At 42.2% G+C, this 66,371-nt stretch overlaps 3 protein-coding genes across 3 annotated transcripts; 2 read left to right on the top strand and 1 right to left on the bottom strand.

Moving 5' to 3' along the window:
* The first annotated feature begins 25,770 nt into the window (after nt 1–25,770).
* LOC121617345 (glucose-6-phosphate exchanger SLC37A4-like) lies at nt 25,771–35,454 on the top strand. The gene is made up of 10 exons (XM_041952496.1): nt 25,771–25,883; nt 27,185–27,512; nt 28,439–28,671; nt 29,992–30,238; nt 33,326–33,478; nt 33,567–33,652; nt 33,736–33,849; nt 33,950–34,015; nt 34,123–34,261; nt 34,352–35,454. The coding sequence occupies exons 2-10, from the start codon at nt 27,365–27,367 to the stop codon at nt 34,516–34,518; spliced, it is 1,353 nt and encodes a 450-aa protein (XP_041808430.1). The 5' UTR covers nt 25,771–25,883; nt 27,185–27,364; the 3' UTR covers nt 34,519–35,454.
* A 5,144-nt stretch (nt 35,455–40,598) lies between these two features.
* Nucleotides 40,599–43,974, bottom strand: si:ch73-1a9.3 (non-histone chromosomal protein HMG-like). Its single transcript, XM_041952604.1, has 6 exons — nt 43,772–43,974; nt 42,234–42,257; nt 42,032–42,061; nt 41,906–41,947; nt 41,703–41,810; nt 40,599–41,613 (listed from the first exon to the last, which is right to left on the bottom strand). The coding sequence occupies exons 1-6, from the start codon at nt 43,787–43,789 to the stop codon at nt 41,566–41,568; spliced, it is 270 nt and encodes an 89-aa protein (XP_041808538.1). The 5' UTR covers nt 43,790–43,974; the 3' UTR covers nt 40,599–41,565.
* Nucleotides 43,975–56,269: 12,295 nt separating this feature from the next.
* Nucleotides 56,270–62,484, top strand: igsf5a (immunoglobulin superfamily, member 5a). The gene is made up of 8 exons (XM_041952705.1): nt 56,270–56,285; nt 56,784–57,098; nt 58,991–59,281; nt 59,889–60,008; nt 60,318–60,342; nt 60,456–60,553; nt 60,712–60,776; nt 62,377–62,484. The coding sequence occupies exons 1-8, from the start codon at nt 56,270–56,272 to the stop codon at nt 62,482–62,484; spliced, it is 1,038 nt and encodes a 345-aa protein (XP_041808639.1).
* Nucleotides 62,485–66,371: the final 3,887 nt, after the last annotated feature.

Genomic DNA, 66,371 nt, shown 5'->3' with positions numbered 1-66,371 from the left:
TATTGATCCATTTGACAAATTTATCTCTAAAGGCCTTATTGATCATTGTTTTTCCAAATATATCCAATCAACTATGTCAAACACTTTCTCAGCATCAAAGCTGAGCAGCATTGAGGGCTGTTGTCTATTCATTGCAACTGACTGTAAATTTGAAGCTTGTTGTTGCCTTGGCTGCCACAAATAATTCCAGTTTGGTCCGCCTTCATTCTGGTGTGGCTGGCAGGTCTGCTCACTCTGCTTGCCCTGCCTCCACCTCACCTGATCACACCTGCTGCTACTCTGGCAATCAAGACTCACCTGCTTTGGATTTGGATTCATTATCTGCCTGTCCGCTCTCAGCCCATTCACCAGCAACAATCTTCTATTGCACTTTCTGAACACTCAATTTGTTGCTTTACTTTAATCTCAATGCAAGAGACTGAAAAGTTACTTTTATTATGGTGCAGATTTCTCTATGAGCATGGTGACAACCTGCAAATTCCATAACTACCACTTCCTAAACTGCAGACTTGATTCAACTAATGCAGAATGGAAAGGCCCCTGGTACAAATGGATTATTGATAAATCAGCCCCCCTCCTGTTCAGTTCAGTGACTCTCTGGACCAGGGAACCTTGCCTCCAACTCCCACTGAGGCTTTAATAAGCTTACTATTAAAACCAGGTAAAGACAGTTCTGATTACAGTTCTTATTGTCCCATTTATCTTTTTAAATGTGGAACAGAAGATTCTAGCTAAAGAATTTGCTCTATAGCCTGAACCGGTCATGTCAAACGTTATATCACCAGATCAAACCAGGTTTGGACCAACACTCCTTTTACATTTGTTACCTTCCCAATATCATTTTCTCTGCAGCACCCACTGAGCCACCAGAAGTGGTGGTCTCTTTGGATACAGAGAAAACGTTGAATAGGGTGGAGTGGAGGTATTTATTTGAAGTCCTTAAGAACTTTTGCGTTGTTTCCATTGGTTGGTATTCGCTGTGGCAATCAAACGTTTATCTCTCGAGCTTAAATCCTGAGTCAAGGAAATCACAGATATGGCTGGAAACACACGCTGTCTTTATACACGGATGATTGATTATTGTTAATTTCTGACCAAATACTTACCAGCCCTAACGTAGTCAAGCTGCTAAACAGGTTTGGAACTTTTTCAGGTTAGAAATTGAACTTTTCCCATCCCTCATCAGTACTTCCCCTTTAAGGTGTCTAGAAGCAGTTTTGAGTATTTAAGTGTGAATATCTGTCAACAATTTTCAGACCTTTACATAAACAATTTCCCACCCTTACCTTACAAACTGAAATTGGACCTAGAAAGGTGGAATAGTTTACATGTAACCGTTGCTGAGAAGGTAAATTGCATTCAATTAAATGTGCTTCCACAGTTTTGTACTTTTTTCAATGTCTGTCAGTCTTCTTTTCTTCGACTAATAAACAATTTCCTTGTTACAAAGCCTCTGCCTCCGTTTCTTTGTGTCTCTCTGTGGTGGTGTGTGTGTGTGTGTGTGGACTGGGCGGCTCGTCCTCTACCACGACTCAACTACAACTGATCCTTGTGGCATCACAGCTCCAGCCAGTCCTCTAATCACTAGCCACAGGATAAATACCTGGTTCTCCTCACCAGTCTTTGGCAGATTGTTGCACTCATCAGCCTGGTAACACGTCTCAGTCATATATATCCCCTCATGTTTTGTGCTAATACTGTGGTCTCCTTGTGTCTCAGGGTCATCTCCCTCGTGTGTATGCCGAGTCTGTCCAGGACCACCTGTCCTCCAGCTGACTCAACTCACCTTCCTGTCTGCTCCTTCCTGGATCTGCACAGACCATCTCCCCAGTAAACAATTTACCTTTTTGTTTCAATAAATCCTTTTTCAATTAAATCCTTCTGAATCTGTGTTTTGCATTTGGAGTCCTGCTTATCACTCAGCCCTTAGCATTTCTCATTTCTATGGAAAAGCAGGAACCAGCCAATTCTGGAGTATTACTAGATCATCAAATAGGAGGAAAACAAGGGACAGGATTGCCTTCTTAATGAGCACGTAGAAGAATATTGTTGAGTGGAAGTCACCATTTGACCCCAAAGCATTTCAGTCACTCAAAGACCTTATGATCTTGGGGGGAACTTGGAGAGAAATTAGTACAATTTGAGGGGGTCATCTGGAAAATGAAACAAAAATGTAAAACAACAGTCCTTATTGTTCATTTTATCTCCTTGTACCTGTTGAATGAATAAAGGCTCTCATAACAAACATGCTGTGCAAACATCTTTCTATAATGTTTAATAAAGGAAAAGGTAACAAATTACAGCCATAATTGTGTAGATTGGCACAAATGCTCAGGCACGAGCAACTGGACTCAAAAGCACAAGTCAAAACAGTTGGTCTGTCTGGTAGAAAAAAGGGCTCAAGGCTGGTTTAATAACAAAAAAAGGTTCTCAATACAAAAATGAGTGAATAATGCAGGACATCAAAAAGGAAATCAAAGTGCTCTCAAAAATTACTAGGTAGACAAGGGAGTAATGGGGGACTGACATGAAACACGAAGGCAACAAGACAGTGGGAGATGTGGACTATATATACATGAGGTAACAAGGAACAGGTGGAGGGGAGGGCGGGGCAGACAACCAGACAGGTGGGAAAAACACCAGGAAGCCAGGGTTCTGGAACGAGAAGAGAGTTAGGGTTTCACAATAAACCAGGAATTGCGAGACAAAACTTGACGCTAGTGAAACAAACAGCTTAACAGACACGACAAGACATAACACAGACATTTGAAGTCAATTCACTCATTTGAGTGGCCATTTGACTTGCAGACTGCACATCTCCATTTTGCAGCATGCAAAAATGAGAAGAAGATTGACAGTGAGCCAAGTTCTGGATAATATTTTTTAATGAAAATGAGGGAGATAACACAGAGCAGCATAGTGATACAGATGAGCAGGTTTCTGAGGAGGAAGACAATGAGGAGAATCATCCAGAAGACACAAACACATCTGATGAGTCGGATGAGGAGGTCGCTGGTGCTGAAGATCCAAGTCCAAAAATGGTGGGCATGGTGAAGAAAAATAAACCTGAGTTGCCCTGAAGCACAGGGCTCCACTTTCCTCATATTTTGTTTTTACAGACACCACCATGTCTCATATTGTCCAAAAAGAAACCGGAATGTGATACTTGTGTATACTCTTCACAAAGATGCTGCTGTGTCATCAGGAAGTGACAAAAAGCTCACAATTATTCACGACTATAACCAAAACAAAGGAGGAGTGGACAAGCTGGACAAGCTGACAGCCACCTACACTTGCCAGCGAATGACCAGAGATGCCCAATGGTTGTGTTTCACAACATCCTTGATATGGCTGCATGTAATGCTTTTGTGTTGTTGACCCACATCAGCTAAGGGTGGAACTCAACCAGAGAAAACAAAAGGAGAATGTTTCTGGGGGAAAATTCCCTTGTCAAGCAATACATTGAGCGAAGGGAACTAGTGTCCCGAGACCCAGACGCTGTAGCCTTTGTCAAACAGCTGCAGAGTCAATCAGCAACACAGAGAGCATCTGCATCAGCATCCTCCTCAGCCAGCCCTGCCTCAATACCAACCAGAACAGTCACAGCCATAAACCCACTTAGGCCACCTGATTCTTAAAGAAAGAAGTGTCAGGTCTGCCCAAGCTATTTTATTGTAAAGCCCTAACTCTCCTCTCGTTTCAGACCCTGACTTCCTGGTGTGTTTTCCGCCTGTCTGATTGTCTGCTCCGCCCTGATCGTTTCCACCTGTTCATCGTTACCTCATGTATATAAAGTCTGTGTTTCCCTTTGTCCTGTGCCAGATTGTCTTGTGTACCCTGTCTAGCGTCCAGGACAAGTCTAGCTTAGTGAGAAAACTTTGTCTGCCTGTGACTGCTTTGTTATAAGGAGTTTCTAGTTTTTTGTACAATTTTTGAAAAACTTGTGCCTTTTGTTTCTTGCCTTTTGTTAATCAAGTCTTTTTGTTGTTACTTTGGATAACCGAGCGCCTTTTGTTTGTACTTTGTGAGCTACAGTCTTGTTTTTGCCAGATCCTTGTTATCTGAGTTTTTTATTAAATACCGCCTTCTGCGCTGAACTTTTCCTTAGTGATTCTGTGACTGCATTTGAGTCCTCAAAACCCTCAAGGGTAACTATGGTTCTATGAATCCTCCCTTGGTGATTTATTTGAGAAATGGTCAAAATGTTGTCCGACCGTACTAGCACATGCTTCCCCTCCAAATATGGGAGAAAGTGCTTGAGCGCCAGGTGCACAGCCCGCAGTTCTAGCACACTGACATGTTCCGTGCAGGCCTGAGCAAACCATGGCCCCTGAGCTGGTCTGTTCTGTCACACTGCACACCACCCGGAGAGGGAAGCACCTGTTGTGACGGTCTCCTGATGGGATGGAACAGAACCCATTGGCATGCCCTGTAACATGAAGGCCCTTTTCCTCCTTGGAGACAGAGCAAGGAGGCAGTGCCATGACACCCTGATCTTTCTGTCCTGTGCCACTTGGCATCCAAGTGAAAGCTGTTCAGCCACCATTGAAGAGGGCGAAGTGACAGCAAGCCCAAAGGGACAATGATTTCAGCAGCTGTCAACTTGCACAGGAGGCGTAGATACTGCACGTAGGCCAACCACTTGCCCTGGCGGAAGAGGGGAAGGAGGCAGAGGATGTCGCCCACCCGCTGAAGTGATGGGCAAGCCTTCATGGTTGCAGAGTCCAGAGCCACACCGAGGAAAGTGATACTTTGGGAAGGGGTCAGATAGCTCTTTTTTTAATGTTCGCCCTGAGGCTAAGTGAGCCAGAAGAGCAGCCATATCCTGCACCGCTTGAGACTGGGAAGGCGCATACACGAGCCAGTCATCTATGTTACGGCCGTGTCTTAGGACATGTTGCCGTGTGTGTGTGTGTGTGTGTGTGTGTGTGTGTGTTTCTTTGTCTATTACAGGACCATATGACCAGGAGAAAGCGATCTGATTGGTGGAGGCTTCCTATTTAAGTGAAACTGTTCTGGCCTTCTCTCCTTCATGGGTGCAGATCCCGGGGGGGACGGGGGGGACATGTTCCCCCCAATTTCTGAAAAACATGAATTGTCCCCCCCAATAAAAATACCATAAATTATTCGAAATTGAACAAATTTATTTTCACTTAACTTCTTCACATTTTAGATTCCCATCTTAAAAGAAATGGTGGAACAAATACAATATATTTCTGACTCCACATTCCATCTCTGGTCTCCTCCACTACAGTGCAAATGAATGGGCACACAGACGCTGATGACATCAGCAGGCTTTTAAAAAAAAAAAACCCTCAATCTTTCTCTCAGCTCTGGAAAGTGGCTGCAGCCTGGGTCTGGTAATTTGCTGCAGAAGCAGATGCCTTTCTGTGAGTAATTTTGGGCAGGTGGATGATGTGGTAGACCAGTACCCTGAGCTGAAAAGAGGTGCTCTTGCTGTTGAGTTGCCTTTTTTTAAGAGTAAATATGAGTTCAGCTGCAGTAAGGAAGCAGCAGAGGCACATGGACTGTTTGGTTTGAATTGGTGGTGCCAGCATCTTCCTGTGAAGCAGAGAGGAGTTTTAGTGCCCTGAGAAGGCCTAGAACCTGGCTTAGAGCCACCATGTCTCAGGAACGACTGAACAGTGTTGTCGTGTGTCATGTACACAGAGAAAAGTTTTATGGGCTTGATAGACCAAATCTCTGTCAGCAATTTATTGCTGGTAGTGAAACTCACAAACACACCTTTGGCTCATTTGCCTAGTTATAATAGTTTGTGAGAGTAGTGATCAATGGTCAATACTCACATGACTGTATAATGAATGGATATGAATTCATGATGATGTTGAGTCTACTTGTTGATGTTGATGAAATTTGTGACGACTGGGGTTGCAAATAGATGAGCTCTGATTCTTCCATCCCTGTTTTAAACGAAGGTGGTTGTTCTGTTTGGTGTTTTTGTTTGTTGTTGGTTGGTCTGATTGATTTGTAATACATTATTTCAATTGAACAGAATTAAATTGAATGATTTTCATGATTTTGTTGTGTCTACTGGTCAGATTGATGATTAAAAAAAGGGCAACATGGGTACATTTTGTTGATTTTCATGATTTTGTTGTGTCTGCTGGTCAGATTGATGATAAAAAGGACAACATGGGTAAATTTTGTCAACTCTAAATGAATGACTATATAAATGAATGGATATGAATTTATTTTCAAGTTGTATTATCCAGGAGTTGTCTAGATACAGATAAGAAGAGTTATTAAGATACAGGATCTCTTCTTCTAGGGAGTCCTGGAAAATGACAGATGAAAACGAACATGGAGATTTATGTAAATAAATTTGATTTTGTTGGGTCAACTTGTGTTGTGTTTATTGTGCTCTTAGAACTGTTTACCACCATAACTGTGTTAAAACATGATCAGTTAGTTTAAACAACTTGGTTAGGGCTTCATATTTCATCCATATATCAATTAATCGTGCATAAAGTAGTCCCATAGGGGAAAAGGAAGATGGTGAGAAGAATTTGAGATTAGTAGACACTACATTCCCAAAACCCTTAAAATTATGATTTACTAATATAACAGTTAAGTAAGCAGTGACACGCACTGTTGGCTGTTTAGGACAAATAAACAAGAATGGTAAGCACAATAAATGATTCCCTGTGCAGTATTTTTTAGCGAGCCTTTACCAATTTATGGCATGGTATGAGTTGCATACTGGCAACAACACGTTTGTGTCCCCCCATACCTGACATCGGATCTGCACCCCTCCAACCGTGGCCAGCCTGTGTGTTTTTAACATGTGGTCGATTGTTTGCCGCTATGCTCGTGTATTGAAATAATTTGATAGCAGTCTAAAGCAGGAATGAGACGCCCTGTGTTTGTTTAACCTTTTTCTCCTGTTTTCTGTCTGGGCTCAGGTCAGTGTTATGTACTTTGGTTTCTTTGATTTTGCCAGGTCAGAGCAGGGAACCTGAGCTCTTGTGTTTGTTGTTTTGGGCCTATGGTCTCATATCCGAGCCTAAATAAAAAGACTACTGAGCCTGCAAACTTGTATTTGGCCACATTCTTGGGGATGGGAGGAGCGAGGGGGCTCAAATCATGTGGTGTCTCTACTTTCCGTCACTTCTAGATACGGAAGGATCTTCATGCCCTGTGATTGCAGGGGAGAGAGGGCTGCTGCCACACAGCGGGTGAACACGTGCGGGGAGAGGGAGAGACCAAAGGGCAACACACTCAACTGAAAATGATGGCCTTGAAAGGCAAACTGAAGGAATTGCTTGTGGTGAGGTATGATGGGAACATGAAAATGTGGAGACATGAGAGCTGCTGTCTAGTCTGTCTAACACTACGGTTACAAAACTAGAAAACCAAAAATGCTCCCGAAGGAGGAAAACACAAAGGGCTACGAAACGGAGGAATAGGAATCTAAATAACAAAAGAAATCAAACAGAAAATCGCTCTTAAACAAGGAGAATAAATCGGCTAAGCTATAACTATGACAAAAAAACAGAAACCAAATTATAACGTTACGTACAAATAACACTATGGAAGGAACAGGGCATGGAACATAAACTAATGAGAGAAACGCAGACAACACTAAGGACAGGGACCCTACATAAATCAAGACAAGAACAAAGACAAGAACAAGGCAATAGACTAATTAGAACTGTGGACAATAAAAGACAAAGACGAAACAAGGAACAACTCAGACCTGAACAGAAACACTAACATGAAACATGACAAACACTTACTAAGGGACTATGGCTTGAACTATGACTGGTAGAGAACGTAGACAGCAAGGTTACACAGACAACACTAAACAAAACATGCATACTTAGACTATTAGAACGACAAGAGACAATGACAAAACTAGAACCAAACTTACATGGAACACGACGCGGACATGACAAAGAAATCACACGACAAACACTTACTATGGACACTAAGGCTAGGACAAGGACTGTGGCTGTGGTAGACGGCAAGGGGACAAGACAAGGTAATGCAGACGACGACCCGAGAAGGACAAAGGGGAAGACACGGACTTAAATACACTAGGGAGGAACACTAATGCTGCACAGGTGAAACACATCAGACAATCACACAGGAGGGAAAACACAGGAAGTAAAGCAACCCAAAGACACATAGCATGAACCTTCAAAATAAAACAGGAAGTAACCAAAGACAAGACACAATGGGAAACTTAACCAGTATACAAACAAGACAAAGCAAGGGTTGAGACTAAGACAATACAAAAACTCTCTTACATAAAACGTGGTATGACTATAGACCAGGCATCTCAAACCGGTTCCATAAAGGGCCGTGTGGCTGCAAGTTTTCATTCCAACCAAGGAGGAACACACCAGGCTGGAATCAATTAATCAGCTGATCTCAGTCTTCAGCTGATAACTAAGTGATCCCTTCATGTTGATTGGTTGGCCTGATGTGCTCCTCCTGGGTTGGAATGAAAACCTGCAGCCACGCGGCCCTTTATGGAACCGGTTTGAGATGCCTGCTATAGACTAAGACATTAGGAATACACAGACTAGAACAGAGAAACAAACATGAACTAAGAACACTACAATGAACACTTAGAAACTGAATAGGGCAAAAGATCAAGAGGAAAACTAAACAAAACTGGCGTGCCTGGCACGGGTCATGACATGTCCAGGAGACTTTCAGCAGAGAACTGGGCAGTCCACTTGTCAATCTCCCCAAAGAGGATGTATGTTTTCTGCTACTGCAGCTCTCATACAAACAGTTTAACTGCACTGCAAAGCACCTTGAATATCAAGATCAATCCATTGCTTTTTTAGATATTCTTTTATGTTTTAGGAAATAGAACAGTGGTAAAAGTCTTGGAAACAACCTGGAAATAATAAAATCAAATTCCATACTTTTCCATACTTGCATAAGAACACTGATTAAAAGACTGTGCTATGGTAGCCCAGCTGAGTCCAGGATAGCCACATGTAAATGAAACCCATTCATTAATTTCAGTTATGTCAATCTTAGTTTCTTACACTTGATAGGGTGACACAGCCTTGCCACCTTGAAGGGCAGTTTGTCACATTGTCCCCCTACATGCATGTTGTATTTGGACATCACACCATTTGCCATGAGCCTGTAATACAAAATTCCTGTTAGTATTTTGTACATATATAACAAAATAAATAAAATAAAAAAACAGTACCAAAAGAGTTTGTCATTTACACAATTTCTCTGGAGGTATTAAGTAAGGTAAAAATGTAGCATAGCCATGGAAAAATCCTGTTTAGTTCCTCTTTAATATGTCTATGCTGTTTTAACAGTTAAACAGTCTTTGTACAGACACATACCTGTTCATGCACTTGGTTGTGCAGTCCTTAACATTTTTCCCCCCAACTCTGGACAACAAGGTAATCTGTAATGACAGAACACAAATGCTTCACCTGAAACAATACTTCTGTAATCAAAAAGAATTATGAAAATCTAATAAAAATTGTAATAACCATTGTTGCCTTTTTCTTCAACTTATCCTCGAACCTGGCCACATCATTATCATTTTTGAGTTGCTCAATCGAGATTTCAGGATCCCGTACAGTCCCAAGAGAGGCCTCAATTTGTTGAAGCTGGTCCTTTATTTTGAGGAACATACCAACCACCTTCCTTTGGAATCCTGAATTAATAATAATAATAATTATTATTAATAATTAAATTAATTTAAAAAATGAACTACTCAGCCAAAGAAAAGCTTTTGAGATTATTCCAATATTGGTAATGACACAGCAACAGTGTAATTAACAAGTTTGACTTACGTTCTTGAGACATTGGGTATGGGTTTCTTGCCTTTGCTGTGAGACACAGGCAAAGCATAATTAGCAAAGATTTTAATTCTTAAAGATGCACATTGTGGGAACAATTTATAAAATGGTTCATTCATTAAAAAATAGAGAGTACAATTAAATGCTGGCAGAAGTGTTAATCAAAGACAGTGAAGTTTTCTTTCTTCTTTGTGCCGACACTCTGGGGGAAGTTCTTCCACAGGAGGGACGTTTCCGTGGGGAATGCCTCACCTCGCTACCTGCAATACAAAAGGACAGATTGCTGTTATAACAGGGCAAGACATATACTACATGCTGCTTCAACAGGATATGAAGTGTCCTTTTATTCAGTGTTTGAGTTATCACTAGATGTGCAATTGTGGCACCCTGGCTATTTTACTAGCCTAAGTTATTGTATGTATTGTTTTCATTTTTGTTTTATAATGGTTGTATAGTTATAATTGTTTAGTTATAATTGTGTTATCCCAGTTTATTGTACACAATAAACTGGGATAAAAGTGAACTTATGTTCACTAATGAAAGTAGGATTGTAAAAAACTGTCCCTTTAAGATAGTCCAGGACTATATAACCTATTTAGGCATTAAAATTTCCAAAAGTCCAAAACAGTTGTTTAAATTAAAACGTAGCATAGAATACTGGAGGACTCTACCAATATCTACGATCGGAAGAGTTAATGCTATAAAAATGGTATCACTACCAAAATTTTTGTACATTTTTCAAAACTTGCCAATTTGGGTCACATCTGATTTTTTAAAGAAGCTTAAAACAATTGTTCTAGATTTTGTTTGGGGTTACAAAAAACATAGACTCTCCAAAAGACATCTATACAGGCCGACCCAAGATGGTGGTCTTGGTCTTCCAGTATTTAGGGATTACTATTGGGCAGCAAATGCTAGGGCAATGGCATACTGGCAGTGGGGTTCTCCAGACCACCAGTTACTCCATTCTGCCCCCCTCTGGCTAAAATTGGAGCTGGCATCTTTGAAAAAAACATTCTCTTCCCTTTCCTCATTACTTTTTACCAACCTTTCTTCTGCTATTAAATCAGTTAGTCATAGCTTTGTTGTGAGAAATTCTCTTAAAATTCTCAACCAAATAAGAAAGTCTTTAAAACTCCTGGTATATCGGCTTATACTCCTATCTGCCATAATCATGCTTTTGTCCCAGCTTTGCTGGACAACACATTTTCTTCATGGTGTGCCAAAGGGTTGAGGTGTATAGGGGATTTATATGTAGACGATAATTATGCATCATTTCAGCAGTTAAGCTCCAAATATGAGATCCCTCACTACAGTTTTTTCGTTATATGCAACTGAGGCATTTTGTGCGAGAAAACATTCTTCACTTTGAGTTAAACTGTGAGAGACATGCACTCCTTGAACTGCTTTCTCTTTTGCCTAACAGTAAGAAGCTCATAACAAAATTCGTAAAATATTTTTCAGAAGACTCATTTTCTGTCGACAGTATTAAAAAAGCTTGGGAAAGAGAAACTGTTGTGCTTTCTGACCAACTGTGGAAGACTGCTTTCTCCCGGATCCATATTTGTTCAATAAAAAGTAGACATTCATAAGTTTTACCCCTCTGCTTCTCTTAAATGTGATAAATGTAAAGTCAGTGATGGTACAATGTTGCATTTATTTTGGGATTGTCCGTTAATCTATCAGTTCTGGGTCAGAATTTTTGTTTTTTACTCTGGGGTTTATAAGAGGAAGCTCCCTCCTGACAGGGAGTTTGCAGTTTTTGTTATGATAAATTTGTTAATAAAAATAATAATAATAAAAAAACCTGATGAAAATAAATAAATAAATAAATAATTGTTTCTAAATTTTGTTAAATGTTACACGGTTGCTGCTGCCATACGTAGATGCAGTGTTGCAGTATCAGTTTACATCCGACTCTGGAGTAGCCTACTAAGCTGTGTTTATCTGTTTATTTCTTTTTAGACTTGTGTTAGCCGCAGTCTATTTTTGAGGGCCCTAGACTGGGATAACAAGGTTTTCTATTGCTATTTGGTAATAAAAACATTAGATAGATAGATACTTTATTCATCTCCAAAGAGAAATTTGGATACAGGTTCCACATGTTTCTGTGCTTCGGTCTAGCTCTTTCTTGTTATTTTATATTTAAACAGAAAAGACATTGCGGGGTAATGAAACACTGTAGGCATACATTTAGCGCAATATAGTGCATAGCGTTAATTAGTGTTCCATGCGCACATGTGTGCGTGTGCCTGTAACATAACATTCAGACTTTGATCCTTTTACAATTTAGTTGACATGAAATTCCAAAAAACATAACATTATTGAGTTGAAGGCACAAGCTTGGCACTTACGTCCCCGTGTCAGTTCTTGGAGTGGTGTAGCAGTTTGATCCATTGCCACATTGGGGGAGGTAATGATTGATACTTTGAGAAAAAGAAGGAAAAAGTTACCCGACTGAAAGACACATTTTGAAACCATCTAATTGCAAACATTAGATAGCTATCATATAAATATAGCAATTTATATGTAAAATGAAAATTCAGTCATCTACTCACTGTCAAGGTGATGAGAAATACGTACGATGGGGACAGAGCTTCAATTATTTATCCACAAAACAGAAATAACTCTAAAGTGGAATTATGCTAGAAGCTGTCAGCCTGTGATACTCAAGCAGTGTTTTCAGGATTTAAAAAATACTCAATAGCTTGATGTTAATTAAATGACATAATTTTCAGGTGGTGGCAGGTGAAAAACCATAGATGACCAAATAGTTGCCCGCGTGCAAATACAAGCCTGTGCTCTAATAGCCACCAGTAAGTACATTTTTGTGGGGCTAACGCTTTAACTGAAAGCACAGTCTAGAGAGACAGGAAATGTGGAGGTGGGAGGGACTGAGCTTCGACTGGAGGTAAACACCCCCACATTTATCAATTTTGACCATTTTTAATTCAAGCATCACATGACATCCTCCATGGATGACCAAATGTAGGAGGCAACACCTATTCAACCTTGACATGGGAAAACATTTCTAGTTTGCCTTGATAAGAACTCACAGGTAGGTGTGGCACTGAATTGGCTCGACTGCAGTTCCTCATTTGGGGTTCCCGGGGTACCTAAATTATAGATTGTGAAAAGATAAATCCAGCTTCTCAGGCTGTCTCTTGGTGTCGAAGTTCGTCTTCTACGAGGTGACTGTCCCACACGACCTATGAAAAAGATCAGATTAATTATTCAAAACATCTCTGAAATGACATGACAAAAATAAATAAAATAAAATAAAAATATTTACTCTTTGGGTCGTCTACAGGGCTCAGGCATGGTGATCCTATCATGGGCGAATCAGGAGTCCAAAATCTTGGTGATCCTGACAAAACATACATATACATACATTACTGCAGTTATAGAAATACACTACTCATAAAAAGTTAGGCATCTTTGGCTTTCGGGTGAAATTAATGGAAGTTGTGCAAAGTTAACACTACAGTGACATATCATGAAAGTAGAGCATTTCAGTAGAAGCATCCACTGGTTATTTTCTCATCTCAAATTATTTACTGAAAAAAAAAGCAAACAACAGTGGTGGGTACACCACAACAAACACAATTCTCAATAACTTTACATGTGTGCAGTTCTAACAGAAACAGGACATTTACTGGTTGATTCATGGATCAAACCCCTGTTGTGAATTTTGCCGTTAAGATCCTTGTCAGAGAACAGAGAATTGTGCAAAAATGAGTGAAACACTGATCAGTTGGACATGTGCATTCAAAAGTTTAGAGAAGGTCAGTAAGTTCACCTGTGAAGGTTAGAATGCATTTTAGCTTCACCCTGACATTTCACCTTAAAGTCGAATAGCTCTCACTTTTTGTGAGTAGTGTATATGTCTTTAAAAGATAAAAACGAATTAACCACTTTGGACATTTTGGTAAAAACACCAAAATTACAATTACTTCTTAAATCGACTCAACCACGAATAGGTGGTGATGCAGTTTGTCTCTCAGAAGCCATCGTCCTGGCAATACTGTATGGCATCCGAGTCTTATCTGCATAAATATCTAAAAACAATTTAAAATAAGTACAGGTTTTCTAACTCCAAATCTAACATGAGTCCTGCAGACTAAAGTTTAATGAAATTCTCTTAAAAATGTTACTTTGGGTTTTGGGTGACTTACGGCCTGTAAGGTTTATTGCTTTGTTTCTGGGTTACAGCCGGATCTTATATTTTTAAGTTCTGTAGTTCACAAAGAATATTAATCAGGCGATTAAAAAACTTGACACTGTTAAAATTGATTTGGGTTAACATGTTAGTAACGTAGTATTTTTAACAGCACTAATTTAAACACACAAAAAACGTGCAAGAGCAAGGAATGCACATTAGATTAATAAAATATGATGCGCGATTTAACATACCACACAATCCAAGACTATTTCTCCACAGTATGAAGAACAGGCAAGATAGCAAACCCATTTTGATGGGGTAGGCAAACAGCTTTCCTTTGCACATCCTCTACTTTCAACAATTGGCATTTGGAACTTTCAAAACTGTCCACATACGCAATGTTTAATAGTTTGGAACTGCAAGGATGCTTGAATAGATCGGTGGTGTCATCTTGGCTCACAATGTCAACAACGACTGTTCCATCTCCTCTTTTTTCCTTGCACAAATGCAAAGTCCTTGTTTTGGAGCAGAAAGCATCTGTCCTGTAGTTTTGCAGAAATGACAGTGGATGTTTGCAGGCGCTGCTTTTGTAATTTCTGTGTTTGGGCATTCTCAGCAAGCTGTTTGGTGACTTGAACAACAGGATTGCTGCTGCGGCGAACCATTTTTTTAATGACTTGAAGATAGTTCTCAAATGGGAAACATGACAGGTCATCCAAAGAGCGTTTGAAGAATTTGACATCTTCATGAAGGTGCTTTAATGAATGTACGTTGTAAGTGGGGAATATCTTTCCATACAAGGCAGTGCTTGCATCAACGAAGCGATCCATGAGATTCTTTGCATAGTCCAGATATCTCTTCTCTGTATCTTTTTCCAACAGAATGGACATACTGACTGTTAATGTTAAAGTAGCCTTTCAGGTGGAACACAAGGGCTTTAATAAAGATGCCGCAACAACCAGTGTGGGTCATACGCATGTCATTTATTTGATTAAAAACACAGGGAAGGAAAAAGGAGAGGACAGACAGTCGTACTACGGCTGGGACACCAACCACTCACTGCTGGGACACTGGGAGTATACTACATAACCAAAGAAAACAAAACTCAACACGCTTCAAATAAAAACACCACACAATTAACAATGTGCCACCGCAAACCGTATCACCATCTAAAGTGAACTCCCAGCGTCAACCGCACTGGCGAGTGGAGGACCCCACCAACCGCCGCACTAGAAACAAGAGAAGACAGTATTAAAAAGAGTATTAAAACTAAACCCTGCACTAAAACAATAAAATAACACAATCAGTAAAAATAAAACACGTAATACTAAAATAACATAAAATAAACGGCAGCCAGTGCTTTGCCTGGAAACAAAGCACAATTAATTTCTGAGGTCAAGCACAAGAGGTTTAAAATGCTGGCTGTCTTACATACCTCTGTGCTGTGTGACACTCAAGTTAGACCTAAAAACATGGTAGACCCACAATTAAAATACTTAAAATACAAATACCTCAGGGTGCAAGTACCCCTACTTTTACCCTAACAATTAAAATACTAACATAACAATAAAACAATGTTCCCCCCTGCCAGAGTCAGAGGGAATCAAGCAGTCACAGCCAGAGTGAGCACACACAATTTGAAGGCTGCTGCTGCAGTCACACCTGTTGCCAATCAGCCCCTCCTGTCCCTCCTGATTGGTCTCTAGCCTCTGTTCTCTGCAGGGTCCTTTGTGACCTACTGCTACATTAAGAAAAGACTATACAGTGGTTGTGGTAAGACACCGCTCAAGACTACTGGCCCTGTGCACAAGAGGAAGTGACGTAATTCTGTGGCCTTCCAACGATCAATCTCATTCAGAGACCGGGGTTGCCTTACAAATTCACCTTGCATCGCTCCCTTCAGCTTACCAGCCTTTATGACAATTCCTCCTGCCGCCTCCGGCGTAACTTGCAGTTAGACGGTCCACAAATAAGAAACACCAGGATGTGTTTGACAACACCAAGGCACACCAGATGCATGTAATCCAGAGGAAACTGCTCAATGCACCAAATCCCCAAATTAAGGAGAGGAGATGGCATCTTCTGATGATTAACATACTTGAACTGGCTGAACATTTCATCACTTCTGCTGGGAGCGACATCTGTGGCTGTGTAAACCATCCTACGGTTAATGCATAGTGATGTTGCCTCACATCGCTCACAGCCTTGGTTGGCATTGTGGCCTTTAGTGCACTTCAGAAAAGCTCTTGCGGGTGCATCACAGAAATGCACTGATGCTCACTTTGTAAACTTTGCCCTGATACTCAACTCCTCTTTCCAGCAAACCAGCTAAATCCGTAATCAAGTCTTCAATGAATTCTGATAATGGCTCAGGTTTGCCTGTTCCATAATACAGCGCCACAATGAATGGATCAGCATTAGCACATGTGGCTAAGATGGGCCAAAAATGCTTCTTGGTTGACTTGAAAACTGGAACACCATCAATGTTGAATGACAATTCAACATCTCCTGTGAAGGTTGGATTTTTTGTTAGAAAGTCAAGAATGCCAGACTCCAGACCGTAATAGGCATATTGACCATTGCACTTCAGCTGCCACTGAATGTCTTTTGGAGTTTGGAGAAGAGTCCGGGCATCTTTTGGAAGACGATGGCCATGTCTTCTAAGAACGCTCAACAAACCATTAAGAGCACTTAGAGTTTGATTGCTGATTGTTGCCCATTGAGCCAAATCTCCAGCTAGAGTTCCTGTCTCATTGTCAGAACTGTCTGCCTCGGCCACGTGTTCATCAGATGAACTAGAATCAACAATGTCATGCTCAAAATCTAGGGTTTGCTCTTCGTCAGAATCGACGTGACTGCTTGTGCCCATTTGCTCATCAGACGAAGTACCACGCAGTTTTGAGGTATCATCCGCCAACACTTGTTCTACCAAGGACTGTTCTCCCTGCTGTGAGGTGGTTGCTTCCTGTGATTCATCAAACTCATGCTCCTGTGCAGAAGCATCTTCAGCGTCACTGTCTTCAGCTTCAGCATCTGCTCTCGACCTTAGTCTTCTCCACTCACGCAAGTAGTTAGAAGCCATAGGGCTGTTTAAAGCAGCAACAATGTGGTTACAATACTGTGAGAAGAATCAATGTAATTAAAAAAAAAAAAAGAAAATTATCATCGGATCTGTGCGATTGTTGTAGGTCATCTATTTTGGTTTCAAAATGGCGAATTTCGCCGAAAGGTGAGTGATTTTCATGCCTAGTTCTTTCAAACATGCTCCAAGTGGTTTGTACTTTTACTTCAAGGAAGCAGACATGTAGACCTATGAGCTCTCAGACAGTGGTAAAAAGTCTTGCCAGATTAGTGTGACTCTTTACCCTACTGGATGTTGTTTTAGCTCATTAAGATGTATGCCTGCTTGAAGTTAACAAATCCCTACACGCATGTTAGAAAAACCGCCTGCTGTTGTCTGTGGACCAAAAAAATTGAGGTTTTGTGGGATGTAAAAAAACCCTAAACACTCTTAGAGCTGCCCACCCCCATTTTAAGTTGGTCGGACAAACAGAATCTCTGACTAGGCCTCACGTAGCCTGGAAGAGCTAACTCTCAGCTAGTCCGTTTAGCGTGAAAGGGCAAAATCTATTATCCCTCTCGCTATCAATAAAGCCTGGGGCACCAATAAAATAACTTCTAGTACAAAAAATATCCCAAAAGGTCACTGCGCAAAGCACGGGAAAATGTTTTTTGACACATGGGTGTTTCACACAGTAGGCCTTGCTATTTCGCCTGCTAGCCTAACGTTAACTGTTAGCCGCAGCTCGGTTACGAATAACATGCAGCAAAAAACAGTTATCTGTAACATTACACGATGCAGCAACAAAATCAAAAGTTTAACATGTAATTCATGAATGTATAATGTCTTGCCAAACACAGTTTCATTTTAAATTAGACTATTTTTTGAAGCTCACTTTTCTCACGTGTTCGTCATCTCCTCGCCGACTCCAGACTAATTCCTCTGCCGCTGCACCGCCGTGGCATGCTTTGGAAACCAGGTGCATTCACTATGCGAGGGAAAATAGTTCCTAGATGGATGCTAGAATAACAAACATTTAAGGCCACATTGCCAATAGACATGATGGTACTACATTGTTTTCTTCCATCCACAAACATGTTTCCATCATTTTAAATACTTTTTAACAACGTAAACCGATGCTATCTAAAAGCCGTTGAAATGACGTCATCTCAGCCCCTCAGATAGACGTCAAATCAACCTGCCTGCCCGACGTTAATCAGACGTGAAATCCTGACCTGACGTGACTGGACGTTGACTGGATGTCTTCATCTCCACAGAGCACCAGATAGCTTAGGTAGATGAAATCATTCTTGACAGTGTTTTTTTTTCAGTTAAATATGTTTTCTTTGCGATCGTATCCCCCCCTAATGTTACCATGTCGAAAAAAAGTCTAAATAAAGTCACGACGTGACGCGACGTCGACTGGATGTCGTCATCTGGACCCAGATTGAGAAGATGTTTGCTGGCAGTATTAATCAGTTAACCCGCTCTAAAATGCATTATTTTTTATGTCATATTTACTCATATTTAGATATTATTTTATCATGTTGAAAAACTGTCGAATTAAGGTCACGACGTGACGCGACGTAGATTGGACGTCTTCATCTCGAGGTCAAGGAAATGTTTGCTGGGCTTTTTTTAACATTTGTTTGGTATATACACACACAATCTTACAGAACTAGGGCTGGGGCTTACCAGGACAGCCAGCAGGGAAAAGGGCTCTACTTAAAACACCACGTGAGAAATCAGGAACACCCAGAGTGTGCTTCACTGCAAAGAAATACCACCACCAAAGGATCTGGCTGCCATGTGCTGGGGGGCCCACAGCTCCTGTTCAACACAAAAGAAAACACAAATCAATTACAAGCCCAGCAATAGAAATGTAAAAAAAGTTAATTCAAATATTCAAAGAAAATTAACCAAACACAAGTGCAAATACAATGGGACAAAATGAACCAAAATCAAATACAAAATAAACACTTAAGAGATTAACAACAAAAACAAAACAACGCATATACAAACAATAAAACAAGCAATGGCCAAAAGAAAAAGGTCAGGCCTGCAGCAATACAGCAACCAGCCGGGCTGGACTTGGCAGCCTAACAGGCCAAGCCACCGCGTGGTCGTGGTGGCGTGGACCACAGCCGATCAGAACAAGGTCAGGACAAAGTACGGGTAACCAAACAACTATGCGAGTCCTCTCACCCTCTGAGAGGAGGGAGATGGTGAGCCGAATGAATAACAGTCCCAAACCTCCCCATACATTGACTTAAGTGTTTTTGCAACTCAATAACTTAGTGGAGCTAGAGGCGCTTATTGATTCAGGGGTTGAGAGCTTCATGGACTGGAGTTTGGCTCTGAAATACCCGCTCGGGGTTAAGAAACTCACTAATCTGCTGAAGGCTAGCGCCCTAAACAGCAGTTTAATTTTTCAAGTGACTCATATTACTGAATTCTGCCAAATGAGCATTGACGCGGTTCATCAAGAAAATATTAGGTTTCATCTGTTTAATACAGCGCAACACCCTCTCATCTAAGGTTACCCTGGCTTCAAAGAAACAATCCCCATATAGACTGGGTATCGGTTAAAATCCAGGGATGGGGAGGGACCGGTGTTGCTAACTTATCCGAGTCTGTTCACAGTCAGAATCATCATAAGCCCAACCTCGCCTTGCCATCAGAGCAAGAGGAGGATTGGTACCCGGATTTGGCCAAGGTGCCGCAGTGTTACTGGGAACTCAAAGAAGCATTCAATAAAGATAAAGCTACCTCATTACCACCTCATCGAGCCTTCGACTGCGCCATCGATCTGCTTCCAGGCGCTTCTATTCTTAAGGGCAGACTTTACTCCCTCTCTGGACCGGAACGGAAAGCTATGGACGTGTACATACAAGCATCCCTGCAAGCCGGCATCATCTGCCCATCCCCATCCCTCCTGCAGGAGCGGGATTCTTCTTCGTGGAGAAGAAAGACATAACGGTCCAACCCTGTATTGATTACAGCCCTCTCAACGAAATAACTGTAAAGAATCGCCCTTAATGAATACTGTGTTTGAACTCTTGCAACAGGCCCGCTCGCCAGCCACGACCCCACCCTGCCTGACACCTTAAACAGCTTCTTTGCCCGCTTCGACACATCAGGCAGCAGAGAAGCTACACACCTACCCCGGCTGGAGGAGCAGCACCAGCCCCTCGTCCTGCAGCAGCACCAGGTGACATCCACCCTGAGGAGGATCAACACCCGCAGAGCTACAGGACCGGATAAGGTGTCAGGCAAGACTTTGAGGACATGCGCTGACCAGCTAGCAGGAGTGTTCCTGGACATCTTCAATCTGTCCGTGCAGCTGTCTATGGTTCCTGAATGCCTCAAGTCCTCCACCATCATTCCGGTAACTAAGAAGACATCCATCACCTGCCTGAATGACTACCGGCCTGTTGCTCTGACCCCGGTAATCACAAAGTGCTTTGAGCAGATTATTCTCAGGTACATCAGAGGCTTCATCCCCTCGGACCTAGACAGCCTTCAGTTCACCTTCAGAGGGAATCGGTCCACAGAGGATGCTGTCTCCATCACCCTGCACACAGCCCGGACCCATCTGCAGCGGCCCAACACCTACGTCAGGATGCTATTTGTAGACTTTAGCTCAGCTTTTAACACCGTCATACCAGACAAGCTAGCGCTGAAGCTACACACAGTGGGTCTGCCTGCCTCACTGTGCCACTGGATCAGAGACTTTCTCACCAACAGGACTCAGGTGGTGAGAATAGGGAACACTACAACGAAACTGAAACAGGCTGGACTCTTGATTGCTCGTCAACTTCTACAGGGCCACAATTGAAAGCATCCTCTGCCTTAGCATGACAGCATGGTATGGCAGCTGCACAGCACAGGAGAGGAAACAACTGGCACGGGTGGTTAAAACTGCACTGGGCATCATGGGCCGCCCCCTTCCTGACCTAGACTCTATATATGAAGGCCGGGTTAGGAAGACGACGAGATCCATCGCCACGGACCCCAGCCATCCGGGCCACAGACTGTTTGTACCGCTTCCATCAGGAAAGCGGTACAGGAACATCCGCACCACCACCACTAACAGTCTGAGGGACAGCTTCTTCCCCAGAGCTGTCAGAGCACCCCCAGCAGCCCCTCACTGGAGTGAGAGACTGTGAGGACTATGAGCCCTGCACACTGCACTTTTACACCTTCACCTACACCTACACCTGCACATTCTCCAGTGTTTGGAAATATCAACACGACAAATGATGACACCCAGACAGCAGACGTGGAAGACGGTACAGAGGCCAGAACCGGCCCTGCTGAAGACGAGGAGGACACCATACCTCTCAGAGTATGTGGTGTAATCACTCCTCCACCAGTTGCTGGACCTCCTGACCACGCTGCCATCCACAGTGGCTTGAACAGTCATGTGGAGGAAGTAGAGGGACAGCCACCATCTCAGCTTGAACCAGACTCTGCTGTGGCTTCAGCTCCACCAGCCACTCAGACCCACCCTGACCAGCTTCCAGTCATCCCTGCAGTCCACATTGACCACGATCACCAGTGCTGAAGCTCCTGCCAACACTGACCTGGGGAAAACAGAGGACCGACCAGAGCCTGGTCCAGAACCAACCTCTACTGTGGTGGCTGCTGATGAACAGCCAGCACACAGCCCAGAGACAAACTCTGCTGTAGTTTCACCATCTCTTGAGACCCCCAGAGCTGAACCTTGTGAGGAACCCACCACAGAACCAGACTCTCCTGTGATTACAGCCTCACTACCTCGTCTCTCTCCAGTCTTCAGCACAGAGCAGGACCACCAGGCCATCAGGCAGCATGAGGCTGACATGAAGACTGAGGCTAGAAGCCAAGGCTTCAAGACTTTTTTTTTTTTTTTTTTACTATTTAATGTTTATGTTTAATAAATTCATTGTTGCATTGGAGGCAGTTCACATCGGTTTCATGTATTATGAATTAATAGAACATAAAATGAAGACACTGTGAGAAAGGAAGTATAAATTACATTGCATGATAGATTAGATTTTAGACTTTAGACATAGATTTTTTACATATGCACAGAATCTAAACTTTTTATCAAGGATTCCTTGAATTAAGTTTTAGATCTTTAACATATCTTTTTGAATTTTTGTCCTGCAACTTCTTAGTTACTTAACAGCCAAAACTTATGCAATATCAGTCTGGCTCTCGCTAAATGGTCAAAAAGTGGAAAGAATGAGCCTTGAGGTGCAGAGAAATGGTTATATTGAGACTGCCACAAATAAAGCAAAACATTTTAATGTAAATGCATCCCACCACTTGTTCAACACTAAAGCAGATTTGAATTAACTTTAGTTGCAGCTACCTACTTGTGTCAGTATGGGAGCTTTAAAGGTCCCATTAAAATGCTCAATCCAGTGAGAAATGCACACAGCCTGTATTTAGAAACGGTGCCTTTTAAACAAGCTGTCAGGCTCACTGTAAGGTTGAGATGTCACAGCTCTAGCCAGCAGCAGAGAGTGCAGGGACAGAGTGGTGGTTTAGTTCAATATGTTGGTCTTGTCTGCCTGACTCATTGATCCTTTATCCGACTGAAGTTTGTGCACGTCAGGATCTATGGCAGCGACCACGGCTCTGAAACATCAGCAGCCTGACTGTGCTGTGTTCAGGAATCAATGGTGCTGTCTGTGGTGCGGAAGTAGCAGACGGATTCCACCCTTCTGTCAGTGTCGTCTTCAATCTATAATATTATCTGAATGAAATACTAGAAATACTCAGTTCTATACTACATTGGCGTCCGTGCTGCTGAAAATACACCCCAGACCAAACCACCTCTGTGACAAACTATTTTAAGGGAGACAGGTTTTACTCTCACTGTTTGGTGTAACCTGGAGTGGAACAGGTGATGTGACTAAGGAAATTAACTTGCACTGATCACACTGCACCATCCCTGCAACAATTAACAAATCACTAACTGGATTTAATGATAGAAAAAGGACAGGGAAGAAATCCAGACAGACCCGTCACCTGACACCTCTCTGGCTGAGTTGTGGAGGAAATAGGCAGTGTTCATCGCTCATTGACAGCCAGCCAGCTTCTCCATTTCATTACCGTTGTAATTGAAGGGGTCTCCAGTACCTGCTGGACTGGGACTGTTGATAGGAGATTTGTAGGACAGTGATTGAATACTACCACCATCACCATCCTGACCTGCCTGGAGGGACATGCAGAGTCAATAGAATAGAAGGAAAATCGTGTTTTTGTATATTTTTAAATACAAGACAAAGAACATACAGATATTTTGTTCAGCTATTGCATTACAGGTCAATGCTGAAGTCATCATTTGTTGCTCTCTCTGCAGGGAGTTGCAGCTTGAAGACAATACAGACTGAAGGTACAAGCGAGTACATGCATGGTGCTGTCACACTGTGAGGTTTCTTGTGTGGATGGTTTTCCTCTCAGACACACAGATCTAGAGCAGGAGGTACTCATCCCTTCCTTTAGGATAGAAGGACTGGATCTGACGGTTTAGTCAAGCTCTTGTGAGGAGACTGAGGTCCTTTGGAGTGTGAAGGGCACTGTTCCAAACATTCTACGACACTGTGGTGGCATCTGCATTCTTTTAGGCAATGGTCTGCTGGGGCTGTGGAAGCTCTGAGAGGGACAGACTAAATGAACTGGTCATGAGAGCTGGCTCTGTCCTGGACTGCCCTCACTAGACGAGACAGAAAGTGAGGCTGGTAAAATATACGTGCTTGAGTGCTTGTACGCTCATGTGTCACAGCGGCTGTATACCTTTTGGATATTCACTTTTCCTTTCCCAAACAGACAGGGACCAGAAAGATTAAACAAGCAACTTTCTTGGTTAGCAACTTTCTCATTGCCTACCTTGATACAAAAACGGATATTCAAAAGCTATGAAGACCAGACTTAATGAAACAAGAACATAACACAAACAGTCAAAGTCCAATCTCCAAAGACAAATGCATGCTGTGCAGTGGCACCACTAAAAAAAGAAATCAACAACAACATTGTTTTACCACCTGCATCATACAATTCAACATGTGGCATTTTTGTCCGGGTTGCCACTAAAGAAGGTGAGGGGTCAATACATTTTTAGGTGCTGCAGCAGCCCTATTTACTGCAGTGATGGATCTCAGCACCCACCAGAGATTTCAGTTCATTCTTTTATTTCCTTCTAGTCTCTTTTTCTCCTCTCCCCTCTTTACATTTGTAAAATAAGTACATTTCCCCTCTAGGCAGCAGTCATGGACTGCACCTTGTACTGTATCTTGCTGCTGCACAGGTTCAGAGTCAGAGTCAAATCTGGTGTGACTGGGTGATGGTTCTTCCAGAACCTCCGCCTATTGCCCCAGCTCTCTCCTCTGGAGCTCCCCGACTCTCCGCGGCAGTCTGTCGAGAGCTCACACAGTATTGTAAAAGCGAGATGCCAGAGTGCAGTTCAAAGGGTTCCGCTGAAGGCATCCACATTCAACTGAAACCATCAAACGTTAGCTACCTCAAGCATATTTTACTCTATATTTTAGGTAGCTAGCATTAGCGGGATAACTAGGAAGCTCAACATTACATTAAATGGATTTAGGTCGCTCATCTCCATACCAAGATTAACATATGAATAATGCTCCGCAAAGAAAAACAGAGAGAGCCAAAATATTTTCCTATCTGAGGTGGTGATTGTTGGGACAGTGGAAATACTCATAAAGATGCTTTTGGTGAGTTTTATTTTGATTCTGTTGGGTTGGAATGTGTGAGTGTCTTCTACGCTGAGCTGCATGGTTAAATGACTGTTTCTATGAATGGAGTCTGGTGGCTTTCTGTACTCTGCTGGTGCTCTAGTGTGACACCTAGTGGCAGTGTCGTATATAAAACCTTTAAACTGAGCTTTGGCCTGTTTCCTGGGCTCTGATGATGAGCTTTTCGTACTCATAAATCCCACCACCAAGGAATGTCACATGAAAGATTTGAGTCCTGGGATGACAAACAGTCACTTAAAATGAGGAAAAAAAATGACCAGATTTTTTAAAAACACTCTTAACACAGTCATCTTTCTTTAAAGCTGGTATTCCACCATGCCAATCCAGATCCCCCTCACATCCTCCTCTGAGAGAACAATATTTCTAACGTTTCAGGGCTGGATTGGGCGTCAGGCTGGTTTGCTCTATGTGCTTTAAAATTCATTTTGTTCAGGTATGGGCCCACAACAAAGCAGGGCTACTCAATCCAAAACTGCTCCAGGTGGGTTCAGTGATCATCTCCACAGACATGAAACGGGCCTGCACCAATGCACATCTGCTGTGCACTGTTTGATTCTGCATGTGCACACCAAACAGCAGCCATTCCAGCAGCATTTCACCTACCTCAGCTATTAAACCGACAGAGGAGGGCAGCAGTGAGCTACCCGAGCTAAATGTTGAGAATTTATTTAATGAATATACAATAGTTAGTCTTGTATAAGTAGCCAAACATAATCAATCGATCGTCGACTACGCCGAATTGATCCGGAGGTCAAGATAGGTTCAACTGATTCCGAAACGACAGGAGATCATAACAGATTCCTTGTTGTTTGCGTCGTGGGAAAATTTAGAGATATTGCTGAAGGAGCCTGGCGGCGTGACGACTGATCGGACAGCACCAGGCATGTGACTCCACAGCTAGGATGCGATCATGAATCGTGCTGCATTTGAAGCTGCAGCCTGCAGCGGAGTCGGCTTTGTGCCACGGTGGCTGAGAGGCTCCCCTCTCTGCGTGCGTCACGGTGACGCGCTCCAGTGCTGCACATTCATGAACGCGCGCCGTCTCCCCGCACGGATGGGATCAGCCGGAGGGACGCGGATGAAAGGTAACCAGCTTCACACGCGTTGTGCGGTAAACGGCGATTTAGAGAGACACAGACAGAGCATCGATGTGTTGTCTAATGTCGGCGTGTGGTCAGCTGAAGGCCTGAAGGACGCTCACGCACACGGAGCGCCGCACAAATCCGCTCGCTCAGTAACTGAGGGTAGCCGGTGCCAAAGTTAGCAAGAAATGTCCTGTTCTGTGCTGTGAGCGTGTCAGGCCGTCGTCGTCTCACATGTTGTTGTACAGACTGTCTGTCACAGGCTCCGAAGTGGAAGCTCGCTGAGCTGAAATGCGTTTATGCGCTGGAGCGCGGATTTCTCATGGAAGAGCCGAAGCTAACACGAACATAGAGCAAATCTGTCCCTGGTCTTTGGCTGCACGTAAAAGATATTTACAATTCGTTTAAGACTCTTAACTTCTACATTTCTTTTTTTGAAAAAGGGCTACATCCGTCTTCTAAGTTTAATTCCTTGCACGACACCTGATATTTCCAGGGTTGCTGACTGGACACGTCCAAACAAGATGCCCGAGCCAGTTAAAGGACAACTCTGACATTTATGTGACCGCCCACCAGACAAGCGTAACCTAAAACAAGCTGACCTGCAGGTCCGGAATGTCACTTTATTTTGGACCTGCAACCTGTGACAGGAGGGGCCGTAAAGGACCAGGTGGCAGGGTCAGCTGACCATCACAGCATAGCAACCACCAACATGGAGGAAAATCTTTGTCTGCTCATCGCCATGAGCAGAAAGTTTGGTTCCACTCTTTGAAAAGGATTATTTGGTTGCAAGTGTCTCTGTAAAGAACCTCTGTGTGTGTCTGAACGGATCATCATAAAATTACATTTGTTTGCCCCTTCAGGCCATTAAATCAAAGATAAGAGATAAGATAAAATGTTCCCACACTGGGGAAATGAAGTTGTTACAGCCAGCAAAGTTTAAAAAAGAGGCAAAAGAGATCGAGATAAAAAAGTGTACAGAATAAAAAATAAAAATCAACTATATATACACTGTATGTACATTTTGCACAAGATTATCAGAATACTGTTGCCGATACTGAATTTTGCACATGAGAAAAACATTGTTGCCTAAAATTGCACATGAGTCGAATATGGATAATAAATACAGTGTTGGTACAATTGCACATTAGCAAAAAAAAATAATACAACACAGCACAGCACGAGATGTAGTGAATATGAGCAAATGTTAGCATAAATAACAGTAGTACAGCGCTACATATGCTAAATATCTAAATGGTTGCTGCTTCTGTCTGATGTCATTTTTGTTCTGTTTTCATTTCCAGGCGGGTGTAAGGTTTCCTTCTACAAGCAGCAGCCTCACAGATAGACAAACGCTGCTTGATTGGCTGAAATCTGGATGCCAGAGGAGCAACATACAAGACTCCACTGAGGAAAAGCCTGAGGAAATAGTTTTTCCTCATCATCCCTGAAGTTGCGCGTCTTCGTGTTTGTCAAGCGTAATCATGGGGGCCACAGGCTACGGCTACTATCGTGTAGCCATCTTCTTCTCCATGTTCATCGGCTACTCGCTGTACTTCTTCAACAGGAAGACCTTCTCCTTCGTCATGCCCTCTGTGATGGAGGAGATTGAACTGGACAAAGACGACTTGGGTGAGACAGTAGCATTATTGGAGCTTTTTCTTTTTGTCTGGTTTAAGAAAGATTTCCTCAAACAATGATCAGGTCTGTTATGATTTTTGACAAAAACATTTTACAATAATTCCTGAAATCCTGAGAAGCGCACAGCGCACAGATAAAACCACCTCTTTTCAAGCTTATTCACCCAAAATGGTATTAATTGAAGTGCTGAATTGTCAGTTTCACTCTCATCCACCTATAACCTCCACCTCCTAACTGCACATGAAATATATTCAGTTTCATCACCTCACTTGACCTCATTGAATAGCTTCTTTGCAAATAGCTCAACAGAACTCAGTGCAGTCCAGCATTAAACAGCACACCGCTGTGACTCAGGATTAGCGAGCTTTAAGCTAAATGCTAGCAGCAATGGCAATGCTAACATGCTGGTGTTTCGGAGGTATAATAATTACCATGTTCACAATCTCAGTTTAGCTTGCTAACCTTTGCAAATTAGTGCTCAACACAAAGTACAGCTGAGGCTGATGAGAATGTCATTAGGTTTGCAGGTATTTAGTCATAAACCAAAGTTTCTTGACTATTTAAAATTTTGACCTGATGATGATGCTAGACGAAATGTCAGGGAAGCTCTGACAATACATCCTGTGGACGACATGAATGTTTAAATCAAATGTCATGGCAATCCATCTGACAGCTGCTGAGATGCTTCACTCTTGACCACAAATGTCAACCTCGTGGTGGCAGGAGGACTGGTCCCCTGGGAACCATGAGTTACTCTGCACAGTTTCTAATTTTTTTTATTCTTGGGAAATGATTTGATTCTCAGTTGTCATCCAACTTTTGTTGCCTTCATGAGTACAAAGCTGCAGTCCATGTCTCCTGTAATATGTCTCCCTCTGTGCTATGCTGTAAGAGTAACATTCATGGTGTCTCTGCAGGTCTGATCACCAGCAGCCAGACTATGGCCTACGCCATCAGCAAGTTCATCAGCGGCGTGCTGTCAGATCAGATCAGCGCCCGCTGGCTTTTCTCCATCGGCCTCTTCTTGGTGGGGGGCATCAACGTAGCCTTCTCCTGGTCCTCCACTGTGTCCATGTTCTCACTGCTCTGGTTCATCAACGGCCTGGGACAAGGCTGTGGCTGGCCCCCCTGTGGGAAGGTGCTGCGCAAGGTAATAGCATCCTGTCTGCCGCCACGTGCAACCCAGACCTCTACCTCAGTGTAATTGTAATGGTCAGAGCCATGGGAAGTCCCACTCTCAACAAGCAGGCTGTTCATGATGCCTGCGATGATTCTGGGCAGCTAGTGAAAGAGTGTAACCCTGGAGTGTTAGCCATCTGCTGCCAGACATATTGTCTGTGTTTTCACTATGAACTGTGGGGGAGAAAGTGCACCGGTCTCTTGCTCGTTGGAAATGTTTGAAGAACCCAGTCCCTTGCTCTCAGACAGCACTGACCTTTGGACCAGAGGTAGCACCGGTTTGAGGAGATGTCAGCCTGTGGCAGCTGTATGAGGCACTGACTGCCCAAGGCCGAGTCCAAGTGGTGATATTGGCAGTTCTAACAGTTTGAGTTATTACAGTGTTGACCAACTATCTGCAAGGCCTCATGCACAGATGGCTTTTGGATCATGAAGTCCTGCTGAATGATATGCATAATGAGCCAGACTGAGACTAAATACTGTTTGAGGAAACCCTAAAGCTTTCCGCAAGTCTATGCTCAGAACAACTCGAGGCTTGTGAGAAGCTGCCTTAAAAGTAGCAGTGTTCAAAGGTGGGGAATAAATAAATAGGCTTTGGCATTTGTCCAGTCAGCTGAAGGGGATCAGATTACAGGAGAATGTATTTATAGAAGATTCTCAGTAGATCTTTCCAAAAGAAGAACAACTTCTCTCAACCTCTCTAGTAAGATCGAACATCCTTAATAACTTAGAGTCTGCACCAGTTTTCTGCAGCTCTGCAGCTCCTGATCCACAGCTGAATCAACATCCACACACTGTGGATCAACACAGTGTTAAATCAGCCTGTGAGCCACCTTAGGTGTTTGCCCAGTGGAATCTCAAGTTACTGGTTATGCTGTTGCTCTGTTGGGTATACTGTGCGAGGAATGCTTCTGGCTGCCATCAGCTGTATTACATCATGAGGGTGTGTGGTTCTGATGCCATGTCGCCAGAAGCAGCAAAATAAGTGTCGCACCTTGGGAAAAGAAAGTGCTGCTGATTATTTGGTAATGTTTCTTCTATTTGGCCTTGCCTTAATCCCCTGGTCAAGATTATTAGATAAAGTGAACCAGCATGTTTTGACCATGACTGGTGGTTCGCTTCAGGAAAGTGGAACATGGAAAAAAACCAACAATATGTGCGATAGTTAGTTAGGAAAGTTGTAAACATACATGTGAAGGTAAGTGTGCATTCTTTGCCCCTGCCTGTATTGTAGGATTTCAGAAATGCTGACCATTCTTCTTTGTTTTCTCCCATGTCTCCTTTCAATCAGTGGTTTGAGCCGTCCCAGTTTGGAACATGGTGGTCTGTGCTGTCCTGCAGTATGAACCTGGCCGGGAGTCTGGGTCCAATCCTGGTCACAGTGCTCCTGCAATACTACGACTGGAGGACTATCCTGTCCATGTCAGGCATTTTCTGTGCTGCCTTCTCATTTGTTTGCCTGGTGTTGGTAAAGAATGAGCCAAAGGATGTGGGCCTGCCCAGCATCGAGGCCACGGCCAAGAAGGGGACTAAGGGAGGTAAGTAAAGAAGATGGTTATCTCAAAGCATGTCAGTCACATGGAGCCAACTTATCGTCCCAACAGTGGGTCCGTCTCAACACCCACAGTTGCAATATTTATGAGTAGTCAAGTACTGACTGTACGATGAAGTTCTGGTAACAGCACCAGTACCCAAGTGTATGAGAGCTCACACTTGGTTAATAAGGATATCAGATGGCATGTACAAGTATAGAAACATTGCTGAATTGAGCCCAAATGCTTCAGTGGGTTTATATATGTTAGACATTATGAACAAGTAAGTATACAGTGTTACACTTCCAATCAGCAGACAGTGAAAAACACAATCAGCAAAGCAATTAAATTAGTTATGTAGGAGCAGGTTGGCCTGCTGTGCACAAAAGACACATAACAGTTTTCATGAATAGTTTGTGTCTAGTAATTTTCTTAGAGAATGAACATATTCCTCAGTCATTGATAAGAGGAAATGTTACTTGATTAGAGCTGAAATGATCAGCTGATAAATCAGGTAGTCGATAATCATGATAATAATAATAAAACTTTATTTGTAAAGCAGTTTCATATAGGAATTGCTGTTCAAAGTGCTTTACAAGAAATAAATCACAAGCAGAGTGGGTGCTTTACATAGAAAAGACAGAATAGACATAAAAACAGATAAAAAAGATAAGAATGTTCAATAAGATGGAGAATAAAACCCACTTGATTATGATGATAAGGATGAAAATAAAAATAAAGACATTGATAAAACCACACAATAAAATAATAATAAAATATAGGTAAAAAAATTACATAAAGTGCATAAAATCAAGTAAAATACAACATTTTAAAAGAAGTGCAGCAGTGCATAAGCGTGAGGCAAAGCACAAAAAAAAGAGAGAAATAATAATTGATAAAATAATTATATTCTATTAATCACAGGAGTCACTCTTCAAGCAGAAATGCCAGCATTGTATTAAATGAACGAGGTGAATTGTGAGATACACTTTGCTCAAAATACCACTCGGAAGTTGAATAAGGAGAAGTATGTGTAGGTTAAGTGTACTGATTGTTTAAACCCACACATGAGCACACTTGCCTTCTACCTGGTGACGTGTTAATGTGCACTTCACCGCACAAGACTGTAAGTGTATGTGTGGGTATCTGAACACAGGCAGCAGGTTCTTAAACTGGCAGGGAATACATGTTGTTTCATTACTGAACTTGTTAGTGCTCATACTTTGAATGCTTGGAAAATTGTGATCTTACGGTATGTAAACACCTGAGACAACAACAGACTAGCCTGAACCTGAGGTTTGTTGATCACTGCTGAGTGTGACAGATTCACCACACAGTCACAACTGTAACCCCAAAACTGTGCAGATCAGCTGTGCGCGCTGGGATAATCATCAGATCAGGGACATCTGCCCCTGGAAAATGATTCTGATGCCTGCATCAGTAATGTCCACCCACATCCCACATGCAGGTGGAGCAGTTAGTACCTCGCCAGTAACAGCTGCTCACTTATTTTGTGTTTGCATGAAAGTCTGTTTCTTTGTTATTTTAAAAGTACATAATACATGTCAAATATACTTTGTCCAAGCCTTTTCCACCTAAAGACTATTACAGTGGTCTACATCTTGCAGCTACATAGAGTACCTTAGATGTGTTCATGAACCTCACAATCATTTCCTTTTTACTGCCATGACACATTCGGGAGGATTGCAAACTCTACTTCTAAACATAATCTCACCACCTGCTGACAGTGATTATGCCTCAGGCACAGTTTTCAGGAAGTGTTTGTGGAAATGCAGCCCAGATCTCTGCTTATTGACTTATTGACTAGTCCTGCTTTTACACTTGTGGCTACAGAGCCGTTTGCTTTGGTACAGCTAAAAGAGACTCAGGAAAAGTTTCTCCCCTTAGACCAACGGGATGAAGAAGTGTCCAGAGCACCTTTCTCTGAGCATCTACAATTTTCTTTTATTATGAAGTCTGCCTACAAATGATACATATGTACTTTCTACATTTTTCCTCTAATGAAATTATGCACTTAACATTTTAATATAAGAATTACATGTCAGATTTCTTATATTCCTCTATTTCTTTTAGCTCTTAGAGGCCACATTCTCAATAGACAGACTCTGGGCCAGATCCAGACCCGGACCAAAATGCAATTTAATTTGGACCTGAAGCAGTCTGACTCAGATCACTGATGTGTGACACGCTGCTATCATGTCACCTCACACATGCACACCGTTTAGCTGCTAGTAGCTAGAGCTTGTATCGAATTAAAAAAGGCATGTTCAAAAGTAGCTGATGTAGATGATGATAGTGGTTGATTTTGAAAACCATGCTGAAGCATGGTTAGCAGAGTAGATCCAGAAGTACTTGTTGATTTGACCCAAGGATAAGCACGAGACCAGTTTGCTGAATTTGCAAACAAATGTTGGTCATTTGAAGAGTGGAAAAATACTTCAGCGACACCACAGGTGGCTGTTTTTAATAACCTTGTGCAGAGGTGAGAACTGCAATACTTCAGCTGAAGCTGTCATATCAAGCTACCAGCAGAATAAATGTTAAATCAACAGAGTCAGCATTTTTCACTGAATACAGTGAAAACCACCTACTGCAGTAAATCACTAATGCACACAGTGGATCAGTGTCTGGCTGTGTTATGTGTACACAGTTGTTGAGTTTTTGGAACTGTGCAAGTGAACCTTAAGACGTTTATTTGAGTTCCCCTGCTCTACAGTATGCCACCCCACATTTCACTGCACATATTGTCAATATAAGCATGTGACAAATAAATCTCTCATCCGTTGTCACCACAAGATGGCGGTGTGGATGTCTGAACATTACTACAGACAGAGTAGAGTGTTCAACAGAGTATTTCAGAACTGATATCCAGTATAAGCAGGACTCACTCCATTGATATAATGCTTGGTGATTTAGATGGAACATGGCTCCACCATGTGATGGGCACCTTTTATAGACTAAGTAAATCAAATAGTTTTATGACCCATACATACTCATGCACTTACTATAAACTGATCTCTTGTTCATTACAATGTATGAATAGATCTTCCTCTTTGCATTTGTACTCAACAGGCAACAGTGAGAGCACCTTGAGTGAGTTCCTCCTCTCTCCTTTCCTGTGGGTGCTGTCTCTGGGCTACCTGGTGGTGTTTGGGGTGAAGACGGCTGCCACTGACTGGGGGCAGCTGTTCCTCATGCAGGAGAAAGGCCAGACTGCTCTTATGGGTATGCATTTTATTTGTCCATTGCTTCTCGCTGATTTTCACTCAATTGAACGGGTCAGGGGTGCTGACATCAGCTGCGTTGCTCACAGGCAGCACCTACATGAGTGCCTTGGAGGTTGGAGGTTTTGTGGGCAGCCTTGCATCCGGTTTCCTCACTGACAGAGCTGTAGCTCGGGTGAGTAACAGACTTAGGAAGAAGTGACTGGGATTATTAACTGGAGGCAGTGTTAAAAACATCCTCTCTTTGATGCTCTTCAGCAAGGCTTGGGCACCCATGGCAACCCTCGTCATGGCCTGCTCATTCTCATGATGGCCGGTATGTATGTGTCCATGTACCTCTTCAGAGTCACCATCACACCTGAAATCCCACAGGTACGTGCACCTTAATGTCATTTGTTACTGTGTAAAATGTATGAAATGTACATGTGGCCAGTGTTGGAAAATGTCACAAGAGCTTATTTTCTGTGCTCAGGAGGCTCCTCTTTGGGTCCAAGTCATTCATCCTGTCTCTGTCCTCATTGGTGTGTCAGAAAAAGAGGTACACTCAGACATTTTATTGGGTTCATAGGGGATAAACATTGATGTAGTGAATGCTGGGAAAACGTTCAAGAATACTGTTCCACATTTTCTTCGTGTCACACGCAGATCTGGATCCTCTTCCTCGGTGCTCTCTTTGGATTTTCTTCTTATGGACCAATAGCCTTGTTTGGGGTGATAGCCAGTGAAAGTGCCCCTTCAAATTTTTGTGGAACCTCTCATGCTGTTGTAGCACTGATGGCTAATGGTAAGCTGCAGCAAAAACATCTGTTTCATTCACTGCAGTATTCCAGCTTTGACTCATTCATATGATTAAACAAGCTTGCTTTCGTTACAGTGGGGGCTTTTATGGCGGGGCTTCCCTTCAGCACGATAGCGAAAAAGCACAGCTGGGACATGGCTTTCTGGATAGCCGAGGTGGTCATGGCCATTGCCACCATCGGCTTCTTCCTTGTGCGCAACATGCGCACCAAAATGGGACGGATCGCAGAGAAAATGGACTAATGTATCTTACTGAAATGAGCCAACTGCCGATGCCCTGATATGTGACCCGATGGACTGATTTCTTGGACTGTCGACGGCTCTGAATACAGAATACTGCACATTAATACAACCACTTAATTTGACCAAACAGAACGGCACAGACTCAGATACTTTTTCCTGATTAATTGGGTTGATGTAGATGCTCATGGTGAGTGTGATCCATTAAACCGCTTTAGATTCACAATCACGTATTGTCACACATACAGTACCACTTTCACCAGCATGAAGATAGAGTAGATGATATTGGTCATCACAAGCTAACAATTTAGTGCTTCCACTTGATCCTAGAGGCAGTTTTCATGTTGAGACATTTAAAAGTTGCTGTATGGCCTGTGTGTGCAAAGAAGAACCTGGATATGAAAATATGTAAAGGTTGTAGTTGATTTTGTCAAGACCAGGTGGATGTATGCTGCTCATTGCATACCTTGCCTTCAGTTATATTTAACTTATTGAATGTGCACTGATGGGCCTGTAAACTCAAGACTAGCATTTGCCTAGGTGTTTGCACAAATGTGGTAGCATGTGTCATGGTCATTTTACTAATACCTCAAGTATTTGTAAAAATGTACTGGGCTCATTGTGTCCCTGAAATGAAGTACTCAAGTTATTTTTATACACCGTCTATGCGACATGATGCAGAATATAACACTGATGCAGCCTTGCTAGGCCATGTCAGCTTTTGTGATCTGACATGTTTTTAAAGATCGAGTAGCATCAAACCTGGTGTTTTGTCACTGCCACTGTAGTTTATACAGCAGTTAATGTTCTGATCTGTAAAATCTGTGAGTTTTCTTAACTCCATTAATAATGGGTCTACTCAGTGCCATGTTGGCATATCTGTCTTACTGGAATTATACAATGGACCTGAAAGGGTTCAGGACATCTAATAAATGTGAAGATCACCTTGTTTGTGTATGTTTATCTGTCAAGGAGTTCATGTTGGCACCGACAGCCTCACAGTAAGTTTGTTAATTTAAACACAAGATACTTGTGCTCAAAAAGAGGATTCATTCTCAGTGAAGAACCTTGGACCCCTAATCTGCCTCTATATATGCCAAAGAGCAGTGATTCCTAACACGTCTCTGGGGCACATCAGGTGGAAACCTCCCTTCAACGGTGTTTCGCCAACTCCAGGAGGCTAGGCGGTGAACTCCGGCATCCCAGAGTCACCCCCCTAGCGCCAGTTCACACTGCTCCTACACAATCCAAACAGCACTGCCACGTTCAACTGACCGAGGCCTGTTTAGGAGATGCTCCAGGTAGTGGCCAGTTCCGATGCTACCATTTAGCTAATGCTAAATGCTAACCGCTACCTGTTAAGAGGAACAGAAGAAGACGAAAAAGCTAGATTCACCTATACTGTTAATGTTCACTGCTAGATGCCAATACTAACTGCTAAGATACTATCATACTACCACCACTTTAGCTATTGTTAGCTGCTACAATGCTACCACAGGCCTAGATGCCACATGTAACTGCCGATTGCCACACTACCATCATCTACCCCTGTCTCTCACCAACTGCACCAATAAAAGCGGGATGGGAATACAAACCCTGGTTCGGGTAGGGGGTAGAAACAGCCTCTGTTTTTAACAGCCTCTTCTAACATTTCCTTCAAGAAGCAAACAAAACAGGAAAACAACCAAAAAAGAACAAAAAAAAAACAGCAAAAAAAAAACAAGCCAACTCTGTATCTTACAATGCAAACTCACCTGAACAGGCCACATGGTCCCAAAGAGGTCCCCACCCCCGCCCCTATTTCACCCCCCAACTACTATTATTTCTCCTGATCCATATCCACTGACTAGACCTAGCAGCCTCATCTGACATCTCCCTCACTGTCTTCCTTAAATTTTGCCCCTGCACTCCTTGCTCCCTCAGCAGTGAAACAGCTGACCCTGCAACAAAACCTCTACACCCCACTTCAACCCGACAGACCCTGGTCTTCCATCCCCTCTGCTCAGATTCTGTCTTTAAATCTGCATACTTAGTCTTCTTCCTTTCATAAGCTGCCTCCACTGAATTTCCCCAAGGGACTGTTAACTCGATAAAATACACAGTCTTTTTACTCATGGACCATAAGACAATGTCTGGCCTCAGATTACTATAAACTATTTCCTGGGGCACAACTAGCTTTCCTCGCAAGTCGACCTGCATTTGCCAATCATCAGCCCCTACCAGGCAGCCACCTACCTGCCTTCTCCCTGACTTAGCAGCTCTATTTTTCTCCCCCTCTCGAACAAACCGCACATCTAACCTCTCCTTTCTAGAACTTCCAGAATTCACCTACTTCCTTCTTCAATGCCTGCGGCTAAGCTTCTCAGCACCTGATTATGCCGCCATGTATACCGGCCTTGTGATAAGATAATTCTACAACCTGACAAAATGTGCTTTAAACTTGCTGTACCTGAGCAGAGTGGGCACGATTGATCGCCCTGTACCCAGAGACTTAGCCTATCAGAAATTTAATACGACCTTCCTCCATATTCCACAGGTCCCTCCAACTAAGTTTCCTCTTCTCAACACCGTCCCAATTCAACCATTGTCCCTGTTTGGCCTGACCAACTGCTTTTGCCCCCCTTAACAACAACAACAAGATCTGATCTCTTACTTCAGCCAATCCTGAAAATATCTTAAAATGCATTTGCACTAAAGTTGCATAAACCTTCCTCGAGCTGGAAAGAGAGTGTCTGCTCATGTCAAGCCTGCAGCTGAAGGATAGATGCACACTTTTTCAAGTCTGTGTCACAACATACCCTTGTATTAGAGGCTTTGTGGTGCTACAGAGATGTCCGTCCTACAAATCATATTCTCCAGACATAAGGAAACACACTTGTGTGGTACAGACACCAGCAAAAATCACATCATTATCATTTTTAGATTTTTTTTCAGTGAAAATATTCCAAAATACCATTCCCATTAAAATCAGGACTCATTGCAATGACAATATCTGTCAAAATAATTGCAATTATTTATTTAATAGTTCATTTTATTGCATATTGGTCAGCCCAAAACGGTCAAGAGGAACAATAACAACAACCAAAGACTGTTCTAACGTACATAGTGCCATGTGAGTATTGTTTTAACCCGACTGGAAAAATGTGAACCTGTTTTATGGACTCAGTGTGTTGCCAGTGTCAGGCTGACTCGGCCAGTCAGTGGTTTCCACCTGCTGGACATGATAAGCTGTCATGTTTACAGCACGTTGAGCATCTTCATCAAACCACCTGCAGCATCTTCTTGGATTCGGGCTTATAGCTACCACACTGAGTTCATGTCATGGACATTATTTCTGTATATTTGGAGAGTTTATAAACCGAGGGGGGACATTTCACAGCCACATTTCTTAGACTCAGAAAATATAAACTTGACTGCTGAGGCCACAAGTAATTAAACAAAAGAATTAAATATTTCCCCGCCAGTGATAGTGTGCAGAGTGAAAAAAAAAAGTTAGTTGAGGTTAGAGTTAAGGCGTTTTTTTGTTTTTCCGTCTTCAGGGTGATCGTTGCATGCTTCAATAACGCACCGGTCTTTAAAATTACCGGTCAAACAGTCGTTATATCCGTTTCCATCAGCTGCAGTGAAAAAGGCGGCCGGTGTTATGGCAAAAGAGATATAAAAAAATATGAACGGAACAGAGATGTTTGTGTGCTGTGTGGATGCCAGCCGCCTCACCTTCTCGGCAGACCAATCACAGCAGAACCGGAAGTGAACGTGCCGCCGCTGTTGCATTAAAGACAGGTACGGGCGCACGACAGTGTCGGTTTGTTTACGAACAGAACTAGTTTTATGAAAAGTGGCGTGAATGCATCATGATGCGGGAAAAAGTAAAAGGCGACGCAGAAAAAAAAAAAAACATCCAACCGCTGATAAAACCGGTCCAACCTGCAGCTGTCCATGGTGCTGAAAGCGCTTCTTCTGCTGGTGTTGGGACAGAGCCTGTAAAAGCATTAATATGAGACTGGTTTCAAGGTGACAGGGAACATCTGAAATCATGCTCTTTACGCTTTCCTGTTGCCCTTTTGTAGCCACACGGTGGACTGAGCTCGACCTACATTATCTTTGAACTCATCCTCCTCACCAGCACATTTTGTTATAGCTGGACAAATATGCATAATTTCAAAGAAATGTTAAACCTATACCTGTCAATGAATTAAATGTTTTTAACAACACCTCCATTATGTTATATTTTAGTTCCATTTGCCAAAATCTCTCATTTTTCTTTACTGTATTCTAAAACTGTGATCAGTGACCTATCACTTGTTGCATACATATATACTGTATGGGTAGGTGCTGACTCCTGCAGTGTGTCCAACATGTTTTTTGTTACTACAGTGCATCCAGAAAGTAAAAGTAAAAGCTTCACTTTTTCCACAATATGTTATGTTACAGTCTTATTCCAAAATGGAATAAATACATTTTCCCCCAAAAAACACCCCATTATGACAATGTGAAAAAAGTGTTTTTGATAGCAATGTTAGCAAATTTATTCAAAACTAAGAAATCACATGTACATAAGTATTCACAGCTTTTCATCAATACTTTGTTGATGCACCTTTGGCAGCAATTACAGCCTCAAGTCTTTTTGAATATGATGCCACGAGCTTGGCACACCTATCTTTGGGCAGTTTCGCACATTCCTCATTGCAGCACATCTCAAACTCCATCAGGTTGGATGGGAAGCGTCGGTGCACAGCCATTTTCAGATCTCTCCAGAGATGTTCAATCGGATTCAAATCTGGGCTCTGGCTGGGCCACTCAAGGACACTCACAGAGTTGTCCTGAAGCTGCTCCTTTGATATCTTGGCTGTGCTTCGTGTCGTTGTCCTGCTGAAAGATGAACCGTCACCCCAGCCAGAGGTCAAGAGCTCTCTGGAGCAGGTTTTCCTCCAGGATGTCTCTATACATCGCTGCATTCATCTTTCCCTCTATCCTGACTAGTCTCCCAGTTCCTGCCGCTGATAAACATTCCCACAGCATGATGCTGCCACCGCCATGCTTCACTGTAGGGATGGTACTGGCCTGGTGATGAGCGATGCCTGTCCTCCAAACATGACGCCTGGCTTCACACCAAAGTGTTCAACCTTTGTCTAATCAGACCAGAGAAGTTTGTTTCTCAGAGTCTGAGAGTCCTTCAGCTGCACTTTGGCAAACTCCAGGCGGGCTGCCATGTGCTTTTTACTCAGATGTGGCTTCCGTCTGGCCACTCTACCATACAGACCTGATTGGTGGACTGCTGCAAAGATGGTTGTCCTTCTGGAAGGTTCTCCTCTCTCCACAGAGGAATGCTGCCTCTCTGACAAAGTGACCATCGGGTTCTTGGTCAGCTCCCTAACTCGGGCCCTTCTCCCCCAATTGCTCAGTTTAGACGGCTGTCCAACTCTAGGAAGAGTCCTGGTGGTTCTGAACTTCTTCCGTTTACGGATGCTGGAGGCCACTGTGCTCATTGGGACCTTCGAAGCCGCAGACATTTTTCTGTACCCTTCCTCAGATTTGAGCTTTGAGACAATCCTGTCTTAGAGGTCTACGCACAAATCCTTTGACTTCATGCTTGGTTTGTGCTCTGACGTGTGCTGTCAGTGTGGGACTTTCCAAGTCAATCAACTGAATTTACCACAGGTGGACTTAAGCTGTAGTACAATTACAAGGATGATCAGTGGAAACAGGCACCTGAGCTCAATTTTGAGCTTCATGGCAAAGGCTGTGAATACTTATGTACATATGATTTCTTGGTTTTTTACTTTTTAATAAATTTGCATTAAAAAAAAACAAACTTTTTTCACATTATCATAATGAGGTGTTGAGTGTAGAATTTTGAGGAAAACAGGTATTAATTCCATTGTGGAATTAAGGCTGTAACATAACATATTGTGAAAAAAGTGAAGCGCTGTGAATACTTTTCAGATGCACTGTACATAGTATTCACAAAAACTCATTAGCAACATTTCTTTTCCCTGTGGTGTATTTTAAAGCGTTACTTTTTAGTTAACACTTAGTGTTTTTACACTCTTATATCAGCAAATTCTGAGAATGAAACCGCGTAACAACTACCAACCAAGTTTTATTGGTTTGTTGATAACAATCATTACACAGGTACATCTATAAACAAATAAAAAGAAACTGCACACTTGTACTTGATACAGATACCTAAAAGTCACATGAATATTGCTACTGCTGGTATGCATTTGACATCTCAAATAAATGTACATTTTGTCTGTTGGCCTTTAAGAAGCCAGTCTCAACAGTTAGTTTTTTTATGGTTACACACCTCTTTAGCTTGGCTAAGAAAACAAATTCCATTTTTACCATCCTTACAATGTACCATTACACACTGCATATAGAAAGATTGAAAACCTTTTTCACAGCAGCTATACAAATTTATTGCGATGCTATCACAGAACAGAGACACAACCAACACACGCGATGCACAGTTCCAATAGGGAGAGCTCCAGTACTAGGGATTTTAGCTTTATTGGTCAGATTCGTTAAGAAAACTGCATGAGTACAAGAGTTAACATATAGGAACAAAGCTTACAAACATTCTAAAACACTGTTTTTCATTATAAACAATAAAACAATGAGTTGCCCTGTGACTTTGTCCATTCCCACCCCAGCACAGATTACATACACTGTCCCTTATAAAGCATATGGAATGTAATCCACGCAGGCAAGCTCTTCCGGTTGTTGCCCCAGCTCCTGTGAACTTCGTGCTTGCGTGTTGACATGGTAACCTGTCCCGCACCCTCCCCTCCTTCACATTTAAAACTGAAATGAAATCCACTGACAGTTAACAACAATGACCGCAATTTTCATGGCGATGCAAAATTGTGGGATGTGATGAAATTCCCGTCTCCAAATTGACTTTTTTCTTTCATTAAAAAAAAGTGTTCTCTACAATCAAACTACTAAAAAACCTGTATTTAGAAAATAGTTGATAAAAATATTCCCCTGAATTGTACAAGAAAAGAGGTACAGGGAGCACTGGTAAAAGACGTGGTTTGAGAGCTGTTATTCTGCTGCCTCGTCTTTTTGTTCAGCTGCATCTGTAGCTGGTGCCTGTAAGAGAAGTGTTAGAGTGTCAAAGTTTTTCCACCAAGGAGAAGATGCTTATTTTCCATCTTTACATATGATGGCATGACCCTTACCTCTTCCTCAGCTTTGGCTTCGCCATTCTCAGCAGGGGCCTCTGGTGCTTTCTCCTCAGGCTTGGCCTTCTCCACCTCCTTGGCTTTCTTGGGCTTAGCAGGTCCCTTCTGCAAACAGCAATAACAACCACATTAGTCACGGTTTCAACAGCTGAGAGTCTTATTAATGAATCTAATCAGAAGTCACCAAAACAAGGTCCCACCTTTGGCTTGGGTTTGGCCTCTGCCTTTGCAGGTACAGGTTTCTGTGGGGACAGAAAGCATGAATGTCAGCACTGAGTATGCAGCATACATATTGTCTGTGACACTCTGGGCTTGTCTGTACTTACATCTTTCAACCTGAGAGATCTCCTCTTGGGCTGCAGAGAGACGGAAATGACAGGGTGATTACTTAGAAAATATCAGCCAGTGGCTTTCGCTGATGAGGTGTTACTGACCCCTGGTGGGTGCATACAGTAACTTTTATTATTTTGAACTTAAATAAAACACAGATACTCCAAACATATAAATGGGAGTCTGATTATTCCTTACCGCTGAATCACCTCCTGTAGCTGGCTGCAAGGGAACAAGAAAGAAAAACAGGTTAAATAGACTTCCTGTTTTTTACTGCGGCTATGGTTGGTATAATTGGTGGTGGGATATGGGCTTTGAGCATTAGTTATGTAACTGAGAAGTGGGCGTTTCCAGACTGAATATTAGCCTATGGTTGCACACCCAGCTTCATGCATGTTTTAGTTAAGACCACGCACTGACTGGCTTGCAATCTTGCACAATGGAGCTCACAATGGAACCCCCCCCCCAGTACATATAAACCTAATCAAAGCTATGAGTAAGCCACACTCAATAGTCAGCATGCTTACAGACGCGTAAATGAGGAATATCACATGTTACTTAGCAACATGTCAACACGAATCCTTCTGGAACTACTTTTTTTGGCGCAGGAACAATAAAACAAGAACGAAGTGACGCGCTTGAATAGAAAGTTTTCCGGCTTAATATCGCAGCATATGGAAGTTCATACAGCGACATGTGATTGTGCTCTCCCACCTCCTGCAAGTCATTTGCCCACTGTAAAACTCCGGTGGAGGAGGGGGCGGACTCCGCCTCCTCCCCGACACATCCATTCATTGGTAATAAATGGGAATGCCAGAGTAGGAAGAAAACCTAGCGGTGCGGAGAGCGTTCCCGCCATGAATTTGAAAAGAGTCACTCCGAGATGCTCAGCGATCTGGTAGCAGAATCTACCAGAACCCCCAGCAACAAGAGCAGCGCTTCGCTGACGGAGGCTCGCCATTGCATAACCTGCGACTGGCCTGAGCCGACAACACACAGAGAGACACTCCGCTAACACGACAAGCGCCTTCACGGACGCGTTTTCACCGGGGAGGATAAGGGCGGCCATGTCTCCATAAAAGCACACATGCACGCTCGGGTTATGAAAGAGAGCCGTTACAAAATCGCATTAAAGTGTTTTTTTGCCGCACAAGAAAGCCCTAAACAAGAACTAGTGCCCGCACAAAAATAACGACCACAACATTTCAGCCAAACTCCCACCGAATTACACGCTGTTACAGATACTAGTCGGTGTCGGTCCGATTTCCTTCCAGAGAAACTTTAGCATCCAGCGTGTCGACCCCCATAGGAAACAATCAATATGCCGCCAACTTTCTCTGCAGAAGAGCCGTCCATCGACAGAGACAATCTCCCCGCTTTGTCCCACACTGACACTAAATTATTTACACACAATTGCAATTGTGCATGTCACCATCCTGCGGTGAAAGAAGTACCCCGGCGAACAGAAAATCTTTGGCACAAAGATAATCACTGCACGACAGAGATAAGACCAAGAATCAGCCGCTCCGGAGAATCAAAACAGAGCCGACACAGCGGCTGAAGTCCGGGCTGCGCGGCGCCAGCACTGTTGACATCCACTCGCAGCAGAACGCAGACATTTGTACCAACATTTCAACAACTCCGACCGCCGGCGGTAACGAGCCCATTCCACACACTGCAGTTGGGGGTTATAAATGCTGTATTACTAAATGCATGAAAGATGTCGGTCTACTCACTGTGCTCCGTTTAGGCATGGTTGGTTTGTGTGGGGTGTTTTTTTTTTAAAAAAAAGAAAAAAAGAGCTAAATGTTTCGCAACACAGGAGAATATACAGTGGTATATTCAAGATAAAGCTGTGCCAGTACAGTCTAACACAGCGCAGCGAGACGTTAATGTTCCATTGGAAGAAAAACTAGCTCAAACCGGATTGGATTCTCCCCCTCCCTCCCTATTAAAACCGTTATAGTTCCTGTGTGATTGACTGGGCTGTATCCCGCCCCTGCTGCCCGCTGATTGGACGACGCCGTGTCCAGCAGCGCGATTTCAAATCTGGGCTCTTACCTGTGTGGATACGTCACACGTCAGTCAGCAAGCATGGCGAGCTATTTGTCTGTCTGTGCAGCCATCTGGTATAACAAGGCAAAAATGTCTTTAAAGCTGCTTTCGCCGCGGTTAGAACGGTTTATATTCACCACCATATCCTGCATTTTGACACACGCGACCAGTGCGTCTGATATGTGATAAAAGCAAACCCACTCTGCGCCTTTACCACGAATGATAAAAGAAAATGTGGCATGTGTAGTGCTAGAAGATTGAGAGAGGGGTGTGTGCTCCCCCAGCCAAGTCTTTTGTATTTTAGCTTGGGAAAATGGCGACAGGATAGTTGTGCGTGCAGCTCCTGAGCGCGTGTGTGCTCTCGTGCAGCCTCCTCGCGGTGTTGTCACCGTGCACTTGCTCCACTGTGAGCGTGCAGTCCAAGCATGACTCCACTGGAAACAACCACGGTGGCGCTCCAGCTTTGTGCTGAAGTCATTTCAGACATTTCAACACGGAGACATTCATTCATTTCCCCAGAGTGAATGATACAGACACTACCATGACTGCTTTATTTCTCTCCCGCCCCGACCAAACCGAAACACTGATCGCCATGTCAGTGATTTATGTGCACTGGCCAAAAAAAAAAAAAAAAAAAGGCAACAATTTCGAAATGTGTTCAAGTTGATCTTTTGGGGCTGATTTTCTTTGATGATAATTTAATTGAATCCTCTTCTATGGGGACAGTATGGGATGTAGTTCACAAAACCTACCTATCATGTGTACGAGATATTAACTCATTCAGCACATTTTGCACTTTTGTCAACAGTTTCTTTAAATTTTATTTATTTATTTTCTTAATATAGGTACTGATCAATGTGCACTCCCACTGTATTTCAACATTACTCTCTTACAGGATGTCCCCTGGCATTGGACAGTGTCATTATTGGTGTTTCACATGTGAGGACAATTTTATGATAATGATTATTTGTAGTATTAGGCTTAAACAAAACATTCAAACAGCAAAATCGTCACAGATAAAAAAAAAACAAAAACAATGCTTTTGCTTTTAAATGATCCCTCCCTGCATTCTGGACATCCCAACATCCTGTTTCAGCAGAAAATACATCACATTCAGGAGCAGCATGCTCACAGCAATGAGATCCACTTAGTACCTTACCAGAACAGCATGTGTCTACTTGTATTCCAAATGAGGTGAGGAATAATGACACTCAATTTTCCCAGCTCTTAGACAGCCTCAACACCACATATCTTCTTCATTCAAACTTGGCTTGGCCTCACGCTGAATGCATGAGCTGATATTAAAAACAGCTAAAGATTGCTGCAACGTTTGCTCCAGTATCATAGTGTTGCACCGGAAGATGTTGATTTTGTTTTATTTTCATAAGGGAATATTACTTTCTTTTGTAAGGTTATGGCCTTACTACTAGACACAAAGGTTGGCAAAAAATAATCATATTTTTAAGTAAAATACAGATTTTCAACTGAAAAGAAACCCACTACATTTGACTTTCACTTGCCAAAATGCCAAATGCAGTGTCACCTCCAACTGATCAACACTGCCAGGTGATTGGTTGTAGGCCAAATTCAATGATATACCATTTTTTGCTAAGGAAAAAACAAACAAACAAAAAACAGATGGGATTCACAGTGAATTGGCATTTCCTGCAGGGCCACATTCGACAGCAGGTTGAGAAGACACCGAATCTGATTTTGTTTGCAGTGTCCTGCCAGCCAACGTCACACCTGTCTGTGACATTTTACTGCTAGCAAATGCTCAAATGCATTTCAATTCAGGTGGCCAAGGTAAGAATCCTACTAGTATTGGGCTTGTGATGCTGACCAGGATGTTGACCAGGAAGCATATAAACGCACCCATTACCTGAGGCCTGTTTTCTGTTTAACAAGATCTGAAAATAACAGTTTTGAGTATAGTGTGGAAGTTTTAGAAAAGGAGTGATACGCTGCACACAAACAAGTGGGTTACAGATCTCTTTAAAACTGAGGCTTTGGCAAAAGTAGCATACTTATACATTCTAGTTCATACTGTATTATTGCAACTATTATAAATATCTCATAAGTAAACCAAAATCCTAAAGGTGAGGAGATTCAACAAATGGGGGAGAGAAGATAGTGACACAGACTTCAAGGTACAACAGACAAGGTGGGATATAAAAATACATTCATCTTATAAAAGTGGGTCGCAAATTTGCAACATAATCAAAGAGCCCATCCCCCATTTGACACCCTGCAGATTCACCCACTTTGTCCAAATAAAAGGTTTCTGCCGGCTCCCTGTGGCCGAAGAGGTGTAAACAATTACTCACATGCTGATGCTTGCCAGTATTATTATGGTAATGACGTCAAGAGTTTACTTCACCCCACTGGCCCACTTGACACAACAAGGAAAGAGTGAGTAATGCATAGATTAGGTACCTGTATCTCTGGTTGCCACTCCAAACCATCCCTTTTGTTTTGCAGATCGCAACAGAATCATCCTCTGTAGTAAAATTGTAAACCTTGATAACAACAACAGCCAGTTCCATTCAGGGGAAATACAGAGCTGGAGGCCTGTCCTTTACATTTGACTGTAATCTTGGCTGAAATGTTGCCCAAATTGCCTGAAAAAATAGCATGGCTTTTCCACCGTGGCACAGATGTGGTTAGTTGTGGTTGGTTGATACAAATGTGTGATAAAGACACATCCGACAGGCCCATGAATACTACATATTGTATGATAATTGTGAAGGGCCAGTTTATGACAAAGCACTCTCTAAAAAGTATCCTACAGCTTATACATTCTTATTACATCCATACACACTTAAACATGCTCTTATTAAAATACACCTAAACCCTGCATTATAGTTATACATGGAAGTGGCAGTCTCACTGTCTAAGAAGTATTATGCCAATATCTCTCTCATCCTATCTTTATGTAGAAAATATATGAACAGCTAAAATATGATGCATTGTCATAGATTAAGCAATCCAAATTTATTGTTAAAATAATCTCATTTTTGATCAATTGCAATATACACAGTTCGAATACACATTAAGGCATCAGTAATGGTGATACAGTAATATATTATATACAATGACATCACACTGTGAAAGTGGTCATTCTGTATCATCTGTACTTTTGCTTTTACTGTAAGTGCATTTTCCTGATAAAATAATGCTATCACATTGAATGCAGAACTTTAACTTGTACTGGAGTATTTATATATTATAGTATTTCTACTTCTTTCACCACTAATTACATAATACTGTAAGTGACCAACTGTTGCTCTTTAAACAGAAGTTCTTTAATATGGTTACATGGAGTCTGCTTTGCTGCTTAACGTGTTTTTCTTTATGGCAGGCAGAGTTTAAATTGGAGGAACAGGGTCGTCAATAAGTGTGACATACTGACTGAAACTCGCTGAAACTGTAGCCTGACTGATTTCTCTGTAACTGTGTCTCTTGTATAACTGGCTTTGCAGGACATGAAAACAGCATGTTGTAAAAGAATGTCCTGCAGCTCTCTCTCTAAAGATACTGTAGATACATGACAGAGGGAGGGGGAAAGGTGTCACGTAGGTCTCACATAACAATGCTGTCGTTGCGTTGGGTATGGAGGAGCCTTCCATCACAGCTGCTGCCTGTTGCTGTCCTTTCCCTCCTTTTCATCTGCTCTCCTTTTCCATCCTGAGTCGCTGAGACGAGAGACGCCTCTTTGTTTTAAATCAGAGAAAGAGTTAATAATGCAACATGCCTCATGTTTTTTTGATTTTATGCCAGAAATAATTAATATATTTGATCTAATGAACAAATAGATGAAGCACTGAGTTGTCTCAGACGTAACTGGAACAGTTATTGGCATAATCCTCAGGGAAGAGAGACAGGATGAAGGTAAAGGTGACCTCATCCAAAGCCTCTTTGACAGAGGGCAACTTGTGCATTTATCTTCTTCACTCTATCTCTTACACACACACACACACACACACACACACACACACACACACACACACATGCACCACTTGTCAGTTGCTGCTGGTTTAATCTTGTTGACCAGGAACAGGTGAGGCTGGACAGCTGTGTTGTGCACAAACACTCTCTTTACTGGTGCCATATAAAGCAGCCTCAGTAGTGTAGTACATACTGCAGGCAGGCCGAGAGGTGACAGATTTTCCTTACATGCAGTTGATCCATTCACAGGAATCTCTGAGTCTCTCTCTCTCTCTCTCTTTCACTAAGTGGATTTCTTCCATGCAGTGAATGCAGACTACCCATATGGAGCAGCGGGTAAAGCCAGATTACACTTTGTGGGAGAGGGGCTCCTGCACCACCAGAGTTCACAGTATGAACTCACATGAACATCAAAGACGAACGTTATAGTACAAACGCTACACAGCAGCTATGTTATCCTCTTGTGCAATCAGCTGAACACTAGTATGTAGCACTATGGTGTTTTGTTTTGTATGATTAATCAGATGGTCAACAGTTAAAAAAAGATTATTTTAACTCATTTGAACTACGTTTAAAACAAGCAACAAAGCGCAAACTGCCCATCATTGTCTAAGGAGGAAATATCATCAGAGTTTGGTTTAAAGATGATACTGTTATGCCACTATTGCTGAAACAGTTTGTTCTTCTGAATTACAAGCTTACAATTTTTTTTTTATTACAATTCAGCTTTGTGTACATGAGTGTATATGTGTGTGTGTGTGTGTGTGTGTGTGTGTGTGTGTGTGTGTGGGAAATGACACAGAAACAATTCAAAATGACAAATGTGACAAAGTATCACATGCATTTTCTAAAAATAAAATATTGTGTCTATTTGCCCACTCAGCAGTCAAAGGAATGTGTTGGGAGGGGAGTGCCCATGACCTGCCTTTAACACAGTCATTTACATGTGAGAGGGCGGAGGCTTGCCCCAGTGGCAACACAGCCTAATAAGCTCAGTAACAATAAACCTTAGTCGGCTTTAACCATTGATTAGCCCACAGCTGACACAACAAAAACAAATCCCACAATGGCAATTAATGCATGCTCTGAAGGCGTGGCCTTTTTGTCTGGAAAGTATTGCATTGTGGGGTCATATCTCATTCTCTCAGATGAGGGGGCAATTGAATGGAACTAATCTGTGGTGGCGAATGATGAGATTAAACAATAGCTTGGGGTCAAGCATCTGAAACAAGGATGAGCACATACAATGAATTATGACTGATGATCTCTGACAAAGTGACTCTGGTGGCAGAAGAGGCCTCCGAATTACATCCATTGCAGGCCATATGCAGGGGATCACAGGGACCGCTGTTGCTGACCCTCCCCCACTATCTACTTCCTGTTTTTCATGCTTGTCTGCTCGCTTCTGCCTATACAATACCAGCTGTGTCTGGAGACATTCCAGCTTGTACTATACTGCTGCCCTAATACAACCATGACTGTTGACCAGAAGAGCCAACAGACAGACCATCGGAAAGACAGATCACATTACAGCTCCTCGGCTGCATCATACGAGATCTGCTAATCAAGACGCTGTTCCACTGAAGGCCTTTTGAAAGCTTTAGCTATCAATTAGTTCTCCAGCTTCAGTAGGCTTTTTTTTCATACTGTTCTACTTTATATACTTGTTGGCTAGTTTATCAGAAAAAAAGAAGTTGGTTGGTTGTTCTCTAACATTTGACAAGTTCATTGCTATCAATTAAACTACCCAAAAATATGTAAAGTAGTTAGAATAAATCAGAACTACTACAAGACAACAATAATAATAATGAGCATCCAGTAATATAATTACATTGACAGGGCCCATTTTGCATGGGAAAGACTTTTGACATTAAGTTCATTTTGTTGCAAAAAAGTAAAGTAAAGTAAAATTAGAATTTTTATAGTGTTTTTATGCTGTGGAATCACCGCTTTTCTTTGTGTAAATAATCTAAATCCTTTTCCAGCACTGCATACATTATGTGTATACTGTATTGTACATTTTAGTTAATTGGTCTTCATGCACACAGGCTACACTTAGACAGAATCTAGGCAGCTAAATGACCTATGACCTAAGAAAAAGTAATGCTTTCAGTTGGAGGTGGTATTAATCTTATAACTGTACATTTATAAAATGTGTTTTGTAATTGGATCAATTCAAATTTACATCTATCATTTTAATTTGGCTTTTTTTTAATAGAAAACTCACCGCACCATATAACCTATTAGTGTCTAAAAGCCATCACATGACAGATTATTGACAGGGCTCATGAGTTAACAATCGGATTTAATCAAATAAAAATGAATCAATTTCTATAAGTTATGCATTTCTGCATGAATCAAGCGTTGCAGTTTGTATTAATAGAACATGATCCTACAGTGACCTCTGGTGGTTAAGTTGGAAAACATCACCCAGTCAGTAACAGCTTTTTAAGATTTTTTTTTTTTTCAGCTCAACTTGGAAAGTGGGTCAGACCTACAGCTATATTCTTCACACAGAACAACAGCCTATGTTCCACTAAACAGCTCAGATGACCTTGGTGGTGATAAACTTGTTGCAGCCATCCCACTGACACTCACAAGCATTTATCACAGGTCCACAGGCCATCCCCAGTACGAGTGTGAACAAACCTCCACCTTCATTCATCAGCCTGCTGCAGGACCACAGGATGACCTGGATACCTGCATTTCTAGTGCCTGAAGAAGATACAGTGTGGTCTGCAATGATGTACAAGTAGATGAGATTTTTTCTTAAAAGCCCCCTTTCCCCGAAATAAAATTATTAACAGTAGATCGACTATCTGGTCCTTCTATAGCAGATAAATACTAATATATTAAAAATACTTGAAAATAGTTTCAAGTAAGGGATAATTTTTTCTGTCACAAAACTTTCTCCAGTTCTGTAAAGTGAGTACAAAAAGGTGGGGAAGAGGATTTCACTGTGAGGACTAAAACATTTCTGTAATGGGACTGTAATCATCCGATAACTAAATAATAATCACATTCTATATTCTTTCCGGATGCGCGAGAGACCAGGATGCATGGAGAAACACAAGTTTACTATGATAGTTTTGTACTAAAGGTTACCTCCTCTCTCTCTTCTCTCCACAGGGAGGTCAAAGGTCGGTTCACTGTCAGGTCTTCCCACTCATTACAGTGATTATTCCTAGTTAACCTTCATCAACTTGTTTGCCCTGACACTATAAATAAACCTGATTTGAGTGTGGGTAGGTTATAGGCCAGGAGCTTATCTACGTTTTCTGTGGTGTGAAGAAGCTTAAGTCAGTGTCAGTACACCTCCATGAACGTGACTGATATGGATTTGCCAGCTGTAAAACACCAAAGAAGACAAGATCCTCTACAACAAATAAACACCTTGCAAGCAAAATTTTCCTCAAGCGTGAGCAGTGAAATGTCAGTGGTATCAAATTTAAAAATGCTGTTTAAAGTACTCTGTGATGATAAGTTCAGCTGTGGGTGAGGATTTTTCATGCTTTCAGGTCAGTTGAAGGATTGTATTTTACTTATTGTAGGCTCCTCTACAAGTTGAGTGAATTTTCTAACAGTGACGAAGTGACTGTCATGAAGCTAAAACAAGGCTTTTATTTAGAGTTCCTCAAAAGTTGGGGCATTACAAGTATTATAAGCAACATCAAAGTCCTCATTATGCAGAAAATGGCTTTGTGAATGTTTTCCTAGTGATTATTATATATCATATGGTTAAATTTTTGTGATTAGATATCTTGAAATGGAAAGCCTTCAGTGGCTGGGTTGGGCTGTTTCCAGGTGATGCAGGACGAAGGACAAAAGAGAGCAGTCAGGGGAAGGGAGGAGAGCTCGTGGTATTTGTTAATGATAGAGTAACTCTGGGCTCATCATGATTAAAGAACTCTCTCTGAACTATTAGCCATTACCGTGAGGCAGTGCTATTTACTGAGGGAATTATCACGTTATCATGACAGTGGTGTATGTTATCTCCTCTGCAACACTGACCGAACCTGCAACGTCTTCCACAAACAGGCTGCAGACACAAAACCTGCATGCCCTCCTCCTTCTTTCTGGTGACTTTAATCATGTCTCTCTGTCCTCCACTTTGCCCACATTCAGTCAATATATTACATGCTACACCTGAGACAATAAAATACTGGATTCATTTTATGCACAACACAACGGAGACCTCTCCCTCTCCTGGGAAGATCTGATCAGTACCTAGTGGACCTCCTGCCTGCATACAAACCTTCTGCACAGGCCGCCAGCTGTCACTCAACGCTGGTCCAACAAGGCTGGTGAGGCTTTGAAGGACTGTTTTAATACAACTGCATGGGAAGAACTTTGTGATGCTCATTCGAAGATTTGATCAGTCATCTGCACCTCCCTTTGTCCAGCCCTCACTGCTGCAACTCCTCAAATCATCTGCAGCCTCGGTGCACTGCCCCACTCCCACCTACCACCCCCTTCCTACAACATTCAGCTCACAGCACTGTATAGGAAATGCAGTGGCTGTGCATCCACTGCATCTCCTGTACAGTGCCCTACCTCCCACTCCCAACCTCCAGCACACAACCCCCCTGCCCTGATCTGTCCTTCATAGCAAACTAGCCAACAAAGAAACTCAGCAGGATTAAGGCGAGAAAGGCTGTGGGTCCGTGTTGCATCAGCTCAAGTCCTGTGCAGACCACAAGTGTGGGACAGTTAAACACATTTTCAACCAGAGCCTGAAGCTGGGTGCCACATCTGTGAAAAACATCCTGCGTGCAACCAATGCTGAAGAGTCCACACCCCAAGGACCTCAACAGCTGCAGGTGACCCATGACAGTTTGCCTCTCAATCTGGCATTGAGGTGGTTGGCGGTGTCACCTCCTACATCCATCCCTCTCTTACCTGCAAAAGGCTGGAAGCACTGTGAGAGTCACATGTTTTCATTTTAGCCTTCGACACCTTACAGCCCACATTTCTGAGGGACAGGTTGGAGTGCACAGGGGTGGACCACCACCTCATGGCATTGATCTTGGACTACGCCACCAACCGACCACAGTATTGAGGACACAGGACTGTGATTCCGACATGGTCGTCTGCAGCAGGGACAGTCCTGGCTCCCTTCCTCACCCGCTACACTGCGAACTTAGCGCACAAATCAGCTAACTGCCACCTGCAAAAGTTCTCAGATGACCCTGCAATCGTCTGCCTCATCACAGGTGGGAATGACTGGGTGTACAGAGAACTGACCCAGGAACTGTGGATTGGTGTCAGTGGAACCACCTCTTGTTCCTGCAGCAGTGAACATCCAGGGAACAGACACTGAGATGGTGGATACTTACAATTACCTGTTCACCTGAATAATAACCTGGACTGGGCTGACAATACAAATGCACTACGTAAGAAACGTGTGGATTTGGTGAGCAGGGGACTCTCCTCAAAGGTCAAAGGCCTTCTTGACTCTGTGGTGGCACCACCCGTATTCTATGGAGAGGTCTGCTATGGCAGCAGCATCTCGACTGCTGACAGGAAGAGAAGAGAAAGCCAGCTCTGTACTGCGACTCCCCCTCGACTCAGTAGAGGTGACGGGTGAAAGGAGGAGGAATGGCTAAGCTATCGTCCATGATGGAGAACATGTCAGGACACTCTGACAGCGCTAAGCAGGTCCTTCACTCAGTTTTTAATAACTAGAGCGATTTCCAACAGTCTCTACTGACTGTGAAAGGTATCACAGGACATTAAAGCCCCTGAACACGTCCGACCCTGAAACCCCACAAAAAAATCTTAAAGGGTCTCTCTGCAATTTTCAGGTAAACAAACAAAAGTTGTGTTCAGTTTATATTCAGTGTTTCTTAGTAAAATACATTTTGTTTGTTGAGGTTTAACACACATTTTAAAAGAAATATTTAAAATCCTGCATTGTTTACATCCATTTTGCAGTGAAGTCTTCTTCTACACTGCCTCAACGTGCACATTACTACGCTTTCTGTGTGTGCATAGCTGCCACTCAGTGTTGACCAGAGGAACTGCATGAAGCAACGTCAGCTGTTTGCTCACACATACAAACAAACCTATAAAGACATCGCTCCATAGCGCTACCACTAAGCGGTTACCTTTAAATGTTAAGACTAAATAAGCAGCAATAAAAGTAAAAAAAAGCAAAAACAAAACAATATTTACTGAGAGTTTAACACTTAAAAACTATGTTGCTGTGGTTTGATCAGACAACCCACCAACTGTCATCAGATTCTGATTCAAATATGGTTCAGCTCTGATTGGTGCAGAGATCTGGACGACCTCACCCCTTTTCTAACTCCACCTCATTAACTTCACACCAGTGAGATAAGCACAGAGGAAAGACAAATAGATACACGAGTATTTCACCAAGAGCAATAGTCAGACTTAAGATGACTGACTCACCAACATGTAATTATTCTTGTGATAAGACACAACAGCCTCACCTGTCTATCCTGCCAGCAGCCTCACGCCTACAGCTGAGCGGCTGTTTGGGACGTTATTACTGACTGACTGACTGTACTCTGAGGCGATAAGGGCTGGGTTTCAATGGCCAGACTTGAACCTTGCTCCCTGTGAGAGTTTCACAGCCTCAGGTGGAGCCCAGCTACTCACCTGCTGTTTCAGGAAATGAAGCTCTGGTCCATTCCACACACTGCAGCAGGAGCTCTCACACAGTAAGTTTGTTTCGCTGGAGATGTTGTTAATTCTGAAGAATATTTAGTTATGAAGGCAGAGATTTGATCTATTGAGATTTATAAGAGTCACAGGTTTCCATATTAACGCTAGCCCAGTAAGGAAAAGCTATAAAAGCGAGGAGACGACGTGTGCCACATTAAAACGGTTTGGTTTTGAGGAAGTAACAAAAGTAGAATATAAAATATAGGCTTTCCTAATTTATTTGATATATTCAGTTTTTGTGAATGAACAATGGAATCCTACAAACCTCTGATCAGCTACATCCCCTGTGTTAGTGGACAGAAATATGAAAAATACATTTAAATACTTTTCGCTTAAACATGGTTTCCAAAAATCTTCTTCAATTCATATCTTTTAGTATCTAGAAAAGGAAACAACCCTCTCTCCCAGCGAGCTTCTGACTGAGGACGTCGTCAGGGTTTTTGTTGATGCCCTGTCTGCTGCTGACAGAAACATTTGGTCCAATGTCATTATTTTATGGTTTGACTTCATACTAGAACTCGAATTTCCTTTGTGATGATTTTGCAGGTACAAGAATAGATGTCAAAGTCTTCTACTGTCATTAACCACCAACATGACATGACTACTGATTGTTCTCCACCAGCTTTCCTTCGAACCAAGATACATGCATACAAATGCTATTTTCGCTTTACGGAACAAATGCATTGCGATCCTTCTCTGAATGTTTCAGAGGACAATGCATTTGCTGCAGAAACTCACAGCTGTCTCTCTCTTTTTCAGGATAACAACACAAGCATGACTGTTTCCTGGAAATCATGGCTTAACCTCTTCTGCATCTGTGTATCACTGTGTGCATCTGGAGGTCAGCATTCATTTTTCAGATAAATCTGTATAAACCTGCTGAACTGGACACAATTTAAGAAAATAAAAACAACAGTAATATTTTTCTGGGTTGCTGCAGTTTGCTGTCCAAGTACTTACGGGTCTGTAGTTTATAGTAATAAAATGTACATGTTTAATTCAACATTTGCAGAGCCTTAACAATTTCAAAGAGCTGTGAGGTAAATGGTGTGATAGGTGAGGACTAGATTAAACTTTAATGATCCACATGGGGAAATTAAAATGCTTAAATCTCCTATATCCATTACTGATGTAAGTCAATCAACTGAACCAACAAATGTGAGTACAGTAAGCAATGCAGCAAGCAGTTTTAGACGCCTGCTGAAACCGTTTTTGTCTGTCCCACTTTGTTGTCAACTAATACTGATGTTAATATTTTTTTAAATAACTTTGCAAATCAGGTCAGGAGAGCACCTGAAAGAGCCACAAACTCAACCTCAACTGTAATGCTCGACGTGCGAAGGATCTGTCCAGAATCACGATGTGTTTGAGTTTCAGTCTTGTCAAAAACCAACAAAACAAAACCAATGCCCTTTGTGATATTTATGTACTGAGCAAACTCAAACATGTCTGAGCACTGATTTGAACAAAGAGCTTAAAGTGTTTCCATAACATGCACGCCTTTTTACTTTCAACTCACATTGCATTCCATTGCATTACCAATGTTGTTGCTTCCAGGTATGTGCTGCCTTTCAAAAGAACATCTGAAATTTTATTTGGGCTGCTTGAAAAATTACTTTCACTATCAATGATTTATATATATATATATATATATATATATATATATATATATATATATATATATATATATAATGTCAGAATGTCAAAGTGACGAACAGTAAGCAAGAAAAGAATCAAGCAATTAGTCCAGCAATTCAATAAACTTTACTCATTCCTTCTCTCAACTCCATCTATTACAAAAAATAAAAGGGGGAACTGCATTGCTGCACCACTCAAACTGAGCATGAACAGTCTCTGTGCACATTCATTGTATTAAGGTAACAATCAGTATGTACAATTCCTACATTATTCTGTCATCGCTACACAAATGACAGCCGCTCTCATATGAAGAGAGCTGTGCCATCATAAGATCCACTGTTTTCTTCTAAATTCTTCAGTCATAAACTCTACCTCGTCTCTCATTCCTGCCTGACATGTTGTCTCTTTCACATCCAGTGGTGTCCCAGCAGTTCCACCTGCAGCCGCAGCAGTTAACAGTGCTGCAAGGCTCCGAAGTGAGATTCAACGCCACGGTGGAGGGAGCCTGGCAGCTCATGACCTGGACCGTCGGAGGCCTTCTGGTCCTCACTGTCTCTTCCAACAATACCGTGACCGCACCCACAGGCCAGTTTACTGCCAGATACTGCTCCGCTGGTGACCCCAGCTGCGTGGAGTTCACCATCCACAACGCCACCCGCAGGCAGTCCGGCTCGGTCATCTGCGCTGTGCTGGGGCCTTACGGATCAAGGACGGCACAGCTTAGTGTACAAGGTAAGGTCATTAACCTCTGCCAGGCTAGTTATATATGTTTAATGACTTTAACATATATAAAGTTGCCTGTGGGGTCTCAGTGATGTTGCCCTATCACACAGCATCCAATTTATAGTGCTCGTTTTAAAAATGAGGTGTAGTACCTGGGATGTACTCTGGGGGGCAGCAGTGTGTTTGTCTTGTCCGGAGCCTCTGGCACTAACGTCTAATGACAAAAATACCTGATGAATGACCAAAGACCAAAAAAGCCTTAAAGCCAGAATAAAAAGGGAAGAGATTTAGTACAACCTTCACACCAACCTTAGTAGATGACAGTATTTTAGATGTGCTTGGACATATTCACATATTTACACACATACACACTTCTTTGGCCTTTATCCACTGCTGGTAGCATGATACTAGACGGCCAGTGGAGGGCTCATTATATCCACATCACCTTCAAAGGGGAGGTGTGTTCCATGGAAAAACTATATTTCAGTCAGTTCACAGTGATTTTCATCCATACTGAAACAAGATGTGGACATATGCAGGAAACACTACTTGATGAGAGTGTCTTTATGTGCGGGTGTGTGGAAAAACTTCCAGCTCAGGAGCATAACGACCTTTTGTTTGTTACTGTTGCATCTATAAAGAGGGAAGTTGTCCTGCCTAATAAAACTGGCCTGTATCACAGAGCTGGATTCAAACGAATATACAGGTAAACAAAAGACCACTTCCACTTTGACATAAGAAAAACTTGTTTTTTCATTATTATAAAGTTGGAAGTATGAGTATACTTCACTTGCGGGGCTGTCATATAGACCAGTTTATACATAAAGTTATCTTGCTAACATGGTCCACTTATTCTACAGTGTATCACAGTGTCTATATCTGTATGTACACCAAAACGACACTCTTCTGTAATGAGTCAGGTGTATTTAAGACTAAGACTCTGCGGTCATGCCAGCAGCTCTGTGAGGTTGTTCTTAGGTAAAACTGTGCTTTGAGCTAAATGCTAATGTCAGGAAGCTAACATGGTCACAGTAACAATGCTAACATGCTGATGTTTCGCAGATATGCTTACCATGTTGACTATCTCTGTTTAGCCTATTAGCATGCTAACATTTGCTCATTAGCACTGAACACAAAGTCATCTGAGGCTGATGGGAATGTTGTTAGTATTGCAGCTATAACCATGAACACTTATTTGACAAATAAAAAAAAAAAGAAAAGACCTGAGGATGGCACTTGATGAAAAGTCACAGGATCACAAGAAAACCTGAATGTCTCGGCTAAATTTCAAGGCAATTCATTCAGTAGCTGCTGAGACATTTCACCAAAACCACATGTCAACCTGCTGGTGGTGTTAGAGGAAAAGTCAGGGAATCACCGGAGTCAGTAGGATTGATCTGCTTTTATCATGGGCTTATTCAGCAGTTGTATGGCTACCCGGTTACATATACTGTCCAGTTATATTCATGCAGGTGCAACGGTAGCAACCATGTGGTTCATTGATGAGCTACTCATAGTTTTTGGACAATACTGGATGCACACATAATACGTCAGCAGGATCGTTTCATTGTGGTTGGTTATCTGAGATGGGATGGGATTTGTGGGTGATAAGACAGACATATATGATTTCTTCAGACATCCTTTAAACTGCCAGTCTGGCTAAGCTGCCTCAACTGCCTAAGATATTTTTTGTTTTAACTTCTAACTTTCTAAATTATTTGAAATTATTTGACATTTACTATAGTTTCCCAGTGCTATCACGGAGCACTGAGGCCAAGAACCTAATGGGGACACTACATGTTCTCATCAATCAGCGACTAAGCTGACCACTGGGTCAGAATCCTAAAATCCTGCTGCATTCCTGACCTAACCTCTCCTCTGTCTCTGTCTTTATTTCTCAGAGAGTGGTACCGTCAGCATCTTGGGAGGCAACGTGACAGTGGTGCAGGGCCAGCAGGTGGAGTTCCAGTGTGTAACGTTTGCTTGGTGCCCCGATTCTACTCTCACCTGGACCCTCAATGGTGAAGCTGTAAACAGCAGCCTGTACAACACCACCAGCAGAGGTGATGGGGATTGCTCAAACTCCACCAGTGTCCTGAATGTCCACGCAGTCAGCACCACCAGGGTGGAGTGTTTGGCGACTATGTCGACACTAACGAGCCCTGAATCCAGCTCTGTCTTCTTGGTGGTTGGTAAGAAGAGGTTACACAGACACAGTGGTGCTGAGAGCTGAATGCAGAGTGTGTGCGCAGATAGCATGGACAACTTAGAAGCTGAGAGTCCAGCAACAATCTACATTTTAAGAAGGAAACAGGAAGCCATTTTTGATGTGTACGAAAAATCTGTTTTATTTGGACACAGTCTGGAAGGGAAACATACTGTATGTTAATGATAAGGGGTTATGGTGGATGAGAGAAAGCTTTGGATATGCAGAAGCATCATCTTCTGCGACCATAAGGTGCAAGCCACAGTATGGCCAATGTGAGATATGTCAGACTAAATTTGTTTTCCTCTCTCATTAATATCCTCTATTCAGGCTGTAATGATGGTCCATTGATCCTCCAGTCACAAATTTCACATTTAAACCAAATGTATTGGAGACTATAGAACACAGGCTTTGCAGTGTTTTCAGTGTTTTCTGTGTACTTGCAGTTTTCATAACTTTAAAATGAATATTGTGCTTCTTTTCTCATTTATTTGTATTCAATATCTTTAATTTGACAGTTTAATTTTACAGTAACGAGCTCTTAAGTCTTTGACTCCCCCACTCTTTAATCCTGGTCTTTCCTCTTGCAACAGTTCCCAAGCCTCCTGACTGGACTGTGCTGATATCTGTGGTCGTGTCCTTCGGAGGTGCTGCTCTGCTGGTTTTGCTCATCACTGGAATCGTCTTCTGCTACAAACGCCGGAAAGAAAAAAGTAAGGCCCTCATTATATTGATAATTATGTAATATATAGAATGTATATGCAGCACAACTTATTTCATGACACTGTGAGTCCATAATCATTGTTAGAGTAAGACCTTTGTGTCAGGGCAGGATTTCAAACTCATGACAGGAAGCAGAGATGTTGAGTTCACTGTTCTTTCTTTAACATGATGTGCAGTACTTCTGTAAAGTGAAAGAGCTGGAGAACAGAGTGTGAGAGCTGCTTGAGTCACAGCTGCTGACATAGAGCCCTCAGTGAATACTTACATTACATTATTTGTCATTTCACAATCCCGTCCAGAACCCAGCTACCAAAATGAGATGAGGTAAGAAATGAACATTTTATTACTACTTCACCTTCTTCCTCTACAACAGCACGTGCTTCCACGTGTTTCTACACGCAGTAGAATTCTCTGTCGTCCTTCATGTTTGTGTGTAGCCGGAGAGTGAGGACGCAGAGCGAGATAAGTGGTGTCAATGCAGCCGGAAAAAAGGAGGGTCAAGAGAACGCAGGATATGTGCCGGACGGTAAAACAAGTAAGGCTGATAAGAGCATGTGCACAAGCACGCGCAAGCTTTACATGAAATCTTTGTCAAACTGGCGCTCTATCACCATATTCTACCATGCTATGCCTATTATCTACTATCTGCTGAAGTCCAAACTCCTCTCTCCCATCTCTCCTCTTCGTTCACAGGTGCCGCTCCCAGTGAAGTCACTGACAGTGGCTTTTTCCAGGCAAACGGCTCCCATATTTTTCAGGTAGGCCTGAGAATGAAGAGGCACATGTGACGCACATATTGTTTTTGGCAGGTGAAACATTGGTGGGGAAGAAGCAAAGAGCAAAGATCTGTCATAACGGTCTTCAGAAGGGGGGAGCGTTATGTATGTTTTTTATTTTGCTGAGGTGAGAGTAGTCTAATTTAGGGAAAACAGGAATCAAATATTTGCAAATGATCGTGCTAGTGTGAGCAATGGATCCCATCACACGAAATGTTATGAGTACCAAAAGCTGTTTCCTCTGTCACTGTCACCTGCATCATAACAACAGTTACAGTCGCCTAATTAAAGTCCAGCCTTTTGCTGTGTTTGCCATGAATCTTGAGATTGCTAATTACATTTAGAATTTGAGCATCGATGGCTATTGTGGAAATGCTTATTCCATGAATATGTTAAGGTCTGAAATAGATTACACCATCTTCACAATTTTTTTGCTTCGTCTTTTTAGCTATTAGTGGTGGAACGAGCCGCACTAGCAGCTCTGAGGCTGTAGCTGGCACAGCAGTGCTTGAGCTAAATGAGCTAAATGTTGGCATGCCACCATTCTCACAATGACGATGCTAACATGCGGATATTTAGTGTAATGGTCTCTATATTCGCTATCTTAGTTTAGCATGCTAACATTTACTAGTCTGCACTACTTTGTCATTAGCTTTACAGGTGTTTGGTCATAAACCAAAGCATTGAACATTCATTATTTCATGATGATAGCACTAGATGAAAACTCAGGAGGTAACCAAAGCTTTTACAGTTCATTCTGAGGGGGACATGAATGTGTTTGCCAAATTTCATTATAGTTATTGAGATATCAGAACCACAGATGGGAACCTCATGGTGGTGGGTTAAGTAGTAGATCTCCAAAGTCATGAGGATTCATCGTCTAGGAAACGCACACGTCTGCACCAAACTGTGTGCCAATCCACTTTGTAGATGTTTCACAGGAAAAGTGAACAACACAGACATACCAAACATGTCAGCCATTTACCATGCACAGTTACGGAGATCCTATAATGCTTTGCCTGCACTGTCCCACACTGCACCCGAACTGACGTCCATTTGAAGAAAAAACTGACACACAGTTGGCACACAGCGTTCATCTTTGCAAAGTCAAACAAGCAAGGCTAAATCCAAAAGATAGCAGTCCTCTGAGCTCATGCTGTACGCTCCTGTGTGCCTGAGACATGAGAGCTGGAGATTTATGTAGATCACTTTTAATGGCTCTTACAAATGAAAGCCATGTGAATTTATTACCCTTCGTCATAAAGATGCTAATCATTTTACATGTCATGTATCAGGCTCAGTACATGTGGATAATTCATTGCTTGCTCATACAACTAATGAATGCAGTGGCTCTTAAAACAAACATATTTCTCAAGTCCACAATTACAGCCATCATTCCAAGATGATTGCCTCATCAGTGGAGCAATATAGTTGGATGATTTATGTATTATATAAACTGTGTTTTGAAACAGCAAGGCCGGTTAAATATCGTCTATATTGTTTTATCTACAAACCTCAGCTATCTTTAGTAAACAGATTAGATTATTTTTATCGTCAAATTTGTTCTGCTTTTAATTTTCAGATGCCTGATTTTGTGAACAGTAGCCAGGCAGAAAATACCTCCACGAGTCCCTTCAACACAGTGGATGACCTGGGCTTCAGGAAACACAGACATGTCACCATTGTATAAGGACAAGAGGAAGAAGTCTGCAAATGCTGATGAGTTTTGGAAGAAACTTGCACACTCACAGCACCTTGAAGCATTACTGTGGTTTCTAATTGGAGAAATGTGAGAAGAGGGACTGAATCTGCCTAAAGACTGATGTGTAGCAGTAACGTCGAAGCTGTATATACGTATATATGTATATATATACTGACAATACATTTAGATTGCAAAGCAACTGTGTGTTACTTGTGAATGTGAAAGTGCTATAGTAAAGACTTGCTGTGTTTGCAGTAGCAGCATCATGACAGAGCAAGTGAGCAAAATTTTAAACTTAATGATATACAACTGGAGCATCGATTGAGTCTGTACAAACTCCTCTGCTTGTTCTTTTATGGTACATTAACAGGACAGAGGCTATATTTTTATTGAATGGCTTTTGGAAAGAATATTTCTCTATTTATCTTTTTATTGAGGCACTCTGTAATTCAAATTGAACATTGCATTCAGTCATAGAATTTAATCTTTTTTACATCTAATACTTAGATGAATGTTCTCTGATCAGTGGTCTACTTAATGGACGTGGTGAAATAATGAATTAACCAATAAACCCTTTCACATATACACAAGTAAACATGCCAGTGTTTCAAGTAGTCCCCATGAAGAACCCTAACCCTTAGTCCAACCCATGAAGAACATTTCACATGTAGAAAATAAAGGGGAAAAAAATTATTCAGAAATAGATTCTTCTGCCTACACACACATGTGTTGAAAATCAAGGCCATTTCCTTTTTACACATTTATTTCACCCATGATGTGCTGAAATGGAAATATCCTGTGTGCTGTTTCCTTGACATCATGCTGCACTGGACACATTTTGACCTAAGACTGTCGCTAAATATCTTGTCAGCTAAGGAGCAAGTATGTTCTTTCTCACAGGATGTAGTTATACTTTCTGGGGAAATGGACATGATGAATATTGCAGTGAGAAAAATGGTAAACTGAAATCCAATTCTCCACATTACTTTGCTTTACTTACATTTCAAACAAGACCTTTGTGACCCTAATTATGTAAAGGTAGTGTTCAGACCCAACTGTTCCTCCTTCTCCCCGTCTCAGATTCTTGGCCGTCTTCTTGCTTCATACACACCTTTAATAACCAGAAATGACTCAGCCTCCACTGACAGTGGCTCTCCATCACCACTCCTTTCTTCCTTGCTAAGTCACAGCTACAATCACACAGATCTCCAGACTCTAGCTCTCTGAGCTTTGAAATTAATTTGTTGTAATCCTGACTGAGCATACATAAAGTTCTGATTCACTGTGTCCTCATTTGTTCACCTATTCCAGCTCTAATGCCACTGTTGTATATATATACTGTATATATACTATGACTTTGAGTTAACAGTTTCTGAAGCACAGAGGCTGTATTGTGTGTATTTTGGAAAATAGTAATATGGGGCTTTGATTTTGATTAATTTACTGTTTATCAGACCACAAATGAGACACAAATTAGCAACAGTAGCTGGCATCCTTTTGTCCAGAGGCCATGAGTAATGCTAACTGATTGGCATGACAGCAACTGAGGGGACTGTCTTCATACGGTTGGAAGCTAACAGGAAAGGAAAGCAGAGGAAAGACGTATCAAATCAGCAGAGTTACAGCTGAGGTTCTGACTTGACTTAAGCTCTGAATAAAAGAGAAAAAAATAGTAGAAGTAGAATAGAATTACTGACAATTTTTTTGATAAAAACACATGCTTTGTACAAAAAAAAAAGCCTTTACAAGAGTTGACTTGAATGTTTGTCTTTTCTAATTTTCCTCTCACATCTTTGATGTGTTTCTTCTGAATTACTGGGTTATTTTATTCAGCTGGAGTCTAAAATATCTAAATCTAAAACACCAGAAAAATCAGAACTAAAACATGTATGCAGCTGGTAACGAACGGTCCCTCAATGACATTACTTCAGTTTAAAGAGTCACAAGCCAGAAAGGTTGAAAATCACTGATGTGGCACGCTGCGAGCATATCTATTATGGAAATGCATTCTGCTCTCCACTCTCTAATGTACCTTGGTAGTTCAGACTCAGTCTGACCACTCAGCAGGGTTTTTGGGCTGCTGAGCCAGCTGAACTCACATGACCTTTACTTTGGCCAGGAAACAAACTAAGCCGGACGTGTTGGCCAAGATGCACCAGCAGAGAGAAACTCGCCCTGGATGAGCTTTAAGATCAGATACAAGCCAGTGATGAAACTTCTTACTGTGGAACGATGAGGTGATAGCATGATGTTCACTGTGCTGTCCTGCAGTATCAGGCCTAGCTAGTTAGGGGTTTAATTTAATTCATGATTGGATTTAATGTGACCTTCTTTCGAACAGCCACTGCAAGTCTGACCGGAGATTCAGAGGATCTTCCTCCGAGTTATAATTTTGTGAATGAATGCTTCAGCCAACGCAAGTTATAGAGGCCTTGAGGCTTATGTTTGACCAGTCAGTGGAATCATGAATTCCCTGAATTCCTGGACACATCCCTGCAGTAGAAAACTATTATCGGCCTGACTCTCTATTCACCCAGGGCTCATCCAGGGACATGAACACATCTTTTCTCAGTGCAAAGTGGGTTCCAGCAGCGGTCCTTGAGTGGATGCTAAAAGGTTCCCGCTGAAATGAAAATCAATTTAATTCACTTTAATTGGACTATTTGTAAGAACAACTTTATAGACGGCTCTTTCTAATGTTTTTCTCATCCTCTCTGATGTTTATCACAAAATGAATGATTGAAATTCTTTGACCCTAACACCGGGACACCAAAGTCGCGGCTGTTTTCAGCTTCATTGGGTCAAAGTGTTGACAAGGAAGACGTGTAAACCAGAAAAGTATACTCATGACCAACGACAGTTGCTGCCTGGTACACAAAGGCAGCTGACGCTACACATTCCTGATTGTTATCAGGCACTCATACCTGCGTGCCAGTTATGTGAAGCCCTGTTTACACAGATACACAGCAACTATAGGATGCATTTGGAGTGTTATTTCTGGCCACTTCGTGAAAGTCCAGTATTCTCCACCTACTCCTGCTGCTAAATGCTCGACTGCAGTGTTCACCAGCTCGTTGATAAGTGTGTTTCTGCTGTTTGGTGCTTAGCAGGTAGTGTGCAGTCAGAAAAATATGAAGAAAAGGTAACAGTGAAGCAAACAGTAAAGTCATGGCCAACGAGCAATATGATGAAACTCTTCATAGAGTTGGAGGGAATTATTTTTTGCAAATTTGCCAGTATCAGCGACCCCTTTCACACACACATAGCTGCTTGATCCGCTGTTGATATAAAAAGATTGATTGTAGCAGCTTAAAAGAATAACACAGCATGGCCTCTCTTGGCAACTTAACATAGCCTGCTACCACAGGCTTGGGTAAGTGGCAGAAAATGGATACAGGGTCTTACCATCACTCAGTGCAGCTCTGCAGACATGTCTGCTGTAAGCATGCTGTCATTCAGTGCTACGTCTCTGTGTCTGGACAAATGATGGGAGTGCCACTGTGTCACTCTGACATGCTGACAGGGCTGAGTGTCTTGTCGGAGGGTGAGCCTCTTCTCTTACAGCCCTCAGTAAATCTAAATCTGATTACCTGCAGTTTATGTCCCCATATTGGAAATCACATTAGTGCCTGTAATGTTCGCTCCACTTTAGTTTCCTTTACAGTTCATGGAATAGATGGCATAGATATGAAAGAAGATCCTCTTCTTTTTTTCCCTTCTAAGAGACCAACATTGTTTGATATTACTGTAGTTGGCTGTTCAGTTTTTGTGTGAGGTGAAAGCAGCAGTAGCGTATTTTAACTCATTGCATTGTAATCATGTTTTGAGCAAAGAAAATTTGTTGTCTTGGCTCTTCTAAATACAGATACGTAAGC

The sequence above is a fragment of the Chelmon rostratus genome, chromosome 14 (assembly GCF_017976325.1).
Source record: "Chelmon rostratus isolate fCheRos1 chromosome 14, fCheRos1.pri, whole genome shotgun sequence".
NCBI classification, from domain to species: Eukaryota; Metazoa; Chordata; class Actinopteri; order Chaetodontiformes; family Chaetodontidae; genus Chelmon; species Chelmon rostratus.
Note: the sequence above shows the minus strand (reverse complement) of the source record. Positions and strands in the feature narration are given on the sequence as shown.

Bases quoted from the DNA above. Each gene is read 5' to 3' on its own strand.
- LOC121617345 (XM_041952496.1), top strand. From the start codon at position 27,365: ATGGGGGCCACAGGCTACGGCTACTATCGTGTAGCCATCTTCTTCTCC. The intron at 28,672-29,991 runs GTAATAGCATCC...CCTTTCAATCAG, and splicing joins GTGGGAAGGTGCTGCGCAAG to TGGTTTGAGCCGTCCCAGTT. The intron at 30,239-33,325 runs GTAAGTAAAGAA...TGTACTCAACAG, and splicing joins CAAGAAGGGGACTAAGGGAG to GCAACAGTGAGAGCACCTTG.
- si:ch73-1a9.3 (XM_041952604.1), bottom strand. The intron at 42,062-42,233 runs GTAAGGAATAAT...GTCTCTCTGCAG, and splicing joins CTACAGGAGGTGATTCAGCG to CCCAAGAGGAGATCTCTCAG. The intron at 41,948-42,031 runs GTAAGTACAGAC...CTGTCCCCACAG, and splicing joins GATCTCTCAGGTTGAAAGAT to AAACCTGTACCTGCAAAGGC.
- igsf5a (XM_041952705.1), top strand. The intron at 57,099-58,990 runs GTAAGGTCATTA...TTTATTTCTCAG, and splicing joins GGCACAGCTTAGTGTACAAG to AGAGTGGTACCGTCAGCATC. The intron at 60,343-60,455 runs GTAAGAAATGAA...GTTTGTGTGTAG, and splicing joins AGCTACCAAAATGAGATGAG to CCGGAGAGTGAGGACGCAGA.